The sequence below is a fragment of the Thermobia domestica genome, chromosome 8 (assembly GCF_964235325.1).
Source record: "Thermobia domestica chromosome 8, izTheDome1.hap1.1, whole genome shotgun sequence".
NCBI lineage: Eukaryota > Metazoa > Arthropoda > Insecta > Zygentoma > Lepismatidae > Thermobia > Thermobia domestica.
In genome coordinates this window covers 45,573,899-45,645,987 of record NC_137461.1, presented here as the reverse complement: position 1 = coordinate 45,645,987, position 72,089 = coordinate 45,573,899, and the positions used below count along the sequence as shown (strand labels likewise).

At 34.8% G+C, this 72,089-nt stretch overlaps 1 protein-coding gene across 1 annotated transcript; it reads right to left on the bottom strand.

Annotated features, from left to right (window-relative positions):
- Positions 1-27,642: 27,642 nt before the first annotated feature.
- LOC145692858 (uncharacterized) lies at positions 27,643-66,556 on the bottom strand. Its single transcript, XM_081768382.1, has 2 exons — positions 66,437-66,556; positions 27,643-31,669 (listed from the first exon to the last, which is right to left on the bottom strand). Exons 1-2 carry the CDS (start codon positions 66,485-66,487, stop codon positions 27,929-27,931), a joined length of 3,792 nt encoding a protein of 1,263 aa, XP_081624508.1. The 5' UTR covers positions 66,488-66,556; the 3' UTR covers positions 27,643-27,928.
- Between the last annotated feature and the right edge of the window lie 5,533 nt (positions 66,557-72,089).

Genomic DNA, 72,089 nt, shown 5'->3' with positions numbered 1-72,089 from the left:
CTTAATCACCTCTTCATAACGGACAGAACTATTCTCAGCTCACATATATTTAGGACAGAAAATACTTTCTGAAATTTTAAAATAAATCTTCGGTTGGTTTCGTCGATTGATTCCAGCAGAAACTAGTGTCCGCAGGGTTACACGGCAGACAACTATTACAAACTTATGTCCCCTCCCCCTTAAAAAAATCACAAATCATCATGATGGGTTTTGCCTACATTTTCAGTATTCAATAATAATAATAAAAATAATAATAATAATAATAATAATAATAATAATAATAATAATAATAATAATAATAATAATAATAATAATAAATTCACCACAAACAGATGAACAAAAGCATAGCAAGTGGAAATCAAAAGAACTTCACGGAACCTTTAAAAATCACTTAGAGCATATTAACACAGATAAACGACAATCAAGTGCCTGGCTCAAGAAAACTGGACTTTTTTTTTTTTTTTTGGTGAAACAGTAGGATTTATGATGGCCATTCAAGGCTGAGTGATACCAACTCGAAACTACTCTAAATAAATACTGAAGCAAGAAATACCGGATGAAACATGTAGAAAATGCTGAGACACATTAGAAACAATTGAACACATCACAGGCTCATGCCATATAATGACTTCCACAGACTATCTAAGTAGACATAACAATGTTGCAGAAAGCATTCACCAGTTTTTGGCACAGAACATGGAACTAATCACAAATACTAGCTGAGTCCAGTATTCACAGTCATCCTACAAGTACCTGCCAAGTCCAGTATTTGAAAACTATAAATACAAACTCTACTGGGATTGAGAAATCAGAACGGACATACGATACCTGCAAACCAGCGTTGCCAATGTGTGTGTAATTACACAAAATGTGTGCAATTTTTCCTTGTGTGTGCACTTTGTGTGTAATCCCAATCTGTGTGCATTTTGTTTGCACTTTGGTCAATTCAAAATTTTTATTATTCATGATTTTTGCGAAGTTCCTTTCATTCCAATATTCATTATTTCTATTTTTTCTAAAAATTGCCTTTCAAAACCTACGATTGCCAACGTCTGACTTCAGGGCTTTGCAATAAAACATATCTTGCTTCCTTGGTACCTCACTTCTCGTTTTTCAGAAGCGGGTGTCACGACCGTTAGCAAAGCCTCTTTGTTCAAGCCAAGCAATATAAATGAATGTTGACCCTCGATGTTGACCAAAACATGAGGCGGAGGGGGGGGGGGTAAGAAGTCTTTTTTGTCTTCTCAGTACTAGTCAGGATAATGTTATTTTTCAAGCAGATAAACGACAGAGTGAACGAGAGGGATGGGAAATTTCTTATTGAACAACGGATAAAAATAGAAAAAAGTGAGAGACGTTAATTCAAAGATTCAATACTCTTTCTGTGACAATGGGCGGGAAGAAGGTGTCGGTTTTGCTATAATAATAATAATAATAATAATAATAATAATAATAATAATAATAATAATAATAATAATAATAATAATAATAATAATAATAATAAATCAAACGCTGAATCTTTGAACAATGGCTGGTCGATGTACGTATAGGTATATACACTCATGTCCAAAATTATTGTCGCATGCCTATAAATATGTTATTGTAGGAATATAATTTGATAACGAATTGCCCGGTATTTCTTATAATGTTAGTATGTGTATAATCGACAAAGACATGTATGTGGCAAATTTCATGTCAAAAGAGCAGTAAATAAGAACAACAAAAGGAAAGTAAAACTTTCTTGTCAATTTACCAACATTTTATTTTACTCATTATAATTTTCGTATTTATAACACTTTTCCTATGAAATTTACCACAAATATACATTTCCCGGTTATACACATAGTATCAGTATTAAAAAGTATGCTGGAAAATCATTATCAAATTATATTCTTACAAGAAGACAGTTATAGATATGCGACAATCATTTTGGACATGAGTGTACATCATCAGACATAATATACATATATATAGGTTGTTATGTATTTTGTGTGCTCTGTCTTCCAGTTTGTGTGTAAAATTGTACAATTTGGTCGGAAGGTGTGTGTAATTTCGCTTGCCGTGTCCGGCAACACTGCTGCAAACAGACGTGACATTACTATTATCAACAAAATGAACCAAGAAGTAACCCTCATAGATGTAGCAGTACCATTGACCCATAACATACACACAACATTCAGTACGAAAATAAGCAAAAATAAAGACCGGGCAGACGAAATCAAAAAGCTATGGAAATGTTAGAAAGTCACAGGAAGACCAAACATTATCTCAACTACAGCTATTGTTGCTAAGAGTACTGTGATACAACTTGAACAGAGAAACGCAAAACATCTTCTAGCAAATCTACAAAAATCAGTAATACTGGACACCAGTCGTATTGTCAGGAAGTTCTTTGCAGAAGAACTCTTCAAATAATCTGAGACGGTCGTCTGATTATTGAGCTGAAACTGATTTAAATCAAAATACAGTAATAATAATAATAATAATAATAATAATAATAATAATAATAATAATAATAATAATAATAATAATAATAATAATAATAATAATAATAATAATAATAATAATGTTGGGTGCACTTCTTGAGTTACTTTATACATTTAATGCAGTCTGTAAGCGAATTTATGATACAAACATTTTATTACGTAGTAAACACCCATGCAAACACATCCCTCAGCGTTACTTATGTCTCTTTACAGAGGGACTAATTTCCCCTCATTCACCAGTAATTGAATATTATGTAAAGTATTTTTACACAAAATCCGTATAACCTTTCTGTAATGGATACCTCTCATTCATGAAAAAAAAAAAAAAAAAATGTGACATCACACCGATGTTCCTTATTTAAAGGCTTCACACTATTTCATAAGCACTCTCAGTAATTCGGCACCCCTCTGTACAAGAAATCGCCGGATTAACGAGAGTGTAATGTATTTTATTCCTTCGATTTTCTAAAACCTAAAAGAAACAAAACACATACCTGAATGCAGACAACTCCAAACACTAGCAGGTCAAAGAGGAAATATTTCTCAATTTTTCTCATGCTTATTTAAGATGTGACAACTTACACAATTAACTGATACAAGATACAGTAGTTGTTGAAATTCCTTTGAAATTTATTGCAGAAAGTTCATGACAACATGTAGCTTTTATCATTTTCTTATTGACCAAGTCTTGTTCATTTGTTTCACTAAACTAACTATGAAAGTGTTTTACGAAAAATGATGTAAAAAAGTACATGAAAGTCAAAATAGCATACACTATATATCTATTTTAATTTGCATAGACACAAGAGAATACTCAAACAGGAGTACGTCTTGAATTTTAACATATAAAATCATTAATAAAGCTTGCTATTAAATGTAATGGTATTTCATTGTTTTTACTATTATATATATATATATATATATATATATATATATATATATATATATATATATATATATATATATATATATATATATATATATCAGTGTAGAAAACCACACCATTCTTAATTCGCAAGGCAAAAAGAAAGTAAGGTTTGAGGCGCTATGCTCTTGAACTAAGTACCATTACGAATTGTGTTTAGTTGTACATCAGTTCACAATGTTTGTGTGATTGTTTTCGAGGTAGCAAATCTGCATATGTGATTGTATTATTTCATCACAGAATAAATACTACATACGTTACTTGTTACTCTTCGATGAACTGATAATTTCTTTGAGCAAAATAAAAGTTCACTTTTGTTTACATCATATTTATATAGTATTTTGATTGATGTTGAAAAGAAATACTAATTATACGTAGAGCAAATCCATTTCGTAGTTAAACAATAGAGACTCTCTCTGTCGATTCTCTCGCAATTCTTAAGATAAGGTTCTTTTAACAATTCTTTGATTAAAAACTTGCATGGCTCTTCGGAAAGATGAAGTGTGGTTCTATTATTTGAAGTGGAATCTTAACCTCTGTAAATCGTTAAAGTTCCTCCCACCGAGAATCGAATCCAAGACCACTTACACCAAAGGCATAACCAGTGGGTACTTTTCCTTTTTAATTCGTGTTAACCAGAACATTTGTCACCATGGTCTTCTACATAAGCCTAATTACTTTCAAATTTAATCCAATACGACAGGGACATGAATATATATACACTTCGACAACAGATAAGAATTGGTCATGTTTTTCAGTGGGACTCGAATACCTTCAAAATCGATTTTGCCTCAATCAGCAGCCCAAAGCAGCAAACAATTCTTTTTTTCAAGTGTTTAGTTTTTATATACGTACATTTTGTTACAGATTAGGTTATCATTGTCATATAAACATATCCCCTTTAGATCAAAATGAATATTTGGTAATCATAATGTTTATCTTCTTTTTTCCAGTAACACCTTTGAGAAAGTTAGAAAACCTGTGAGTTTTCTCTATATACTGTCTTATCTTTCATCTTGATCTTCTCAAAAAATCCATGTAATCTTCAACTGTGAAGAATATTCTATAGTAGCCATTTCCAACTAGCCAATATATAACGCAGAAGGCCGGTTTTATAATCTGAGGAAAGCACAGAGACCGGGATGAGGAAAGGAAGGGAGGGAATGACGTAGGAGAATAAATGTTATCAGTATACACGAGGTCATCGATCCATAATCAATGTATGCCTGCTAACTTATCGACCACGCTATCTATGTTCTTGTTTCTCACAGATCCACGAGTAATATGCCTGCAAAACCATTGACTACGCTATTGATTCTTGTTTGTCATGGATCCACGAGTAATATACCTGCAAAAGCATTGACTACGCTATTGATTTTCTTGTTTACCATGGATCTACGAATAATACGCCTGCAAAACCATCAACTACGTTATTGATGTTCTTGTTTGTCATGGATCCACGAGGAGGATATCTGCAAAACCATCGACTACGCTATCGATGTTATTGTTTGACATGGATTAGTGAGGAATATGCCTACAAAACTATCGACTACGCTATTGATGTTCTTGTCTGACATGGATCCACGAGTAATATCCTACAAAACCATCGACTACGCTAGCGATGTTCTTATTTGTCATGGATGCACGAGTAAAATACCTGCAAAACCATCGACTATGCTATTTATGTTCCTGTTTGTCATGGTTCCAGGAGTAAAATACCTACAAAACCATCCAATATGCTATTGATGTTCTTGTTTTCCTGACATCACTGTTATTTTTTATCAAGTCAACTTGTAAAACAGAATACAAACGAGAAGCAAGTTGTGACGTCACAGAGAATACACTTGAAAAAACTGATCTATAGTTTTCAATATTCCAAAGAGTATTTACTATTAGCCAGTGTTAGTCATAGGTTCCGAATATTATTTCTAGTCGGAATAAATGATTTGAGACAAAAGATCCATTGTTGATCTACGACATATTAAAGCCAGTATCGTTACAACTTTGATTCAAATGTTCTTTAAGGTAGTACACTTTGTAAGTCTATGCATTAGTGTACCGAGGGCTGCAAAAGTTTGGATTTATCATGAAAACTATTGTATCAAATGTTATAAAAGTCTGTGTTTTAGTTACTGTTAAATTTGAATGATCCTAAACGATTTACAACATATCTATAATTTTATAACACTTTGTATTTAGAATGTAAACAATAATGGCATGAATACTTAGATTAGTCCACTATCCTAAGACAAAAAATGATGAGTATTTACTTCAAAATGTTAATAGGCCGGGTAGTAGTCGTACAGCATCACGCTCTAGGTGCACAAAAACAAAATCGTTTTCCTCGATGAGAATTTACACACACCATATCATTTTATTCTTGTCAATAAGGTCTTTCAATTAGTATATTATTTTTGGACATTTTTTTCTTTAACCACTAATAATATTTGTAGAAATTCTTCAGAGAAATTATAAAATCTCATATTCCATTACCTTTCTTATTTATTCAGAAAATTAATTTAAACTCCTATCTTGTGTCTATTTTTTTTGAATAATCACTCTTGTTGTTACTTCGCTTAAGTGTATCTCATGTATCTATTAATAATAATCTATGTTATTTTAAACACCCTCAAAACGACAATAGGCTATCAGTTATTTTAACAGCATTTATGAAACCATCAAAATGTCAACATTTGCACATTGGCTAAAGTTAGTACAGACGCATATAGTTCCAACTTCGGGTGTAATATTATTTGATGAACTTGAAATATAATATTTTCTCTTGCAGTAACGTAGTATTAAGTTTTCAAGAACTAACAACACTTCTATAAGCAGACCGAATACAGTTAAAGATCTAGGTTTTACATTTGACCCGATATTACCGTTTATTAAAGACATCGAAAATGTTATTCATGATGCTTTTAAATTATTACGATTCGTAATTAAAAGTGATAAGGACTTAAGCAATATTGCAAAGATTCTTGAAAATGTATTACTTATATGTATACTACCAGCTGGAATATGCTGTTATAAATTGGAACCCCTCGCAACAAACGTATCTCCAACAAATTGAAAAAGTTCGATAAAAAGTTTCTTAGAGATTTGATATACAAAGTAACTAAAACTTATCCCTCATTCGAAAACCATAATACATTGGTAGACAATTTTAATATTTATTCACTAGAACAAAGGCGCAATATTGCCGATCTGGCATTCCTCCAAAAAGTAGTTCAAATTAAATTCTATTGCTTACTCTTTTATACTAACATTAAACTCCCAAGTTCTTTCAGTTAGAACTAATAATATAAGTCCCTTCTATTGCAAAAGGGCTAGAACCAACGTAATGCTGAAGTCACCAACCTGAAGAATATGTTCTGTCTGTAACAAATTATGTCAAAGACATGATAAAATTGATACTGTACAATATTCTGTCAGGCAAAAAAAAGTAATATTTCAACACTAATTGGGCATCTGCCCAAAATAAAGTCCGGGTAAGAAAAGTCTTCTCTACGAGCTTTCACGTCGAGAATGATCTGAAATACGGAGATGCGTTGTCGTCCTTATTATTAAACTTTGTCCTGGAATACGCTATAAGGAAAATCAAAGATAGCAACCAGGGCCTAGAGTTGAACGGTGTTCACCAGGTTATGGCATATGCTGATGATGTAAACAGGCCGAATTATGTTCTCGTTGTTATTTTTAGCTAATTCTTGCATATGATACTGTTTTGGATGTATTATTGACCATCCATAAAGAAAAAAAGCAACCGATGATTGGAAGGTAGTTTTTGAGTATGTTCCAAAATTCGAACATTGGCCTGTTACAGTATATATTCCCTGGTATTTTGAAAACTTCTAGTTTATTGATTTGGAATATATTTTTATCCAGTAATTGATAATAAATGTTACTGAAACTGTTATAATTAATATCAATCCTCGAACTTAAGAGCTGATTCTATCAGTTCTTATAGCATTTATATTCAAATGATGTAATTTATTTTTTATGATATATATGGTTAAAATATAATAACACATACATTTCATTATACAGGAATACAAGAATGGATTATATAGGATTCTGTCAAATATACATACAATCTACTCGTAAAATTTGTACTAATACACAGGATATAATAGCATAAAACACAAATATTTCTCTTGTTGTGACCCATAAACATCCTTTCCAAACTTGACTTCACTTCCCCATGGTATAGAGGAAAGCATACTTCGTCATCTCATAGCACACTCATTGAAAAATTTAGTGGTGTTCTTAAGTCCCGTCATCACATAATAGTTATCAGAAATCTTTAGTTCTTTGGAAAGGTGCTTTCTTGGTCCTAGCCTTGAGGGAACTTTTTATTTCTGGTGAAGATATAATGTAATCTCTTTTTCGAACGCTAGGTGTGTCATACTACTGGTATCGTCGTTATGAACCTCTTCATAAGGCAACCAGCTTGCAGCAAAGCAATATGTAGAGAATTTGCGAACAAATTCTACCATCACCTTCTACTTCTCAAACGCGGTCTGTATGCAGCGAAAAGTCTATCAAAGAAATACACACACACCATTCTCTCGTTGCTTTTTATAAGTACAGAGCATAGATCATATTTTCTATTTTTCCCTTTGGAATTCCTCAAAATAGTACTAACTGGAGTGAATATTGGCAGTTGTGCCATGAGTACTTGCAGATAACCAAAATAAAAATGGTTTTCCAGTAAATAAAAATGGTTTTCCACTAATAGAAAAGAAGAAAATTGTAGAATCTTCGATACGACATATATAAAGAGAAAACGTAATACAAATAAATACTTTATTTTGAAAAATAGAAAATCGGACATATTTGTACCCTACAGATTTATCTTGTCATTCTACTGTTCACTTGGACAACTAAAATGTTCGTACCAAGCGCAAATAACTCAATATGAACGCCAAGTAATAACAATAACACAAATCATGTTAGAGATCTCATCCTAAGTAAGACATTATACGTTAGAGGCCAATGTTCCAAAATTGGAACATTGTAAATTAGCATGTAATTACAAACTACTATGTACACTACATAGCGAACAAACATTATCAGCCTTTTAAAAGGACATAAAAGTATTAGTTGCTACAAATTATAGTTTTTTGTACTAATAGCCTTTTGCTAAAAAATATATAATACAAGGTAGGTACGAAAGTTTAAAATTTTACCAAAATTTGAAGTGCATAACTAATTTACTAATAAAGAACTGTGTTACATTTTATTGATTTTGTTTATTTAGTATCTCTTTTTTGTATGAATTTCTTTGTTGAATGGTTGGATTGTAGTTTAGCGTTCCTTTCAGCACTAAGGCTATAAAATATGTGAACTGAGTCTACAGCTTAATGTAGGCTCCGAACCACACTAGTAGCAGCTGAGAATCGAACCCGGGTCTTGCAGAATACGCATACGCTAAACATATAACAACGAGGAAGTTCGGAGTTCTTTGTAATTTAACATTTTTTTGCAGTATTGAGGTTATGTGAGATGTGAATATAATCTGAAACAATGGCGTACGAAATGGGTGCTTCCCGGTTTTAACTCTCCTTCCCTTGAACAATACATTATGCAAAAAATAAACTCTCATCATATGAAGATTTATATACAAACACCTGAAACGATATCAGCTTGGAAGCTTGAACCTTCCTTGATTACATTCTGCGTACGCTACTGATCTGGAATCCACACGCTCGTAGGTACCACAGTTTTACTATATGAAAACTGGAGAGAACATACCCTTATCCACATATTATACAATATCGCATCAACGTCCATCAACAATAAAGAAACAGATGACTATAAATTCTCTTGTACTTTTTTTGGACTCAAGAACAACCTAGAACTCGTGTTGTCATACTCGTATTAAAATTAAGCCGAAGCAAATCTAGATCGCAAAAGATCTATACCAATTCTCAGTATTTATGGAACTTCCGGTGATTTTTGAGGTAGAGAATGACTGAGGTTCGTCATATTTTTTAAATAATTTTCTTTCAAACATGCATGCATATCCACTGTAGAATAAAGATAAAAATATATGCTGGATTTATATAATATCATTACGCTAGGTGCAGTATCATTGCTGAAATATTTATTCAAAAGTGTGTCTGCTAGTCGCAAATCACTTTCAAGCTGGCATTGCACCCATTTCTTCCGGTTATGTTGCGACTTGCTTCTCTTAAAGTTGTTTGATGGATATATATCATGTTTGAAGCGGATACAGTTTTCCTTCGTCAATTTTCAAAAACGGAATCATAACAAAGCTAATATATAAGACACATCCAGATAGTACATTACATTTGCAATTTATATCACATCTGGATTGTAATCCCAAGAGTGCCAGGATATGTAGTAGGCAGTTATTGAATGGGTCACAGGTTACTTGTCTCACGACTTTTGTTCGAGTCACCCTGATCTGGGTTTTGCTTCTCAGACCTGGTGACTTGGACAGACTCGTCGATGCAGTCAAATCCAATGATCCGGAAGAAGACGAAATATGAGGTCTTAAGTAATAACGCAGAATTTCACGCTGGACTAATGATGTCCGTTATTCGAGCTCGTATATTCACGTGTTTCCTTCAGGGTTTGACGTTTTTTAAGGTACCATAATTTGAATATTTCAAATATACACTGTACAACTATACACTGGACAAAAAAGGTTAAACAAAAGACCATTTGGACTCAACAGTATCTCTTTTGTTCTGCATAGCAACTTTATAGGCTTGCTCGATTAAATTTTGACGATCTCTTATAAGAAAAGACAAAAAATAAGATGGAAGGAAAATTTCTAGGTTTTAAGAAAAAAGCGGGGGAGAGAAAAATTTATTAGCAGTCTTATAATACTCACCATCCTAAATGTATATATCTTCTGCGGGTCACGGATCTGTACGGGTCATACCGTGTCAGCCTGGGTCTTTAGTTACCGGATCTAGTGGGACTCTTCCGGGTCAAAGTCGCAAAATACGTGATCCATACTACCTTTTGATAGTTAGATCCATTTGCAAGGTAGTGACTCAGTGTTAAACTAGACAGAAGTGGGGATGCAACGTACTGAGTTGCAATAATGTTAAAAGGAAATCGAAACATTCGCTGCACTTAAAGTATGCTCTATCATAGATTTTAAAATACTTTTAATGTGTCACCAACTGGAATTCACTGTTGACTTGGCTAAATGTATTTTCAACAGATCGTGATTGTTTATATGGGACAAGGTAGGAATGCAGGAATAGGTAGGACAATTCCAAAAAGCACTGAACAATGTGCATGATGAGGGAAGCTTACAGATTTTGCCTGGGAGACATTTTCCCATCATCTGATTTTGCCATAGATCGCATCCCGTCTAGTTTTCATCTCTTCTTACACATGGAAGTTTTTCTTGCTGACCAGAGCTTTGGAAGTGATGATCCTAAGAGATTGTTGCTACTTGCTAGATTATTGTCGCAGGTGGTATCGTTCTTCGATATGAGGATACAAAATATGGAGCGGCGTATATATGAGGTACTACAAACTATTCGTAATAATAAGTATATAGTAGTTTGAATGTTTTAACTGAACTTCAGCTTCCAGATGATTAAGGTTTTTCACTGCAAATAGAGCACCATGATACGTCTACCTAGTTAACTTGTGGATCTCAGTTAACTTGTGGATCAAGAGCTGCTTCTGTTGTTAACGCTGTGTCATGCGACATCTTCTCCGTGCTATAAAGTGATAGTGATTTTTATTTCACGTGAAAAAGTACAGTTATTGTCCTGACTCTTAGGCTTACAAACAAACCTCTTCTAATTACTTCATATACGAAAATAAATAAAAATTTATAGTTTTCCCCATACTGTACCATTTTCCTACTAGATATCACTCCAACACATCACTCATCAGAGTAAATGGAAGTCGTATGACTAATGTCAATTTATTTTCCGATCGAGAATACTATTCAAAACAACTCCCAGATACACCAAAAATGACTGCTACACCATTACTCATATAACATCTATTTACTATGTTGCTCCGCACACGGAAACCGTTAAGTTCAGAGGAAGCTTCACTGGCTGCCATTCCTTTAGTACGTTGTTAGGACATAATCAACTTATACGAATTTTGCTACCGGTACTAGACAGCGGTTTCTACAGCGTTGCTACGCCGTGAATCAGAGGTAGTGGAGATCAATGAAAACTTGACTCACGACTCACTGACCCACCATGCATCATGACACACGATCCACCATGAACCACTCTGACCCACTACAACCAACTAACCGCCGTGATCCACTGTGACCCACCACCAAACATGACACACTCTGATTCATCATCCACCATGAACCACTCTGACCCATTGTGACCAACTCTGACCCACCAAAATCCATCGTCATCAACTCTGACCCATGACCCACACCCTCCTCTCCATTGACTAAAGAGGTTACACTTGTAATAAAACAAGGTTATGAAATTATCATTAATCGGAGTTTGAATTTCTATGGCCAATCGCTCAAGCACCGCTCTCTTACAACACTGGTGGATCTACCTTTACGATATACAATGGTAAAATGTATGTCGTAGGCGAAATCGCGATGAATTTAAATTTAATTATCATATACAAGTACTTCCTTCTTGATTTACAGATACTTTTCAGTGGAAAATAGGATAAGATTTGAAAGTCAAGATAAAGCAGACCAACGTAAAGGAATGAAAAAACAACTAAAATTTTCCATATAATTAAGCATCCCGTACAAACTTAAAACTCCTATGTAAGTAAGCTTACAGTACAAATCTTATGTCCATTTTCGCATAACTTTATGACTTGATTGCCTTATCCTTTGAACGATCCATATAATAGAAACAAAAGTCAGCGATTATTATCATAGAAAACAGTAGATATAAAATGCGAAGCACTGTAGTTTTTGTTTCTCAATTAATAATTGTTTCTCAATTAACTTGTTTCTCAACTAATATCGATTTTTTTAACAAATCAACCCACTACCAATTCCTAAAATATCCACTACCAATTTCCCTCCCCCAATAAAAGAGAATTTAAAAAATGCTGGAACATGTTCTGTTTATTTTTAACAAAGAGTTAATATACTGAATTTCAGCTCTCTAAATTGAACGGCTTGTGAGATACTCAATTTTTCACAAACATTCGCCCCCCTTCCCCCATCCTAGTTAGGATATGTATTATAATGAAAGCGATATGGGTATGATAACTTCCCAGTTGGAACTGAGGCCTAACTATAGGCTATACCAAAAGTAATTTCATTTGACTTTGCAATTTGGCCGTGATGTTCACGCACACATAGTTACATCCTATTTATAAATATAATAATTCATATATTACAGATGATTCATTTTTTTTACAGTAGTTAGCTCTTCTAAAATTTTACAAACTGTATCTCAAAAGTCAAGCAGTAAGTCCTATTGCTATTATTACAATTGCAAATATCAATATCCAAAATTGCCTGAAGATCTTTTACCAATAGAAACAACTGAAAAAATAGGGAAAACAGAGGCCTTGAAAATAAAACGTAGATAAATTAACCAGTATTCAGTAGATGCTGTCTACAATGCACTAAGCAGAATGAGTCGTAATGGCTCGGTGAGTCAGAGTGGGTCACGATGGATGGTGGGTAGCAGTAGGTCACCCATTATTGTTATTATTATTATTATTATTATTATTATTATTATTATTATTATTATTATTATTATTATTATTATTATTATTATTATTATTATTATTATTATTATTGCCCCACGACCCACTCACAAATCTTGATTCACTCCATCTCTGTCGTGAATCTGAAAGATGGTCTGCGTACCAAGCTGAAAAGGGCTGTATTTTAGTATATAGGGTGTAACAAAAAGGACTGGCAAAATTTCAGGGGTGGATTCCTTATGAGTAGACAAGGAAAAAACTTTATATGACCATATGTCGGAAAATCGATCGTTACAGAGTTACGGCCATTGAGCTGTCTGATGCTGTGAAATAGTCACATTCTGGTCGCCTATTAATGTGATTTAATTTAAACATCAATAGCTCACGCCCTAATTATGCTAGGGAGGTAATTTTGATATCAATGTGTCTCTGAAAGATGAAGCTATAACCACGAACACAAAATATTTTGCATCATTAGAGCCAAGAATGCAAGTTGGCATAATCAAGCCTCACCCTTAGCGGTATCATATAGTGGACTACTTTATTGCTTCACATATCAAATTTTATGAGTGTGCACCCAAGGAGGAAGGAATTCCATCCCCAAGATTCTGATGCAAAATAATAATAATAATAATAATAATAATAATAATAATAATAATAATAATAATAATAATAATAATAATAATAATAAACTTTATTTTAAGTGCTGAAAACAGCTAAAATACAGTAAAAATACAGCACTTTGTCTTATTTTACAATATTTTAGCAATGAATATATAATACCAGTGATAAAATTATTTTTACATTTATATCATAAATTATTAATAATAAAAACATTGACAGTGTAGTGTACGTCAATTATTAAAACAAAGAAGTGTCAAAAATTAAAGTAAAAAAAAAACTGCTACTAAGTTATATTTAAAATTCTAAAATAAAATCATATTTTAAGATATGCATTCATTATAGCTTTTTAAAATCCTACAGATTAAAATATGTTTTCTATTATGCGGTTGCAATAAAATATTTGCCCTTGTACCATATGTTGGAACTTTAAAATCAACATTTTTAAAAACATAGTCTGAGGTATATTGGTTGTCAAGTAACTTTCCTACAAATACAGATTCAATCAATTTAATAATAATAATAATAATAATAATAATAATAATAATAATAATAATAATAATAGTTACCCCCCATATACATGAAATACATATCAACGGAAAGCTCGCGCGTGCGCAATAACTGTGCCCTATATAACGATCTAGACAGTCTTCTAACAGAAAATGAAAAGACAAAACTGCTCTATAAGACTGTCTACACTTATACATGGCATAGTTAGAAGTCCAACATAATTCAAGATGATCAGTGTTTAAGGAAAAAATGCCCATAGATAAGACATATACAATTTGATAGAATTACTTGAACTGAACAAAACGATATGGGCAAGTATAAATTCTCATGAGCAGTTCTTGAAAAAATTAAGGTAAGCAGTTTGATACAGTACGATAAAAAATACCACAAGGACGTCTTTGTAGGAAGACAGGGAATAATTGCTACCTTACCCCTGAATTTTGAAAACATATACACTGAGAAAAATCCGTTATCCGGACAGCAGTATATTGAACAAATATACAAAATCCATATGTTTACTAGGGAAATCTGTACGGAGTATACTTTTTTATCCATATGCTACATACATACTGTCTATTCCCGCTTAGATGTTACTTCATGCAACTGCAAGATGTCTGACATCTAACAGTCATCGTAGATTACATACGTATATATATGTTATACACGTCAGCTATATGTGATATAGGCCTACGTCCATTTCTTTGTAAGATCCAGACCGTCTATATACAGCTCTTCCTTTCATACGGAAAGTACGTTTATTCGGAACATTCATATGGAAAGTATCATAAAACGTATGTTTTCAGTTATACGTTTGCTACAAGATGTAACATATAGTCGAGGTCTTTCTTTCCTACGGAAAGTACGTTTATTCGGAACATTCATACGGAAAGTATCATAAAACGTATGTTTTCAGTTATACGTTTGCTGCAGGATGTAACATATAGTCGAGGTATTTCTTTCCTACGGAAAGTACGTTTATTCGGAACATTCATACGGAAAGTATCATAAAACGTATGTTTTCAGTTATACGTTTGCTGCAGGATGTAACATATAGTCGAGGTCTTTCTTTCCTACGGAAAGTACGTTTATTCGGAACATTCATACGGAAAGTATCATAAAACGTATGTTTTCAGTTATACGTTTGCTGCAGGATGTAACATATAGTCGAGGTCTTTCTTTCCTACGGAAAGTACGTTTATTCGGAACATTCATACGGAAAGTATCATAAAACGTATGTTTTCAGTTATACGTTTGCTGCAGGATGTAACATATAGTCGAGGTCTTTCTTTCCTACGGAAAGTACGTTTATTCGGAACATTCATACGGAAAGTATCATAAAACGTATGTTTTCAGTTATACGTTTGCTGCAGGATGTAACATATAATCGAGGTCTTTCTTTCCTACGGAAAGTACGTTTATTCGGAACATTCATACGGAAAGTATCATAAAACGTATGTTTTCAGTTATACGTTTGCTGCAGGATGTAACATATAGTCGAGGTATTTCTTTCCTACGGAAAGTACGTTTATTCGGAACATTCATACGGAAAGTATCATAAAACGTATGTTTTCAGTTATACGTTTGCTGCAGGATGTAACATATAGTCGAGGTCTTTCTTTCCTACGGAAAGTACGTTTATTCGGAACATTCATACGGAAAGTATCATAAAACGTATGTTTTCAGTTATACGTTTGCTGCAGGATGTAACATATAGTCGAGGTCTTTCTTTCCTACGGAAAGTACGTTTATTCAGAACATTCATACGGAAAGTATCATAAAACGTATGTTTTCAGTTATACGTTTGCTGCAGGATGTAACATATAGTCGAGGTCTTTCTTTCCTACGGAAAGTACGTTTATTTGGAACATTCATACGGAAAGTATCATAAAACGTATGTTTTCAGTTATACGTTTACTGCAGGATGTAACATATAGTCGAGGTCTTTCTTTCCTACGGAAAGTACGTTTATTCGGAACATTCATACGGAAAGTATCATAAAACGTATGTTTTCAGTTATACGTTTGCTGCAGGATGTAACATATAGTCGAGGTCTTTCTTTCCTACGGAAAGTACGTTTATTCGGAACATTCATACGGAAAGTATCATAAAACGTATGTTTTCAGTTATACGTTTGCTGCAGGATGTAACATATAATCGAGGTCTTCCTTTCCTACGGAAAGTACGTTTATTCGGAACATTCATACGGAAAGTATCATAAAACGTATGTTTTCAGTTATACGTTTGCTGCAGGATGTAACATATAGTCGAGGTCTTTCTTTCCTACGGAAAGTACGTTTATTCGGAACATTCATACGGAAAGTATCATAAAACGTATGTTTTCAGTTATACGTTTGCTGCAGGATGTAACATATAGTCGAGGTCTTTCTTTCCTACGGAAAGTACGTTTATTCGGAACATTCATACGGAAAGTATCATAAAACGTATGTTTTCAGTTATACGTTTGCTGCAGGATGTAACATATAGTCGAGGTCTTTCTTTCCTACGGAAAGTACGTTTATTCGGAACATTCATACGGAAAGTATCATAAAACGTATGTTTTCAGTTATACGTTTGCTGCAGGATGTAACATATAGTCGAGGTCTTTCTTTTCTACGGAAAGTACGTTTATTCGGAACATTCATACGGAAAGTATCATAAAACGTATGTTTTCAGTTATACGTTTGCTGCAGGATGTAACATATAGTCGAGGTATTTCTTTTCTACGGAAAGTGCGTTTATTCGGAACATTCATACGGAAAGTATCATAAAACGTATGTTTTCAGTTATACGTTTGCTGCAGGATGTAACATATAGTCGAGGTCTTTCTTTCCTACGGAAAGTACGTTTATTCGGAACATTCATACGGAAAGTATCATAAAACGTATGTTTTCAGTTATACGTTTGCTGCAGGATGTAACATATAGTCGAGGTCTTTCTTTCCTACGGAAAGTACGTTTATTCGGAACATTCATACGGAAAGTATCATAAAACGTATGTTTTCAGTTATACGTTTGCTGCAGGATGTAACATATAGTCGAGGTCTTTCTTTCCTACGGAAAGTACGTTTATTCGGAACATTCATACGGAAAGTATCATAAAACGTATGTTTTCAGTTATACGTTTGCTACAGGATGTAACATATTGTCGTATGTTAAGAGTCTACATCCCGGCGAAATTAAAATACCGCTAATTTTACAGTAATTATGTGATATCTTCAAATACATAAAAGATAATTGAAATATGGAACAAGAGCGCCCTAGACAATATTATTTTGCGTGAGGTACTGTACCATTATCACAAATCACCTAGTGGCTTTCCGTTTTCAGCTGTTTAGAAACGCGAAAATAAATGCCGATTTTTAAAATGGCTCGAAATCGAAAGCAGATAAGTGAGTCGTGATAACGGTTTCTCATGTAAAATAATATTGTGTAGGGCGCTCTTGTTCCACATTTCGATTATCTTTTATCTATTTGAAGATATCACATAATTACTGTAAAATTAGAGATTTTTTAATTTCGCCGGGATGAAGACTCTTAAGTTCAAAAACTACCAGATTTGTGCATGTAACCTACCATCTTACGTATGCCACATACGTTTTTCTTCTTCTCCGTGTATTTTTAATCAGTTGTATAGTAGTAATATACCAGTAAAAACAGAGACACTTAAATCGGTGGAGAATCTTATTTCCGAAGCAAAAGCTCAATTGACGCAGCTACCATGTCACTTATTACGATAAGAGTTGGTACAGAAAGTATATCGTCATCAAAGTTTTAATTGTAACGGTGGCAAGACGACATACACAGTGTGGTTAATGACAAACTATTGTCGAAAAATGGGAACTAACGCTAACCTTTTAATTTTTGTTTAGCTGCAACGTTGTGCACAGATGAGACATAAAGGCATAATATCAATTGATAAATGGCATGATGCTGAACACAATGAGACGTTCGATGATAAATTATGAACAGCAATTTTTTTAGAAATTTGATTGAAACTATTTTTTATGATTGTGAAGAGTATGCTAATTACAAATCAATTCGATTCATTCTACTAAATATATTGTTCATTTATTTATATACAACTACCAAAATTCCCGTTCTTCGCACGGGGAGAATGCATTTCGTTTTGGACATGAAGGGATGAATTTGAATTTAAAGCGTCACTGCTAATCTCAGCAACCACGAAAGCTATTTATTCGACACTAATATCGGTCATTTTTGATCATTTTTTAAAACATTTCCCCCTCTCTCTGCCCTACGTTGTACCGTCGAAGTGAAGTGATAAAAACTATTCCAGGCGCGAAGCTCATCTAAATGGCAAATTTGATCCAGATCGGTCGCATGGTTGAAGAGTTATCAAATTTTATTTATTTTTATATAAATCTCCCCCTCCTCTCCCCCTAAGTTGTACCGTCAAAAATGAAATGATTAGAACACTCCCAGGCTCGAACCTCGCCTATGTTGAAAATTTGATCGAGATCGGTCAAATTGAAGTTTTATTAAGTCACAAACATAGTGACTTTCATTTATATATATATATATATATATATATATATATATATAGTTATACGTGAAAAACACTGCATAAGTAGTAGATTGTATACGTATTTTGTTGTTTAATGTCATACATACTCCTAACAATTACCCTCATACCTATTGCAATTATCTGTTATGGACATGTGTAATCTTAATTGGAAACAATATTTACTAATTTATAATTTATAGAACTTTTTTGGTACTCTGAGATCATCATGGCTCAATGGAAGATCACTCACGTATAATTTGAGGGGTCCCTGGTGCGATCCCTTGCTATGTGATCTTGTGATGAACAACATCGTTTCCGGTTTTTTTTTTTTTTTTTTTTTTTTTTTTTTTTTAGGTTTCCTCAATACTTTTATTCCACTGCTTCATAAACTTTCAATTTCATTACCCCTTTTGAGGCTTCCACATTTTTAAGGTAAATTTTAGACTTCCAGTCCAGCAGCTATTGTGTCGAGACTATTTATCGTAGGATCATGGTTTATACCTAGTTTTGTTGAGAATGAAGCAGTGTTTCCAAGTGTACCAGCCGAATTTCCCTAATATGTATAATATGTACCGAAGGTAATAAAATTCCCTCCCAAAATGGGAAAAACTTTTTCTTTCTTTTTTTTTTAAATCCAAGTTTCCCGCGAATTTCTCCCCTCTGATACACGACAGGGACATGCAAGTGCTACCAAAAGAGCTTTGCTTTATTCCGAACAAAATGAGATATGAACCATGATCTTGAGGTAAACACTTTTGGTGCTAAAGTTCATTTACTATTTTTTCCGACCCATTTTTTCGTAATAACTACTAATCTATTGTTATTCAATAAGCTCCAGTGTCAAGACTCTTTATCATAGGATCATAGTTCGTACCTCAGTGTGTTCGTAATGAAGAAATATTTCCAACTGTGCCACTCAAATTTCAATATTATGTACCAGAAGTGGAAAAATCCCACTCAAATCGGGAATAAGAGATTTTTGTCAGGAAAAATTATTTTTTCGGGAATTTGTTCCCCCAGGTACATTCTAGGGCCACGTGAGTAATACAGTTTGAAACGTTGCTTGATTACAGACAAAATGAGGTACGAACCATGATCCTACAATGAACACTCTTGACGCTTGGGCTTCTTGAATTACAATGCATTACTAATGAACAATACATTACTAATTATTGCACAAAAATGGAGAGGGAAATTAGTATATCAGCTTTAGCACCAAGACTATTTATTTTAGGATTATGGTTTGTACCTAATTTTCTTTGTAATAAAGCCGCGTTTCCAATTGTACCACTTTGATGCCCCTATCATTTACCTGCTGGGAGGAATTTCCGCCCAAAATGTACAAAGAAATAGAGGCAAATTCAGATTTTCAAAAATTCCCTTTTTCGGAAATTTATCTCCTCAGATACACGACAGCACAACGGTAGTGGTTCCGTTGGAAACATTGCATTATTACGAACAAGGAAAGTTCCGAACCATGATCCTACGACAAATAGGGATGACACTGTAGCTACTTTAGTAAACACATTGACTAAAAGTGTGTAATAGGGAAAAAATTAAGATTTAAAAAAAAAAATCTCTATTTACTCTACGATCATGGTTCGTACCTCGTTTTGTTCGGAATGATGTTAGGTTTTAAACGGTATCACTCACATCTCCCTATCGTGTACTTGAGGGAAGGAATTCCCGAAAGAAGAAAAACCTCCTGAAAAAACCTCCTGAGGGAAATGTGAGTGGTACAGTTGGAAACATCCTTCATTACGAACAAAACGAGATACGGACCATGATCATAGAATAAATAGTGATGTGTCAGGTTTTTTTTTTTTTTTAAAAAAAAAGCTCTAAAATGTATCCTTTTCATTTTTCGTTCGTCCACTTCTGTGACGTCACTGCCCCCAGGCATCGCAAGCATGACTGTAAAATGCCCATGAAACATATCCTTTGATGCTTCTGCGCATGAATGAATGCAAAAAATCCGGTGTGAAAAGCTTTATTAGAGATTTATAAAGCAAATTCCGAAGGTCGACGCCATGGTACATATCTGTACCAAAAGTTCCCAAAGGGTTGGTCCCTAAAGGTAGGGTTGCCATATGTACGTATTTTGTACGGACTGTTTGTATTTTTGAGTCCATGTCCATGTCCGTATCGTACAAAGCATGAAATAGGAAAATGTCCGTATTTGGCAGCTTTTGGAGCTGCCCGAATATTTCCGAGTCGGGAATCGCTAAAATCTTGGGCGACAAAAATTTTGTTTTCATCATATAACTTATATTTTAGTTAGTGTTAATAAAATAGGTTATATTAAAAAAAAAAATTGTCTCATTTTTCCATTGCAGAGTTCTTTTGATTACATTTACTACATGTAATTAAACTGCATTATTTATTATATTTGTGTTAATGAAAAAATATAAAACATGTTGGATTCCAATAGTGTTTTAAGTATTACAGTAGAAAATTGTGTGATAACCTAAAAAGGTGTTTTTTAGGTAAGAAATTTCAAAATATTTATTCTGTGTTTGGGCACCGTGCCTTTGATGGGTCATCATTTTAAGGCTTGTCCGTATTTTGGATCCAAAAAATTATGACAACCTTACCTAAAGGGCATAAGTGTAAACTTGAAATTTCATTTCATTTCGTGTCGATACTATCACCAGTAAAGGTATTTCCAGTTCAAACTTGCTGTATAAAACTTGAAATTTCATTTCATTTCGTGTCGATACTATCACCAGTAAAGATATTTCCAGTTCAAACTTGCTGTATAAAACTTGAAATTTCATTTCATTTCGTGTCGATACTATCACCAGTAAAGGTATTTCCAGTTCAAACTTGCTGTATAAAACTTGAAATTTCATTTCATTTCGTGTCGATACTATCACCAGTAAAGGTATTTCCAGTTCAAACTTGCTGTATAAAACTTGAAATTTCATTTCATTTCGTGTCGATACTATCACCAGTAAAGATATTTCCAGTTCAAACTTGCTGTATAAAACTTGAAATTTCATTTCATTTCGTGTCGATACTATCGCCAGTAAAGACATTTCCAGTTCAAATTTGCTGTTACTTTTTTAAATAAACCCTCTATCAAATCACATATAGAGGGTACACTAATTCAATGATAAAGCGTTTACTTTTGGTACGAAGGTTTCTGGTTCGATCCCAGGTAAAATAAGTTTCTAGTAAATAACATCTAGTCCTTCGTTCTTCTCAGGGTTCGTTTCCTCTCACACAATCATTTCACCAATTCTACCATCACTTTCATTAATCATCTGACTCCCTTAGATTAAATGGTATAATCTTGGGTTGTTAAACTAAAGAGTGCTTCAAAATGAACGCCAGATTTGAAAAGTCCGTTATTTTTATTTATTGTTGTTGGCAACAATGTTTTTGCGTGTTTTGTTATCAGTGATCGTTGAGGTTATGTTTTGATACTATGCTTTTGTTTCCAGATCAGTGTTTGCAGAATATCGTCATGGAAAGATACAGTACGGAACAGCAAGTGTTGATTGTTAAAACTCACTACAAGGATGGTGAAAGGTTTGCAGAAACTGTTCGAAAACTGAGTACGATTATTGGACACAACAATGAATCAAATGCATCCTCTGGTCGTAGGTTGATCAAGAAATTTGAACAAACTGGTTTAACAGTAGGGTTCAGAGGCCCTGGACGTCCTAGAAGTGGTCGGAGTGAGGTCAGTGTTGTTGCTGTGCGTAATTCTGCTACTGTGAGTCCGGGAAAGTCATGTCGCCGTCGTGCTCCTACGAGTTTTTTTTTTTTTTTCGTATACATGCCAAGGATTTATGGTAGCAAAAACTTAGTATGCACCTCATGTTAATTGATTGGTTCCTACTTAGTCTTTTGCTGGCTGCAAGGCTATATAGAAACGTGATCTACAGTTTAAAGTAGCATTTAAACCTCAGTTGGATGCACTTCCACAGTAATCGAACTCGGTCTCTCATGTATCAAAGCCACCCCAATAGTGACGAAGAAGCATCTCATGTTAAGTTAGTATGCCTTCACACTAGATCCTGTGAACCGCTCACATGAGCTGCAGCTGCTAGCTTTACATTGTCTTAAAAGTACGCTTTCACACACGCGCTTCGGCGCAAGTGAGCCGCGGCTCTGAGCTGCTATGAAGATCACCCCGGCAGTAGCCGGTTCAAGCGGGCTGCTGGCGGGGAAGAAAATAATACGCAGTCTTATGAGAGCCCTGCACACATAAGCGTGAACTCAGTTTCAATGAAGAAATGTGTACATATATTTGATATTGGAATTTTTCTCATTTTGGTGTTACTTTGATGAAATGCACACTTTATACGATACTTCGTTATTGAAACGGAGATGTAGACATCCTGAAGTAATTGAAAAATTTTCTTTCATCTCTTCTCAGTTTAGGAAACAGACTCTACCAACGATAAGCAGTATTTACGTTGTTTATTTCATTTAATATGTAGGGCAAAAGTGCTTTAAGAAAATCATATAATGTCATGAATAATCTTATTTTGTAGATGTTATATGTTCAGTCGATAGATATCAATGTTTGTTGATACGATATTTCGCTTTCTCTTCTCTTTGGTATGATTTAGGGGCGAGAAAGCTAGTTATTTCCAATACCAATGAGAGTGAACAATTTCCACTCTACAGATATATTTTTTAAAAACAATTTTACGGTTACTATGATAACAGTTCCGTTGCCAAACTTGTTTATCTATGCTTGTTACAAATATAATGCAAGAGGGCGCCATGTTATTATGCAGAAGTGCATTGAAACGCTGTGAAACAAGGATTCTGAAATATAGTGCATTTAAATGATCTCAAATCGTGTGTAATCAATGTATACTTATCGTAGTAAGTAGCAGTTATATATTTATACATGAGTTATACTACAAAATAAAACCAAACTTAGGTGAAATAAAAGGTTCGTTATACTGTAAAATGAACATTCTTTCAGTCTTGAACGATTTATAAGATGAATCCACATTGTTCTATATCTTCTTTTGCTTTTTGCTTGCAATTTATCCCCAAGATTAAGCTGCAGCTTCTTCTGACTCTAACATGGCAGCCATTTTGGTATTACAATCTTTTGAGCTGCTCAGTAGTATTCAATGCCTTCACACTACAGGTTCATATGAGCGGCTCACAAGATCCTAGTGTGAAGGCGACCTCAGAGTCCTATGTTCCACGCTCAAAGGAGACTTTAAAACTTCAATAACTAAAATCAGAATAGTTTTGGCAACTATAACAAGCATTGTAATTTAAATGATATCATCTTCGGCCCTTACAAGTTAGTTATATATGTATTCTAATAACAGGGCGCGAAATTTCAAAGTCAGACCCACTCGCCAATCCAAAAATGATGTTTGCCTGTAACTCTCACGTACAAATTATGAGAGAGACAAAAGCAAACAATTAGATTCAGGATAATCAATTTTGAATTGGACAATTCATATAACTAACTAACTAACTCTATGGCCTATGGAAGCTGGAGGTTCAATGCGAACGTTCACAAAATCTCTCCACTGACTTCTATCCTTAGCTAACTGCATCCAGTTTCTACTTTGTATTCCAATCTCTGCGAGATCCATCTTAATATTGTCCTCCCATCTGCGCCTAAATCTCTTAATGGTCGTTTTCCGATTGGTCTTCCAGTCAAGACTTTGAAAACGTTTCTACTTTCTTCCATTCTAGCTATGACCTGCCCACCTAAGCCTCCTAGACTTGACGACCCTAACAATGTTGGGTAAACCATAAATATTATGTAGTTCCTCGTTATAAAGTTTCCGCCATTCCTCATTCCCGTTCCTCTTGGGTCCGGATATTCGTCTCAGGATGTTGTTTTCAAATACTTTCAGTCTATGTTCTTCCCTCAGAGTAAGTGACCATGTTTCGCAGCCATACAGAACAACAGGCATGATTATCGTTTTGTATATTTTAAGCTTCAAATTCCTCGACAGAATTCGCGACGACAAGAGATTTTGAACCGAATAGTAACACGAATTCCCTGCTTTTAGTCGACATTTAATTTCTCCGTGAATATGATTTTCCTCTGTTAATATTGATCCTAGATATTTGAAACTATCCACTTTATCAAAAGTGTTATTTAATATTTTAACGTATCCATAACTTGCTGTATTCCGGTCCCGACGCACTTCCATGTATTTAGTTTTCTTGGCAATTCAATTCATATTGATGTTAAAAAGTATCTTACCTTAAGACTTTACGTTTGTGTAACTCTCTCTGTCTCTCTCTCTCTCTCTCTCTAAACTGAAGTACCAGTTGTCGATTGCAATTTTCCGATCAAAATCCTTCGGTGCTTAAGGAAAAGAGGGGCAAATTACAACGTTGTGAAGATTTCACATTCCGTGTTTTCTCTCACTCAGTGACAATTATTTTCGCGCGAAACAGAAACTGCGCAGCCATGTGGGATTAAGCAGAAATCATTCCTATAGAGCACTGGTCGCCACCTCTAAATTCCTAGTCGCCAATGGCCGGACCGGAAATTTTGCACTCTGCTAATACTAAATGGAATTATATGAATGGTCTGCTTTCTTAGTTTTTAGCTGGTAGCTTTCCCAGTTTCAGAGAGCATCCATCCTCATTAATGGGTTTTATTATATTTACCACGTGAATGTTTGGACAATACCTTGAAACATAGGCGTTGTTCAAGTTTTTTCAAACGTATCTTTCCATACTACATAGTTAATCGTATTCAGAGATCAATGACTTCACATCTGTATTTGAAACTATATTGAGGAACAAAATGAGAGATAAATAAAGTAATAAGCAAACATTAGCATTTGAAAATAGTTTTGTTTATATTTGAATATGATTACACATTTATACGTTTTTGAAAGCCTTTTTGAGTCAAAGCACAACAAATTATAATGATAATATTATACACAGAGGGTGTACAAAAAGAATTTGACATCTTTGTTTACAAGTTGTTTGATACATTTCTCCTTTTAAAAAAAGAAATTGTAAAATGAAATGAAAACAATCAAAGTAATACAATCTGTAATATTTGTTTTATGTATAAGTAAAGCAGTCGCACATTCATAATGAATATTTAATTATCGTTCTTTCTTTTTTTAAAAAATTAATTATCAGATAACAAATATTGCTTATCTGGGATCAATAGCCAAAATAAATATAATTTTGATAACTTAATGTGATCTGCAAATACAAATTATCCATGACAATGAAACATCATAATAATTATTCTAAGTTATAATAACAAAATAATATTTTTTCAACCGATATTTGATGTGTGTAATTATAATGGTGAAGTAAAACATCTTAAATTTCAATTTAATATTCTTAATATTCATATTTTTCTATAACAATACCTTGAAATCACTTCTATCTATTTTTTTAATTATACCTTAGTATATTAACTAAATCCATAGTTTGTAAGCGAATTTTTTGATTACTAACATATTAAAAGAAACACATTTATTTACAATTAAGTTTTTAACTGAAAATGCATGAAAAGTGTTCTTATAACTTCTCAATAAATTCTGTGGTTTTGAACCCGGAGAAGATAAACTTCACATTTTTGACGAAAATCAAATTCAGTTACATAAACTATGTTGAACGTAATTTCCTTACGGAAAAAGTGATATTTCCAAATATAAGACGGTATTATGATTAGGGCAGGGTAGGAGAGCACTCACTTTGAGAAATGAAATGTGAGGGTTTGAACGCATTCCATGTTGAAATAAAATGTTAATCTTGGGATTTTGAGACATTTTTAAAAATATCTGTTTCTAATTGACTGAATAACCATTGACGTTTACCGTTGATTTGTATAAAATAGGAAGTGTGAAGTTCCTTCCAATTTCATTACAAACAAACATAATAAATAAAGCAACACTTGTGGAACATTACTGTCAAGTTGAATTTTCACAAGTTCATTATTATTATTATTATTAATGTTCAATTTAGATTCACACAATACTCAAATGCGTTAGCGCACATAAACTTATCCATGTGCTACGTAACTGTGTGAATAATTATCTACCCTACAAATTATATATATTATATATATATATATATTACTGTAAGAGTATTTCAGGAAATTTCTATTTGAATTTCATAGAATGAGTTTAAGTGGAGCGTAACTCATAAAAGGACGGCGTGAGATGAGTTCAGTTTATTTTCTAACTGCGAATTTGAGTGTGCACTTACTGTATTTCTACATTATATGCTTAAGTCATATACAGGGTGTTTCAAAACAATACCGACAACATTCGGAAAGTAATTCCTGACACCAAGATAAGACAAAAAGTATAAACCAACATGGGTGCATAAATGCTTCCTTTCTTAGTTATAGGCTGCCAAAAACATGAAGAAAATGAACTTTAAAGGTTCATAGCTCCAAAACTATGGGACCTAGTGTAGTCAGATTAAGACTTCACTTAGGAACTAGTATGTGCCCTTTCAAAATATCCATGTTTCAGAATCCTGCGGTACTTTCGCAACATTTTTTATAGAAATAGTTGATAAGTACTTCAAATCATATGCCCGTAGCTAAACTTTCTTTATAAATATTGTTGCGTGAGTACCTTTCTGGAGTGATTCTGAAACATGGATATTTGGATAGGGCACTGAAGTCTTGTCCCGACTACGGTAGGCCCCAGAGTTTTGGAGCAATGGACTTTTAAAGTTCATTTTCTGATGTTTTCGGCAGCCTATAACTTCGAAGGAATTATTTGTGCACCCAGGTTTGTCTATACTTTTGTCTTATGTTGGTGTCAGAAATCACTTCACAAACATTGTTAGTGTTGTTTTGAAACACCATATATATATATATATATATATATATATATATATATATATAAACATTGTGAGCTTACTTAGACCTTGTCATGAGCAACTTATACAGGATTATAAAATGCAACTAAAGTTGAAAAAGGATCAAAGATTCCATTGTTTCTTAAAAAGATAAAAAAAAACTATTTATTTTATGTTCAATATTCTCAATATTCTAGGTTCCAGCCACAGAATTAATATTGTCAATATAAATTACTTAATCAATCATTCTGAATGTACATTTTTTAAACTCAAGCAGTTCGTATTTATTAAGTTTTTTTTATTGGTTAATGATTATGTATTTCTTTATTCCCTTTATTCTCTTACTGATATTTAGAAAGTCAGAAACATATTATTAAACTATGTTTTTTGTTACTTAAGAAGAAATCTTCTATTACTTAGTTTGTTGACCCTCGGCTAACAACTGGATTATCTGTTGTTTGTCTCCCTCTGAAGGAGGATATCCTAGCTGTTCTAAGATATCAAAGCCTTTTACATATGCCGGTAGCATCTCCTCATCACCGTAAAGTTTAGAAATGCTTGATTTCATACTTTCAATGGCATCTTGAACTTCTGGAGGAATGCCAGGTACTTGAGCTACCTGTGTTAAGTATTCCTCGATTACGTCCTTCATATACTTATACTGTAATATGTTTACCTTAGATGGCACTGCTCGAGCCTCTGGACTTTGAGCCATGAAGTTCATAAGAGTTGCAAGCTTATTTGACAAATTACCATCTTGTAAATATTTGCTAAATATTGCGTTCAAGTTAATAGGTATGGTTTTGGTTGTGGTTACTCTGTCAATAGTGTATTGTTCTCCTCCTCCAGCAGGGATTTGTTCTACTCCAACAATTTTTCCGTTTCCTAATTCTTTCAGGTATTGCTCTAGTGGAACAGCCCTTCCGTCTTCTAGGAAAACATGTGTTCCGTTTGTTGGAAGCGCTATGTTTCCATACTGTATTTCTCCTGTACTACTTACATTACGTTGAGAAGTAACATTCCACGACCAACTACCACCACCAAATTCGCCGTTACCAGGTGGTTCTGTAAATATGGAAATTTCCGTATATGTAAATCTTGAAGTGCGCGTTTGGGTCTCAACAGTAGTCAAGCGTCCATCGTTTTCCATTTGTTGTATTAATTGATCAACTTCTCCTATGAAATATGGGGGAACATCCTGTATTCCGTTTTCAATTACATATTGTAGACCATCCCTATATACATATATCCAATGTTGCTGTGTATCATATAAGCGATCAAGGTTCGTTTCTAATATCTTAATATTTTCTTCATAATATGGTGTGAGATCAGAAATTTGACGAACTCTCTGTAACCAATCATATATCATGTCCCTTGCGTTTGTAAAATCTTCTTTATCCATCGATGTTAGTGTATGCTCTGCAGCAAAGTTGTTAACTATTTCCACTGCTTTGCTTGTCGCAGGATCCTGGTTAAATCTATACAGGAATGCATTATATACGACAGGTATATCATCGATCTCAATTCTTTCAGTTGTAGATGCTTGGTGTTGTTCATTATACGTAGCCACTATTATTTCTAATTCTTTGTACGCATCATTATCTAGAGGATATCCCATCGATAATAATAATTCAAAGCCTTCTTTGTAGACAGGTTGCCAATCCTCGTCATCTTGGTAGTATGACTCTATATAAATTTTCAAACTATTCAGAGCTTGCTGTACATCCTGAGGGATCTTCTGTATCTTTGATATTTCTTCTATCCAAGCCCTTAGAACTTCTTTAATTTTTATGTAGTCATTGGGATTTACATTATTTATGTGCACAAGAATATTGTTATCACTAGTCAGATATTTATATATTGGTATAAATATCTTACGACTTTCAGCATTGATTATAACTCTATAGAACATTGCTGTCCAATCAATCTTCACAACACCAGTGACATTGATGTTAATTGATGGCGAAGGAATAACTATAGTAAATATGTAATCTTTAACTTTATTCAAATGTGGTATATAATTTGGATCAACATTTGGTTCCGTAAGGAGAAAATCAATAAGACTATCGAGAATTATTTTAGGTTCTTTGCTACTGGGCAACGGGAAATATCTAATAATCTCTTTTATTTCAATGCTGCTTATATATTCTATTACTTTTAGTATACTCTCCAAAGGTTCCTGATTATTGACTTGCTGAGCCTTGATTTCATTTAGAGCTTCAAGAGCAGCACTGATGACAAAGTCAATTTTGTCATCGGGAAGGCTTTCTCGACACACTTCTTTGCTGACGGTCATTGCGCGCAGACCAGTAGACTTAGGTTCTTTTGCTCGTTTGACAATTTTTGTGGGTTTACGAGCGGAGTGACTCTTTAATTTGAAATGTTCTAATACAGAATCCAAGTAGTCAATCTCATCAGGTGAAAGATCGTGTTTCATTAGACTGTTAAAAGCACCTTCTACTTCCTCTACGCTTGGTCTTGCTCGTGATGAAAAGCTTCGAAGAGTTGGACGTTCAAGGACAGAAGACTGTCCCAATAGATGTAGTTCCGGTTTTAGTAACGAGTTTGTTTGACATTTAAGGAAACATTGGGAGTCGTCTTCATCAGCAAGTACATGGCTATGTGTCTCGTTGAATATCCTAGCTACGGCCACATTTGGTCCGACAACTGGGAAACTGTCGACAAATTTTACTAATATGCAATATTGATCTTGTGTTACTAGATTTGGGGTTTCAACGAGGTATTTAAGGATTGCTATCAAAAGGGGACGCGGATTTTCATACTGGGCTAATGGAAATTGTTGTAAAATCACCGACCATTCGATTTGCAACTTTATAAGTACATTTTGGACCGATACAATCAACTTTGTGAGATCTTCTTGGAGTTTTAGTGACCTGTATGCGTCCAGAAGCTGGATTACTTCATATAACTGAGTTAATGTTGCTTTTAAATTGTTTTCTCTATAATACTTGAAATAAAGATGAGCTAGGGTTGCCTTTATAATATTGTTCAATGGAGTATTTTCTTCTTCCTTCTTCACTAATATTTCAAGCAAGTTTATAAGAGGCAAACGTGGGTCATTCGTATGTTGTTGGATGATGATGAGTTTCTCTGCACTACCTAGTTTAATTGTTCCACGAATAATATCGTTTTCTAAAGTTTTTATAGCTTGTTCTATATCGTCTGGATACTCCCGTGAAACAACTATACTGAACACTTGACGCAATGAAACCTCAATAGGAGGTTGTTTAACGACAATTGTTGTTGATACTGTTATAGGAGGAGTGTCAATGATAGTTCGTATGGAAAAGAAAAGATTCGATGTCGTAGCAGGCTGAGTTACATTTTGAATTCTTCCTAGCAAGTCTACTATAATAGAATGAACACTCTCGTGCGTTTCAACATCAATATTTACTACGTACTCCTTCAATACTCTCTGTACCCGTGGGTTAGTATGAAACTCTATGATTATATTAGTAATTGCAGACTCGATACCTAGTGAGTTGCCACCTCCAGGATATAACAAAGGGATTAAATAAGTAATTATTTGTGGAGAAAGGGTAATATGTTGTAATTTAATTGCTTTGAAAAGTAAATCAGCGATGTTAAATTGACTTTGGCACTCATATTGATATTGAGTTTTGACACTATTAATTAACGCAGAAATCCACTGTGATTTTAAAACATTGTCTGGAAGTGTTGGAAGATTTTCTGTGATGTATATTAATTTTCCTTGAAGTATTTCTTCTATTCTAAGTTCCTTTTTCAAAATAGCTAATTGAATACGTTTGATGTCGCAGAGGTAACTAACAGGAGCAGTTTCTTGTAAACGTTGAAGCAGAACAAGAAGAACCTCTTCGTTCGAGGTCTTCTGAGATGCTACCACAACACTTACAGCATCAACCACACTTATATATCCGCCTTGGATTCCATTTAGGATATTTCTAAGAGCATAGAGGTCGGGAGTACGAAGTTGTAGATTCGGAGAATTTAAGACGGTGGTCAAAAACTTTATAACATTTTGGCGAAATTGATAACCTGCTTGCAGTGTAACCTCCACCTCTCCTGGAAGCGGACGAGGTAACGTTTCAAAGATCTTAGTTTCTTCAAATGCACGCAAGGAAGGTCCTACGGGAATCACATCACAACATTCCTGCAAAGAGATATCCAACACAGACATTAGTATTGCTTCTTATCATGTTATACACCAAAATTGACAATAAAAAAATTCTAAACTGTTAGGTGTTTTTAACTAATTCTCACTATTGACTAATAGAAATCAGTAATTGTGCTATTTCAACACAGCGGAAAGAGACACCACAGGTACAGAAAAATACTATAAATATGCTTTAATATCTGTATGTTACATTAGATGAGAGAAAAGGACACAACTATTTATTGCCTTGAAAACGATTGCACCCCCGCCAAAAAGAGAGGGAAGTATAACCTTTCTGCTTTCATCTCAAGAAATCTGAAAGTCATCATTTGCTAGTGGAACCATGTGGAAAGCATGCTGTATCTGAAACAATTTGCAGAGTTTGGCTTAGATGATTGGCAAAGACAATAATGTTAACGCGAATAACACAGAGCGTCTGACAAAGTTTGAAGATGAGAAATTAGAAGCATTGCTGGAAGAAGATTCATCTCAGATGCTTAAAAAGTTGTCTAAAACACTAAATGTACTGAAACATCATATGCCACTGTCTGAAACACTATATGTCAACTGTTAGCAAACGTTTAATAGCAATAAGAATGACACAAAAAGTAGGAAACTGAGTACCGTATAAACTGAGAGAAAGGGGACGTTAACTATTTGTGAATTGCTGTTTCAAAGACAAAACGGAACCCGTTTTAATATCCAATTATGACTGGCAATGAAAAGTGTATTCGTTACAATAGGAAATCATGACCGTGTCCCAAAGAGTCATCAACATCAACGTAGGGGCGGATGAAGAACGGATTTGCTGTTTCAAAGACAAAACGGAACCCGTTTTAATATCCAATTATGACTGGCAATGAAAAGTGTATTCGTTACAATAGGAAATCATGACAGTGTCCCAGAGAGTCATCAACATCAACGTAGGGGCGGATGAAGAACGGACTTCTGGGGAGGGGGTTGTAATACTACTACTTAGAATTAATCTTTTCTACTTTAGAATTAATCTACTTTTAAGAGCTCCAAACTCTGGGATGGGTTTTATTTATATATAAAATAAGAAAGTTTCCTCTTCTGAGAGGGGGCGGTTGCCCCGATCGCTTTCCCCTGGATCCACCCCTGCATCAACGCAAGAACATGATATTCAAGAAAAGAAGATTGTGTTGTGCATTGGGTGGCATTAAGGTGGTGAAGTCTTAATTCTGAATGCTACCGAACACGATTATACATCAATTTGAATCGATCACTCAAAGGAAAACGCCCGCAATATTCCAAAAAGACACATTTGTCACACTTCAAACTTATTGTTCTTAGTGACAATGCCAGACCACATATTGTAACTCTAGTAATGGAAACGTTGAAGGTATTTCGATGCAATGTCTAACTCCATCCGTTCTATTTACAGACATCTCTTCTTCAGATTACTATTTGTTTCGGTCGATGCAGCATGGCATTTCTAAATAACACTTCAAATTTTTGAAGTTATCAACATAATGCCCCAATGGGTGAATCACTTCAAAAGATCCTGATTTTTTATTATTTTTAGTTGTAGAATTTATGTGTTACCCGAAAAGTGAGAAAAGATTTTAGCTTCTGAAGTACAATACTTACAATAAAATAAAATATAGTGTACAGTTCTTTTGAAATAAACATGAGTTTCTTTTGAAAAAAAAGAAGGAAAGAAAAAAGTAAGAGTTAAATCAAGCACTTATATATATATATATATCAAAGTTTTGACTAAACCGTAAGTAAATAATACTTTTATTGTCACCAGGGTTGGGTAATTACGTGTAAAAAAAAAGGTTTTGTACGTGACGCGTAAAATACACGTAAAAACGCGTAATTTACGTAAAATACGTTAAAAAAATAGAAACAGGTCTACAAATTAAAAGAAAATATTCTAACTGCTGAGCTTTAAAAAAGTTCTTCCTAAAATTGTATGGAATCTAGCTGGATTTTGCAAAACTTATTCTGTAAGCATAAACTGGGAATTTTGTATTGGCTTTGTAAAGTAGCATTGTATAATACGGTTTGCACTCGTGACTATTCAATACCCATTTCATCATGTTTCATGTTTTAAATCCTCTGTAATCGAAAAAAGTTTGATGCCAGAGAAGCCGTGGGAGAAACTATTGTGCAATACAACAACAATGGTAAGCCTTCGTGGTCTCCATTTGCGACGACTTTCTGCAATGTCTGAGAAAAGCATCACGAACAAGTAGAGGAGTTTCTGTTGGAAAACCTCGGCCCTTCAGGAATAACTAGCTACCAGCAACATCGGGAAAAATGTGGAAAATTAATTGAACTTATGAAGAAGGGAATTACAATCCCACGCATATTCTGGTATTTCGCTACTCGGCAACATAAGGAGTTGTCGAAATTTGCTATGAAGTTACTGAACATCCCAGCATCTTCAGCGCATATTGAAAGACTTTTCTTAAATTGGTCCTTTGTCCATAACGTCACAAGGAACAGGCTCACCTTCGAACGTTCGAAGAAACTACTTCAAATATATTACACCCTCAAATTACAAGACCACTCAAGTGATGAATATTAGTGTGATTAAGAGTATTGTGTTCGAATTGTACTAAACTATAATGGAAATGGCATGTAACATTTTTTTAGAATTAAAATAATGGCTAAGTTTTAAATGAAATGATATACTCAGTGTTATTGGAACCAAGTGAAATAATATATTTAGTATTCGAACTAGTGAGACGGTCCCTTTCCGCTCATGTATAATTGTTTATATTAGTATGAGATCGTTGGGATCTGAGGACCCAAAATGGCGCCCTTCGAGTTCGATCCAAAGCCACATCAAGTGTTCGTTTATAGTCCTCGCTGTGCGCGAATGTGCTGCCACCAAGTGAGAAAAGCTAGAATAAAAACAAACAAATATCAAGTATTTTTTTTAAGAAGAGAAAATTTAAAATTTCAAACTAGATTTATTCAAGTAAGTAGTTGTAATTTAAATATTTTTACTTTAATCGTAATTATTTTACCACATTTAATAGGTTAATAAGTATGTTAAATTTCCAACATCCTCCGGTATTTAAACCTACCAATTGAAAAATAAGGGGGGCGAAGTGAAGCTATCCTCGCCGGTAGGGGATAGCGCCCTTTTTTCCGCGTCATCATGAAGTGGTGAGAGCGTCTTAGCCAACTCAGGGAGAAATTTCTAACAAAATCCACTTAACCGCAGTGTAATATGTAAGTCAAACTTATTAGTGAAACCAAAACCGGTTGGTGGGAGAAAACCTGAAGGACAGCTATGGATTGAGTGTAATAATTCGATCAACTACGACAAAATTGACAACTCCCTCTTGCATGGTGAGGATGCACGTGCTTCACCCATAATGGATTAGTTTGCAGTGGATAAGGTTTGAACGTTAGTTTCCAGGATTACAAGGTAACATCAATGCTTTTTTTATTTATAATGCGGCTGGAGTAAATCTAGAAGATAAATTGTAAATCCGGAAGGGTCATGTGACTCGGAAGATTCCAGGCGTAGGGGAAGTGACTGCTGCCGTCTAAATTTAGTTTCGGACGAATTGGCTGATGTTTTATAAACCGTGACAAACCTTAAAAATTTGAACTAGGAACTAAATTATTGGTTTTCGAAAATTTATATATTTTTTATATATATATCAGATAAAAAGGGGGAGCAAAGATAAATTAATATATACGCCTGCTTATTGTAAATTGTTTCTACAATGATAAAAATAACATTATATGAGTTTCTTTAGAGTAATGGAATTTAGAAACATGATTGTTTAAAGTAAATCTTTCCGGTCAAGCATGGGTCCCCAGTCGCCTGGGTGATAGAATTCGTCCTTCCTCTCCCTTCATTTCCACTTCCACTTGTCTCGGTTGGAACTTCAAATATCAAAAATCTACGCTTAGCTTAGCACCTCTCCATATCAAATCTTCGTTCAAATCTCTTCCGTTTTGTGTGAATTTATTTCTTTGTTTGTTAGTTATAGTAGTTAGGTTAGTTTTAGTATTGTTAACTATTGTGTACCAAAATCTGAAATTGGCTCTGTTGTTTGTGGTTAATAGGACCCTTCTAGTAAACTTTAATTATGGAATTATAAACCGGGGGTAATGTTTAGAACGTTCACTGCTTTCTCTCTCTATCCTGCTGGCATGTTGTTAACATAAATGCTTGTGATAATGGAATTACCTGAAGCTTGTCCGCTCACCCTGTAACTTAAAGAAATATTTGGCAGATACGATCAGTAGTTAAAAATTTGTGCTACACAAAAGTGACACTAGAGAAGTTGCGATTTAATGAGCCATGGGCAAAGAAATAGTTAAATATATGAAGAAAGTGTGTATTTAGAGACGTGTTGCGCCTGAGATAGACAGGTTGCCCGCTCGAAGGCAGATAATATTTTATTTCTTCAGTGCGTTTATGTAGGCCCGGCCATTCTCTATCTCCACCGCTGCCACTTTCATAGGGTGTTCAGCCATTAGGAAAGCTGTTGGGTGAAAATAGTATTGAGTTTGTGAACCGAGTTAATAAGTATGCCGTAAACCTTTGTAATAGTTATTTTGTATTCCTGATGTATGGCAGCAGGCGAAAGAAATGTTACCACCCCCCCTTCCTTTCGAATGATGTAATAGTGTTTAAAAACAATTGTAAAATTTAATACTAAATTGTGACGAAATTGAGTTCAGGCAACGTAACAATTTTCTTTTTTTTTGGTCAACCCGATATAAACAGAACTTGTAATTTTGTACTATGTAATTCTAAATTTCCAAAATGCAAAAAAATGTACTTGCACTAAGAATCGGATTGACGAAACAGAGTTTATATTGTATGAAACTAAATATAACCTAAACTAATTTTTTTTTTGGAAACTTAAGAGGTGCATTAAAGTAAATGTTCTGTTCGCGTAGATATTGTCGTAAAGGTAGGTTTGGTGAAGACAAAATTTGGAATTAGGAGCATAATTTGGGACTAAATTTTCAAACCTAATTATACTTTTTTTTTTCTCCACTTGCAATGTGTTTCAGTCTTTTCCTCCCCGTGCGGGAAGGGGAGCTCTGTCATTGTAGTTTCACTTTTTTTTCTTTCTGTTCTAACAATAAATTTAGTTTGTACTGTCCGAAGTAGTCGTCATTGTGTTATGAGATCTGAATATCCCTTAGTTATAAGCTCGATTAACAATATTGGCAAGTGGTCTTCAAAACGAAAGAATTAAACTTTATGGATATTATCAACAGTTACAGTGCTTCTCGCAGTGGTCTCAACAGGAGAAAAGATCCTGATTCCAAGTATAGTTTAATTTTATTTTATATATATATATATTTTTTAAATCTTCCTTTCTTCATTATTGCAGATGTTATTTTATTTCTCTTTTATATTTTAACTTAAGTTTTTTTTCTTTTCTTCGTTGTGCAATATAATTTAAGTTACGGTTGGATAGCCTGGAGTACCTTCAGTACCCAGCAGAATATTCAACCTAGGCCAAATTCTGAGGAAAGGAAGAAAGCGAAATAAATCGTTACATTAAAAAGTGGCGACCCAGCCTTAGGATGTTTCTCTTGTCTGAGTACTGCTCGAGAAGTAACGTGTAATAATATTAATGGATAATTCAAATATTAGGTAGGTGAAGTGGAAGTGAAGTGGAGAGATGGTGGGCGAGTTTTGTTTTCCGGTGCTGGGACTGGAGGCTTGACTGGAAATATCTTATGAGTGTTTATATAAGCATATAGTGTTCTTGAAGTGAAAGTTTCAATGTCTTTTTGTTTTGTTTTATGCTAACTGTGTTTGTAAAGCGATTGTAAAATGGCGTCTCGTGGAAGTGGCTCTGATGGGGATAGCGTTTGTTCGGGTTCTCAGCAAAAAGAATATGCATGTTGTGATAATGCGCATCAAGTAGTCAGTAATGAAGGAGTAGAGAAAGTGAAAGCCGTGATGTGCGAGAGTTGCCTTCGCTGGTTTCATTTTGATTGTGTAGGTATGAAGAATACCTCTAGCATGTTTGCTTTAGTAAGCGCTGATTCCTACCGTTGGGTATGTGCAGGGTGCGAAGCAGCTAAGCTACCTCAGCCTAACAATGGCAATGACGAGGATCCCGAAAAGGGAAACAAGGAGTTTACACTTGATAACGGTATTTCTGACAATGCACCCATCGCGACCTCGTCACCTGTCTTACGAGACAATTGTACTGTGTCGTCTGTCTCGCGAGAAGACGGTCTTATGTTAATGATGGAAAAGCTGTTCAAGAAGATAGACGAAATTAGTTACGAGGTAGTTAGTAGTAAAAAGGAGGTGAGTAAAGTTAACCAGAAAATCGACGAAGGGTTCGAGAAATTTGGGACTCAAATTACTGAGGTGCAGTCTAAAATTGAACGAACTGCTATAACTGTGCAGCAATTATCCTCTAAGTTGGAGCAAGTAAAAATACAAGCTCATGAGGAATTGCAAGTAGCAAGCCAGAAATTAATGGATAATGTTGGGATAGTTAGCACGAAGGTCGAGAGTAATGAGTTACGAATTCGAACGCTTGAGCATAATATGAAGGGAACCTTGAGTAGGCTCGAATCTCAGGATACGCGTTTGCAACAATTACCTGAGAGGATAGAAGCGCAGAATACTGTTTTACAAGAAGTTAAAAGTAAGCAGGATGGAGTTGAGGGCGCAGTGGGCGAGCTGAAATCACAGAATTCCAAAACAAATGAAAGATTAGAGAAGTATCAAGGCGAAATAGGAAATGAAGTAACAGCATTGAAACAGCAATTAGAAAAGTTAGAATTAGCTTTGCATGAGGATAGTAAAAGTGACAAGTCTGTAGATCACGAAATTCCTAGAAAAAGAGCGCACGTGAACTTTGAAACCGGGTTTGCTCAAACAAGTAACCGGAATAGGAATATCCCAACTAACAATCCTTTTGTATACAACCTGTCGACTCCTCCTCTGTCGAGTGGTAATGATAGTTATCATTATATGGCAGGTAATTGGCAAAACAAGATTTTTGAGGGTACTAACTTAGGAAATTGTTTCGGATCTTCTTTTATGACAACCACCCCGAATTTGGAATCTCAATGGCAATGGCAAGGCCAAAAACCTGATGTTCATCCAGTAACTTCTAACCCATTTTTCTTTTCACCTAATAGTGGTTTCCAAAATTCTCCTAGTTTCTCATCGTCTATTATCAAACCTAAAGACCTTAAAGATTTTCCGGTTTTTAGTGGAGAGGTGACAGCAGGTGCAGGTCGATCTTTCTTGCGAAATTTACAACGATGTTTGGATATGTATAGATTGTCTGATGCCGAAAAACTTTTAATAGTGTCGAAATGTTTGATGCGGGGGGCCGAAGCGTGGCTGCAATCAGTGGCACGCGATATTAAAAGTTATGAAGATTTTGTAAAACTTTTTAAGAAACAGTATTGTTCTGCCAGTATGGAAAGGATCCATAAGAAAGCTTTGCAAGCTTTAAGATTCGATAGGTCGAAATTTTCTACACTGCTTGAGTTTGCTTGGTATATAGTCGAGGTCTATTTCAATATAACTGAAGTGCCAGACCAGTCCGAATTGATAGATATTTTATTGGGTTGCTTGCCGGCTGAGGATTCGCGGTTGTTCATGGTAAGCCCGTGTTCAGACATCGATGAATTGATGGCTAAGATTGCAGCACTGTCGGGTCACGCAAACGCGCACGCGTGTGATTTAAGACCTCCTGCGAGACGGTTTTCTGCCAAACAGGCTAAAGTCGTCAAAAATAAAATTCAACAAGTAGAAAGTGGGAGTCAAACTGATTTTCTTAGCTACTTCGACAGTCAACGTACTAACCGAGATAATTTAGGATACGGTAATGATAATAGAAATAATCGGAATGGTCAAAACGCGCAAAACAATCAAGGCTTTGGACCGTACCGAGGAAGGAATCGGAACTTCCGACGAAGGTGGCGTGGTAGTCGAAATGGAAATTCGAACTATAGGCATGAGTCATCAGAAAACACTTCCGTTCCAAGTAATGAGAGAAATAGTGATAACACAATTTTTACCAATAACTCGGGAAACATAAACGGAAATAGTACGACCCCAGACAGACGGGCTCCGGCAACGGAAAACTAGAAAGGCAGTCACTTTTGGAAATGGGGGAAGCTGGCTGCGGTAAGGATGAAGACCCCATTATAATTGACCAGACATTAGAAACTATTCCTAAAACTTTAATATCGTTGGATCCTAATGAAATTTCTCAGACTTTTGATGTTTATCAACAATCGGTTTGCTTCAATGTAAATTTTGTAGTAGAAGACGAAATATCAGAACCAATTAGTGAACATTATTTTTCATCGTCTCCGGTAGTAAGTGGTAATATTGGGGGTGTAACGTTAAATTGTACAATAGATAGTGGCTCAGATCTGAACCTGATGGACTGGGAGATATGGAGAAAACTTAAGCAGAAATTCCCATCTGCTAAGTTAAGACCATATTCAGGATTGACTTTGGGCGCCTTTGCCGGCAAGGAGAAATTTTCTGTGCAGGGTGTTCAAACTTTTAATTTAAACATTCAGAACCGGATTTTTGATGTGCCAATCTTTGTCATAAAATATTTAAGGACTGATTTAATTTTGGGTTGTCCCTTCTTGGACAAGTTCCAAGGAGTGATTGATAGATGTAGAAGAGAAGTTAGATTGAAGGATAATTCCGGGAAGGAAATTGTTATTGAAACCACAAACCCGAACATACTTTCGGTTTCTATTTCGATGGTTGAAATCGAAAATAGTCCTTTTCACAAGTCACTGGAAAAGATAGTTGCGGTAGTAAGCGAAACTTCTAATAGTATAGATCAATCTAAAGTGGGTTCATTGACAGATTCGGTTAGGTTGAAGAATAAAACTAGTTCGGTGACGGAATTTGAATCTAATCTCAGTGAAGATGAAATTCGAACTTATATTTCCTCTCGAGACGATCTAGACTCCTCTTCGAAACAACGCTTACAAGATTTACTTATTAAAAATAGAGATCTCTTTTCTGAGTATCCGCGAAGAGTTAGAACACCCCTGTGCAGGATCGAATTGACGGATGAGGTGCCTATTGTCGGTCCGTATTATCCTATTCCCCAGTCTATGCAGGCGGCATTTGAGGAAGAACTTCAAAAATGGGTTAAGTTAGGGATCGCCAAAGAACAACCTTCTCCTTACCGCAACCCGATCCATTGTGTAAAAAAAGCTTCTGGTGGCGTACGCCCAGTCCTTGATACGCGATATCTCAATAAAAAGGTAATTTCATCTAAAATACAGGTGGAGCCGATTGGGGACATTCTCAATCGTGTTGCCAAAGCATGCTATTTCAGTAATTTTGATTGCTCGTCAGGCTATTACGGAATAGGACTTCATCCTTCTTCGTATAACTGTACCAGCTTTGTTTACTTAGGCAGACAATATGTAATGACTGTTCTTCCGATGGGAATTAAAAGTGCTCCATCTATTTTTCAAAATGTAATGTATAGTTTTTTTCAAAATTTTACGAAATCGTACGTAACGGTCTATCTAGATGACGTTCTCGTCTCTAGCATCACTTTAGACCAACATTTTGAACATTTGGAACGTGTTTTTGAAATTTTTAGGTCGGCTAATTTCTCTTTGAATTTCAAGAAGTGTAGTTTCCTGCAGAAAGAAATCCACTTCTTAGGACATGTAATAAGTGGCCAGGAAGTTAAGACAGACCCGCGTCACAACGAACCGATAAGATGTTTTCCTATTCCAAAATCCAAGAAACAGGTCAGGCAATTTTTAGGTTTAATTGGTTGGAGACGCAAGTTCATAGCTAACTTCGCAGGACTAACAGCTCCATTTTTCGACCTTCTTAAAAAGGATAAGAAATTTCAGATGACATCCGAATTGCTAGAACTTTTCTTCAAATTAAGAGAAATCATTAGTCAACCTCCAGCTTTAGGCCAACCCGATTTTTCTCTTCCTTATCATATTTATTCGGATGCTTGTGCAGAGAATTTAGCGGGCTATTTGTGCCAATACCCTTCTCCGGAAGCAGACCCTGTGGTGATAGCTTATGCTAGTCGTCGTGTTCGACCACATGAATTATCTTTATCAATCTTTCAACTTGAACTCTTAGCCGTACTGTTCCTCTGCGAACATTTTTCTCAATATGTTCTGGGTCGAACTACGTATATTCATTGTGATAACGCTGCCGTTACGCACGCGTTTACAATGAAGAACTTGGATCCTCGTACCACCCGTATTTTATTGAAATTGCAACGTTTTGATTTAATTTTCGAACATTTATCCGGCCGGTCCAATCAAATTGCTGATATACTTAGCCGAAATCCTCCTGAGGTAACTAAGGAACAAGAGCTCCGGTATGTAAATTTTCTTACGGTACAGGATTCTTCAGCTCTAGACTTTAACGAAATTAAGGAAAAACAAAGTACCGACCCCCTTTGTGTTAAACTTCGGTCCTCTTTGGATAACGTTTCTAAATCTAATCATATTTTGGTTCATCACGATCTCCTTTATATCAAAAATCGTAAAACTAATCAGTGGCTGTTAGCTATCCCTCAGGAACTTACAACAAAAATCGTTGAGTTAGTTCATTCCAAGGGACATTTCGGAGTGAGGAAATGTTGGTCGTTTTGTCGGTCATTGTTTTACTGGAAAGGGGTAAAGCTTAGTATAAAACAATACATACGAAAATGTATAAAATGTGCAGAAACAAAATTCGCGAACCGCATTATTGCAAAGGATGATTGTAGCATAGAGGCAAGAATGCCACATGAGCGATTAGGATTGGACATCGTAGGGAAATTGCCAGGAAGTCATGGTTTCTATTATATTCTTTCAATAATAGACATTTATTCTCGGTACGTGTGTTTCTTTCCACTTAAAACGGCCCACGCTAAGGAGATAATAGCAGTGTTGGAAAGGAGATATTTCTATCTGTTCCCCTATCCCAGGGCTATTATCTCTGATCGTGGCCCACAGTTCCTTTCTAAGCTTTTTAAAGGATATTGTAATCGTAACAGTATTAAGCATGTTCTTACTTCCAGCTACACCCCGAATGCGAATGGCCTAGCGGAACGCAGCCATAAAGAACTTAATCGTATTATTAGACTGGAGTGTCAGGAGAGACAAACGCAATGGAGTCAGGTATTAAAGCTCGCGCAGGAACTTTTAAACTATTCCTTATGTAGTAGTATAAACTGTACGCCTGCTGAACTGTTCTTATCGTATTCAGCGGCGGAAGTCTTTAAGAAATCATTTCCGTGGCCCTCAAATTTAAATAATTTAAATATTGGAGATAAATATCTTGAAATTCACCCGGACGTGACCTCAAAAGTTGAAAAAAAAGGGTAAAGAAAACTGGGCGAGAGGTAATCCTGAAAGAGGGACATCTTGTGATGGTAAAAACCCATTACCTCTCATCTGCAGTTAAGCATGAAACGTATAAATTTATGAAATGCTATGTCGGCCCTTATGTGGTCCAGAAAATTCTGAAAAACAGCGCCATTCTTTATACGTTGAAAGGAGAAAGTATAGGAACCCAAAACTTTCAAAACCTAAAATTATTTGACTGTACCAAGGAGAAGAGATTAGAACTCCTCCGTGATTATCCTCACATCATACAAGACGAGGTTACGTAACGATTGGAAAGTAAAGGAAATAGAAACCAAGGACAGGCTATAAGATATGTAGTAAAAAAAAAACACAATGGTATGTGATTGTTTTATACTGTAATTTTGTAAGTGGTAGAAGATATTCCTTATGTTAAGATAGGTATAAATTCGTTGTCATGTCTCATTGTGTAATTTTTTTCCTTTCATTGTTAGTGTATTTTCATGTCATGTTGTCATATTGATTTTTTTTCCTTTTTTTTCCTTTTCTTTCTTCCATTAGTAGTGTATTTCCATTCCCGTGTACTTTTATTTTTTGTTTTTTGGTTAGGTATAGTCTTATGTCATATTACTCGTGTATGTGATGTTGATGTCTTGCAGATGATTTCATTGACTGAATCTTAGGTGTAATTTTATGTCGTGCGGGTTAATGTGAATTGTCGGTGGAACCTGAAGATTTTTTTTATATAGTTTAAGAAGTTTTTTTTTCTTTTTCTCTTAGCTAATATCCTTGTAGATATAGGTTAGGGTCAGGATGTCATTTTTTTTTCTTTTCATTGGTAAGGCTTGTTAAATGTTATGTCGTGTTTGTTTTGTACCTGACCTTCATTGACGATTTAGGTAAGAGTTAGCTTTGGTGTCGTGTGAACTCGAATTAAATAATTGGGAATCAAGATGGAAAAATAAATTATCTCGATCGAGATAACTTATTTTTCTTCGGTGGGCCCCGAAGATGAGACGGTCCCTTTCCGCTCATGTATAATTGTTTATATTAGTATGAGATCGTTGGGATCTGAGGACCCAAAATGGCGCCCTTCGAGTTCGATCCAAAGCCACATCAAGTGTTCGTTTATAGTCCTCGCTGTGCGCGAATGTGCTGCCACCAAGTGAGAAAAGCTAGAATAAAAACAAACAAATATCAAGTATTTTTTTTAAGAAGAGAAAATTTAAAATTTCAAACTAGATTTATTCAAGTAAGTAGTTGTAATTTAAATATTTTTACTTTAATCGTAATTATTTTACCACATTTAATAGGTTAATAAGTATGTTAAATTTCCAACATCCTCCGGTATTTAAACCTACCAATTGAAAAATAAGGGGGGCGAAGTGAAGCTATCCTCGCCGGTAGGGGATAGCGCCCTTTTTTCCGCGTCATCATGAAGTGGTGAGAGCGTCTTAGCCAACTCAGGGAGAAATTTCTGACAAAATCCACTTAACCGCAGTGTAATATGTAAGTCAAACTTATTAGTGAAACCAAAACCGGTTGGTGGGAGAAAACCTGAAGGACAGCTATGGATTGAGTGTAATAATTCGATCAACTACGACAAAATTGACAACTCCCTCTTGCATGGTGAGGATGCACGTGCTTCACCCATAATGGATTAGTTTGCAGTGGATAAGGTTTGAACGTTAGTTTCCAGGATTACAAGGTAACATCAATGCTTTTTTTTATTTATAATGCGGCTGGAGTAAATCTAGAAGATAAATTGTAAATCCGGAAGTGTCATGTGACTCGGAAGATTCCAGGCGTAGGGGAAGTGACTGCTGCCGTCTAAATTTAGTTTCGGACGAATTGGCTGATGTTTTATAAACCGTGACAAACCTTAAAAATTTGAACTAGGAACTAAATTATTGGTTTTCGAAAATTTATATTTTTTTTATATATATATCAGATAAAAAGGGGGAGCAAAGATAAATTAATATATACGCCTGCTTATTGTAAATTGTTTCTACAATGATAAAAATAACATTATATGAGTTTCTTTAGAGTAATGGAATTTAGAAACATGATTGTTTAAAGTAAATCTTTCCGGTCAAGCATGGGTCCCCAGTCGCCTGGGTGATAGAATTCGTCCTTCCTCTCCCTTCATTTCCACTTCCACTTGTCTCGGTTGGAACTTCAAATATCAAAAATCTACGCTTAGCTTAGCACCTCTCCATATCAAATCTTCGTTCAAATCTCTTCCGTTTTGTGTGAATTTATTTCTTTGTTTGTTAGTTATAGTAGTTAGGTTAGTTTTAGTATTGTTAACTATTGTGTACCAAAATCTGAAATTGGCTCTGTTGTTTGTGGTTAATAGGACCCTTCTAGTAAACTTTAATTATGGAATTATAAACCGGGGGTAATGTTTAGAACGTTCACTGCTTTCTCTCTCTATCCTGCTGGCATGTTGTTAACATAAATGCTTGTGATAATGGAATTACCTGAAGCTTGTCCGCTCACCCTGTAACTTAAAGAAATATTTGGCAGATACGATCAGTAGTTAAAAATTTGTGCTACACAAAAGTGACACTAGAGAAGTTGCGATTTAATGAGCCATGGGCAAAGAAATGGTTAAATATATGAAGAAAGTGTGTATTTAGAGACGTGTTGCGCCTGAGATAGACAGGTTGCCCGCTCGAAGGCAGATAATATTTTATTTCTTCAGTGCGTTTATGTAGGCCCGGCCATTCTCTATCTCCACCGCTGCCACTTTCATAGGGTGTTCAGCCATTAGGAAAGCTGTTGGGTGAAAATAGTATTCAGTTTGTGAACCGAGTTAATAAGTATGCCGTAAACCTTTGTAATAGTTATTTTGTATTCCTGATGTATGTCAGCAGGCGAAAGAAATGTTACCACCCCCCCTTCCTTTCGAATGATGTAATAGTGTTTAAAAACAATTGTAAAATTTAATACTAAATTGTGACGAAATTGAGTTCAGGCAACGTAACAATTTTCTTTTTTTTTGGTCAACCCGATATAAACAGAACTTGTAATTTTGTACTATGTAATTCTAAATTTCCAAAATGCAAAAAAATGTACTTGCACTAAGAATCGGATTGACGAAACAGAGTTTATATTGTATGAAACTAAATATAACCTAAACTAAATTTTTTTTTGGAAACTTAAGAGGTGCATTAAAGTAAATGTTCTGTTCGCGTAGATATTGTCGTAAAGGTAGGTTTGGTGAAGACAAAATTTGGAATTAGGAGCATAATTTGGGACTAAATTTTCAAACCTAATTATACTTTTTTTTTTCTCCACTTGCAATGTGTTTCAGTCTTTTCCTCCCCGTGCGGGAAGGGGAGCTCTGTCATTGTAGTTTCACTTTTTTTTTCTTTCTGTTCTAACAATAAATTTAGTTTGTACTGTCCGAAGTAGTCGTCATTGTGTTATGAGATCTGAATATCCCTTAGTTATAAGCTCGATTAACAATATTGGCAAGTGGTCTTCAAAACGAAAGAATTAAACTTTATGGATATTATCAACAGTTACAGTGCTTCTCGCAGTGGTCTCAACAGGAGAAAAGATCCTGATTCCAAGTATAGTTTAATTTTATTTTTTTTATATATTTTTTTAAATCTTCCTTTCTTCATTATTGCAGATGTTATTTTATTTTTCTTTTATATTTTAAGTTTTTTTTTTCTTTTCTTCGTTGTGCAATATAATTTAAGTTACGGTTGGATAGCCTGGAGTACCTTCAGTACCCAGGAGAATATTCAACCTAGGCCAAATTCTGAGGAAAGGAAGAAAGCGAAATAAATCGTTACACTAGGAAGAAAGACAAATTGTTTCTTACCCCCCCCCCCCAAAAAAAAAGAAGAAACTAGTAGTTCAATATTCTGTTGAGTATTTTCTTTAGTTTTGTCTGTTTATTATGAGCATGAAAAAATTTCCACATTAAAAATTCAAATGATAGTTAAGTGCTAAGAGAAGTGATATATTTAGTGTTGTTGTTGGACTTGGAAGAAAAACAAATCAGTTTATTCTAAAATTTCAGTATTTCAATATTCTGTTCAGTATTTTTCGTATCAGTTGTTTGTGTCTGTATAAGGTGTATGAAGGTAAAATGAGCATAACAGCCAATATATTTTTCTTTTCTAATAGAAGTTTCAAACTAGACTGAAATGTTTAAAGTTTTATATTAAAAGCTGCAAAGATATAACAATAAATTGTTTTAATCAAAAAGTTACTTGATACTTTCAAACATAATTGAACCAACATATATTTTTAATGTGTGTGCTTATATGTTGGGTGGTTGTGCTTGTGTATGTGCTAATAGGTGGAAAGTAGTAGTGGGCCGGCGAGGGGCTATCCAAAATTATCTTTTATTGCTATGATTTGGCATGATATCATTACGTTTAAATATAATGTTTAGAAGATAATAATGTTTAAATAAGAAAACTAAGCGTACAATATAACCGACTATTCAAAATGATCTTAGTTTTAATGAAAGAAATATAGTCTTCTAGGTCTGCTTAAAATAACTGGTTTTCTTCATGACGTATAGGCTATTACTAGTAAATTACGCGTAATTTATGTAAAATACGTAACAAGTAAATTACCTTGCCAACCCTGATTGTCACATTAAAACAAAAGAGGATGTAGGTGAAAAGAAGTGCTTTATTTAACATGTTGACTGGTATTAATCCACTTCGTTGAACTTTCATTTTAATTTATGTCCATCTTCCTTGGGGGGTGTTAGTTTAGATGGCATCTTATTAATGATGATGCTAATATTCGAGAAGCAACCCTTATCACAACCCCTTAAATATTGAATGATGTCGTATATATATCTATATCTATGTATGTATGTATGTATATATAGGGGCCGCGATGGCTCAGTGGTAGAGCGTTTACCTCTGGTACATGGAGTCCTTAGTTTGATCCCATATCGCACCAAGTGATTTTGTGGTGGACAAATAGGCCAAAGGAGACGGATAATTAATGGAAGTGATTGATTAGGACATCACTGGTAGAAAAGGAATGTGAGAAGAAACTGTATATAATCTCGAGAAAACACAACATATGGATACGATGTTCACCACAAACTCGAGTAACCGTGGATCCAACAAATGCTCTACCACTGATCCACCATGCTCAATTGTTACAACTCTTGATACGGTAGTAGTATTGTTCCAATAGTTAAAATAAGAAGGCGGGCAAACTTTTTTCGTAAACGACTTTTCCTCGAGAACTTCACACTTTAGACAATTATTCAAATACCTGGATCATCTTTACTCCAATGAGGAGAAGGGAGGTGTACACACAATTAAAAAATAATAATTAAGCTTTGTTTCTTAAATATCTTGAGTTGACATACTGGAAATCACTCTTGTATACTGAATTATTACCAAGTGTCATCGGGGTGTAGAAATGTTATAATTGTAAAGCTATGGATTACATTCAATTTCGCTAACCACGTAAATTTGAATCTTACACTTAAGAGTCTGACATACTACAAATAATACAAAATTTACCATTTTTCTTTTGCTTGTTTATTCACAAGTGAAAGGAGATAATAAAATGCAACTTACCACAATCATACATAATGTTATTCTACAACAGAAAATATAAATCTGAAGAATTTTCAGTGTTTCATATTTTTTGCTATATTTTATTTTATGATGGTGATTGTATCTTCATGATTCCTTTTAGATAGCCAGTTGAGATTTTGATCAGAGTGGAGGCCTGTGTCCACCTGGAGGCCAGGAGCTGTAGCCGCACTAAGCTTCCCCTTAATCCGGCCCTGGAGTGGCCTGATTATGTTCATGGAGTGCAAGAAGATGATTGACTTATGAATATGTGTAACATGGCACAGCTGGAGTCTCATCTAATAGCCCATGAAGGATCGGGTGAGAGGCATTCATACTTTGTTGAATGTAACAAGAGCGAAAGCGGTAGAAAAAAATGAAATCTTTGAGTTTTACGTCCCACGGTTATGCCGGTTTGGCTAAAGGAGACGGTGATGATGAGAAATGAATGAAATGGTGGAATGAAGAAAGTGGGAGGAAACGGGATAAGCCCAAGAAAACCCACGCACACGGTGTTTGTTCACCACAAAGTCCACACGGCGCGAGCTGGGGTCGAACCAGGGACCCCAAGCACCGGAGGTAAACGGTCTACCACTGAGGCACTGCGCCCCCTCGAAAGCGGTAGAGATGCTGTAAAAGAGTTGGTGTATTTGGCCGTGTTATGCAACAACCAGTCAACCCACAAAATTTTAAAAAAATAAGTTTACCCTGCTGGAGGACAAGGGCATCGATCCCGGAAGGCCGAGGGGGCCCGGGCCTCCTAAAGCTCATGTGGGTCCTCTCATTGTATTTGTAAATTTACAATATTTCGCATAATTTGAATGCAATTTGTCTTAAAATCCTCATGTATGCTTTCTGCATCTGAATGTCCCTCCCCCATATTTACAGAGAAATCGGCGCCCTTGCTGGAGGGTTCAAACATATGTAAGGAACATGCTTTAAAAAATCGTGATGACGCGTTTGCGATCTGTTTGCCATCTATGAAGAGAAAAGTCAACCCACATACGGTAATATCTTCTGGGGTCGATAACTGCGGTTTCCCCAAAACTGACTCATTACGAGTTGAATGGTTGTTGCATAACACCGTCCATATGCACGGCGATAGAGTACTGGTGTTGGAATTTGTGCAGGTAGTGAGTAGGCAGTTCGCAAGACATGATATTCGAGGACCTGTAATCTGTCATAGAACTTTTGGCGAAGCGGATAAGCAGGCGATATTTCCATGAGTAAGACCAGGACGAATAAAGACCTTGTATCTATAACGTACGAGTTTTGTACTGAACTCTAGTTGGTTCCTCGTAAACCGTGCCACAAATGGATTCTTCGACAATATTAGTTTCTAAGCTGGAGGGATGAGCTTTCCAACTGGGGTGTTTATCGAAGGTAACGCCAACATATTTAACACTTTTGCAAATATAATTGTGAACCTAGGAGCGAGAGTTATAATCGCTCAAAATTTCGTGTTGAGCGATATTTGTTGTGTTTGAAGCTGAACAAAGTCAATTGAGTTTTAAATGGATTTAATTTGTTCCCATTTGAGGCCCAAGCGGACAAATTTATCAATTGCTGGTTGTAAAGTTACGTTTATACGATCTATCGACGAACGAGGTATGCGGTATGAAATTCAATTTCATTCCCATCCGAAAGTGGGCGAGCCGTAGAATAGAACGCCTTCTCTAGGGCCATGAGAAGCACAGTTCTATTCTTGTACGTAGTGGTCGAAGTGAGACGGTATGAGGTGGTATGCCATACCGCCTCTGATTTTTTAGTAATGAGGACATACCGTCTCTGTTATTTTAGTGATCAAGACAATATTTAAATAGCCGGTATGTTGAGTCAAAATCATAATAAAACATACCACCTCTGCTTTTTTTTACCACTTCGAACACTAATATATATATATAAAAATATATATAAAATTTTTAAAATGTCTGCACATTTTGTGTTACATTCCTTTGCGAACCTGTTTGCCACCAGGGGGGACAAGATGGGGCGCTCGCCCCCCCCCCCAAGAGGAAATTGTACTTAGGAATATCGAAAACCGAATAGAAGTTTTACATTAGTTACAGCAAAATTTGAAACTATATTTCAAAACGTCGCTTATACTTGTCCCCCCTTGGAAACCACAACATGGACGCCCTTGTTTGCCACTGCTTTGAGAGTCGATTGCTTTAATTTTACACCGATAGATTGAAGCACAGAAAGAAATCTTTATGGAAGTGTGACTTCTGCGCCATCTCTTATCTCGAGTCTCAACTATGTGCAGCAGAGAATATGAAGATATCCTGCTACTGCTTGATAACTGCTTGTTTACTCATTTTGAATTTAGAATCGACGTTCTGTTCAGATAAAAACGGTATAGATTAACAAATTAAACTTTCTCGTTCCAATTTCTTAAAATTAATCATATTGTGCTGCAATTATTAAAGAACGATTTTGTTGTGAAATATACGAACAAAATTATAAGGCCCTTTCGGCAAACTTCGCTATGAAAACACTCAAAATCAGGGGTAAAAGTGAGGGAATGGGGAGCGCTATTCCCCCACGTTCCAAAATTTTCTATGGAGTTCCTAAAAATTACAATAGACATAGATAGGCACAGAAGACGGCATGAGTCATGCGTAGTGTTGAATTCATACTTTTGTACAAAGGGGCAAAAAAATTAAGGGGGGGAGCTCTTCTAGACTGCAATAGAGCAGCAGAAATTTGTCAGAACAAAACTCGCCACTCGTTATTATCTGGTCGGTTGCAAATAATCAGTGTCATTTTTCCGTAACTAACGTTGTAAAGCGTTAGTGTGCGTTTGTATCTAATTTCGAAGTTTTTCTTCCACTGCGACTTTATACGAGAACGCGGTTTGTTAATTGGAACAATTAGCTTGAACTAATTTTCTTTTTTTTTTTTTTAAAGAAAAAAAGTCTGCTTTTAAGACACTTTTATGTCCGAAAAAAAAGAACTGAAAAAAAAGCAAATATTTCAATGCATCTGTATAGATATTTTAGGGGGGGACCAAGGGCACCGATTTCTCTGTAAATTTTGGGGTGCATTCAGATGCAGAAGGTATATATACATGAGGATTTTAAGACAAATTGCACTCAAATTATGCCAAATATTGTATATTCATAAATACAATACGTTGCCCACATGAGCTTTGGAGGGGCCCGGCCCCCCAGGATCGGCGCCCTTGGGCGGTCGCATCTAGGGGCTCAGTCCCCGCTTGAACATGCCTGAATTCAACACTACTCATTCGTCTCCCTACCTTTTCAGATCCACTTTTACCCTTGCTCAAAATCACATGAAATCTCTCAGTTTAACTTCCTTCGATTATGCCCTTTTATTCTAAGGGAGATTGACGATTAAGGCAAGTGAATGATGATTTAAGAAATGGTGGAATGATAATGTGAGAGGAAACGGGAGTACCCCAAGAAAACCCGGACACATTGTTCCCTACCACAAACTTACTGACCAGGGATCGAGCGAGGGACCAAGAAAACATTTAAAATTGAACTACCCGTTGTAGATTTTTATCTTAAGGTTGGTTTAAAGGGACAAGTTTTGCCGATAGATGTCATTACAGTCTTCGTATTTCTCTATTTTTTATCTTTCACGAAAATTCACGATTTCTCTTACAAATTTCAACCTACAGACTTCAAATTTTTAGAAAAGGAACTTCATAATCTATGGAAGGCAATAATCCGTGCCGATTCTTCATTTAGAATTTTCTTCATTGTTGAAATGGCTTGACTGTTGAAATGGCTTGATTGTTGAAATGGATATCCAAACCTTTAACAATAGGACTGTTTTAACAATGCAGAAAAGTCTAAATAAAAAATCGTCACGGATTGTTCCCTTTAATAGGTTATGAAGTTCCTTCTCTAAAAATTTGAAGTCTGTAAGTTGAAATTTATAAAAGAAATTGTAAATTTTCGTGAAAAGTAAAAAATACATGGGAGACATACGAAGACTGTAGTGACAAAACTTGTCCCTTTACACTAACCTTAAGAAATGACCTACGTTATATGTTAAGGTTATTGCTGAAATATGGACATTTATAAAACAAGGACAAAATCATATTAGTCGTATTTCATAAGTCTGTAAAAAAAAAAAAAAAAAAAAAAAAAAAAAAAAAAAAAAAAACTCAGCCCCGACAGTAAACTACCACTTGTGGGATATTTTGGAATATTTTTATAGATATTTTCGGATATTTTCATGGAAGTGATGTATACGCAAAATTATAAAAAAATATTAATGGAACACGAACAAAATTGAGGAAGTCGTTTCTGTGAAAATGGTCTCAAAAGAAATTCATTCCATAGAGTAAACTCTCTCTTGTGATATTTTTGGTAAGAAGCAATTTATGGAGTTATTAATGAGATATTTATTTATGAACTTTCAAGAAAATTGCCTGAGTCCTTTTTGAGAAAGTCAATTGAAAAAATAAATAATAAACCTCAATCCAACATTAAACAGGAGAGAACACTCGTGTATATTTTCAGGCAAAATAAGTTATGCCTTTTTTTTACTTTGTTAATAATATATTATATTTATGAAGTATGAACGAAGTCCAAACAATTGTTTTTGAGAGGAAAACGTTCAAAAACACTTCACCCCAAAGAAAAAACTGCCTTTAGTAGTTGTTTTTCGGAACAATTGAGTTAGGGCTATGCCATGTTGTCAAGTTATCCAAAAAAATATTTACTCTCTGTTTATGGAATATGAACAAAAACACCTGAGCAATTTTTGAGAAAATTGGCTGAGAAAAAAATCACCTCCAAGAAATATATATATATATATATATATATATATATTAAAATACTAAGTGTATATGTTTGTGGTCAAGAAAAGTTTATATGTTTGTGATCAATCCTGTCGACAGTGAGTTCTCGGCAACCATAGGCTGTAGAAAGATGTCGTTCTCACTGGTTGATTGCAAATTTTGTGTAGATTGTTCAGTCTTAATTGAATATTTAAAAAAAAACAGATGGTCGTTATTTCTTTATTACATTTTGTTAGGAGTACAATGGAAGTGTTGAAATCTTAAAAAAGAAAGCATCATATCCTACCAGTTATACATTCCAACACAACACATGTGTGTACATGGGTTGTATATCTCTCATACGTTGGTTTCATTGCCAAATGATAATGAAAAACAAAGGATAACCATTTCTCCAGTCCAAGATGAATTTTGCTTGGAGTGTTTTGCCCAATAAACACCATATATCATTGACAATATAATTAATTGTGTGTGTGTAATGTATTTGCTTACTACATATTGCATGCAAGAAGAAAGAAAAACACTTATCATACATGAATTAGAAACTTCAACCGGAAGTTGGCTCAAATTTTGCAAGCGGTGCGGGATATTGAAAAAAATAATCAAAAAATTTTCCTTTAATGATACCCCTTGCCGATTTCTATGAACACGTCCGCGTCCTTCACTTATCTATAAAGGGACATGTACAGATGCTGTGAGGAATGTCAAGGAGATTCATGCTCATATGTGAATAACGTACTATGTAGACAGCGCAGGTTCAGCTAGTACAAAGTAAATTTTTCAGGTCAAAGGAGTTGTTATTTTTTTAAGATTATTAATGAAATGCTTACTTATGAAATATGTACAAAGTCGTCTGAGTTGTTTTAGCGAAAATCGAGAAAACAATTCACCCCAAGATTAAATTACTTTACTTAGATCTTTCCACGATAAATGAGTTATGCCATATTGTCAGATTATTAATAAAGTACGTATTTATTCAAGAACAAAATTTCCTATTATCATTTTTGAGAAACTCGTCCGGGAAAAACTCAGCCCCAAGAGTATGCGGAAGCTAAGTATTGTGAATATGATAATGAAAGAAATGATTTTATACAATATTGAAAATTTCTTAACAAGACATCTTTATCTTTACTATATATAAAACTACATGAACTGACATAAATTAAAGGGGTGCATCCGGTTGAAGTGGAAAGTTGAAATTTGGCATGACTGTAGCTTTCCGGGACCAATTGACAGGAAAATTGCCAAAAGTGAATATTTTAATTTTTTAGGGGGTTTAAAGAGCAGACAAAGAAATTCTCTCGTTATTTAAACGGGCCTTTTTTGGACCTATAATCTCATGTTTTAAGTACAGTACTTGGAACTGGAATACAACTTGAAATTCGGTATGCTTGTAAGTTTTCGTTATCTTTACCTAAGTAAATCAGTAAAAATAAAAATTTTCAGGTTTAGAATAGTTTTATAGGGAACTGAAAATCTTTCCCATGTTATTCATATGGGAAGTCTTCTATACCCCAAAATGTTTAGGCACTTCCGGAAGGGTTAAAATGATGAAATTTGGCATGATTATAGCCCTCCGGGACTAACCTATTGCCAAAAGTTAATATTTTTAATTTTCAAGGGGTCTAAAGGGAGATGAAATTCCCATGCTATTTAAATGCGCGTTTTCTTAGGATACAAAATGTTATCTTTTTAGATAGTTGAAATAGGAAAACAAACTTAAGTTCGGTAGAATTGTAGGTTTAAGAGATGCGAGGTCGTAGGCCGAGCAAAGGCGTGGGTTTGGGGGCGGAGAGCCCAGCTAACCAAATTCTAGTTTATGTATAAAACTTGAATAATATTTTCTGAGTCGTTCTTCACAAAATCATCTAAGAAAAACTTATCTACAAGAGTAAAGTACCGTTTGTGGATTTTAAATAATAAAAAAATGTACCATATTGTAGATTTCTTAATGGAATATTTATGAAATATGAAGATAATTACCTTAGTTGTATATGAGAAAATCATCCGAAAAATACTTCCCCGAAGAATAAATTACCTGTTCTGTGTTTTTTCCAGAGTAACGGCTTACACAACAATATAGGGCTGTTAATAAACTTAAACAAACCAACGGATACTTGATACTAGATTTGAAGAAGAAATCAGAATAATGTTGCAGTTCAGCAAAAAGAAAAAAAAAAAACAAATACTTCCCAACATGTACCAACGAGGTAAAAACAAAAATCGACCAAAATTAGGGTAGATAATACCCTTCATATGTTATTTCAACTGTATGTCGAACACTTATGCAGATTAGAATAACTCCAGAATCAAAGATGTGAAATATAATTATCGATCTGAATAAATTGTTATTGATGTGTGTAAATTCTCATGCTTAATTTTCGAAACAATCGACAAAAAATAACTAATTTTTTAAACTGTATGCTATACAATAATAACGCAACATCTTAAGGTCAAACTTATGCTGAAACACACTATTTTTGAATCAAAAGATCCAATATATTTCAATCAAAAATTTCCTTGTACGCCTTACATCTGGAGAACTACATATAGTGTAGAAAACGCAAACTATTACTTAACTCAGTTTGGTATGCTTATTCCGTAGAAAATACAAAAACTCGATTTAGAGGTCGTTCAAAAATTTTGTGATCTCTGATCCAATTGGCCCTAAATATCCAGTGTATTTCAATCAAAAATTTTCTTGTAAGCTTTATATCCAGAGAACTTTATATGTGGCGCTCAGAGGTAAACTATGCCAAGTCACTTTTTGGCCGAAATTGAATTATCATATTTTTCTTTACTTACATTAGTACGAGGGACACCAGGAAAGTTTTGAGATGTGGACAACTGCAACGCAGCAAGTGAACACTTTTCCCGTCAATAATAATAATAATAATAAAACAACGACGCAATTCAACAAAATATTGTCTTGCAAACACATTTTTTCTCTTTCCTGTGAAATTAATTTTTTATTACTTATATTACTTTACTTCTCAGCCCCAGATATAGTGTAACCAAACCAAAACTATCACTTAACTCAGTATGGTATGCTTATTCCGTAGAAATTACGAAAACTCGATTTACGGACCGTTCAAAAATGTTGTGGCCCCTGATTCAAAAACTAATTATTGGCCAAGACCGCAATCTTTTGATCAGTTTTTTTTTTTTGTTTGCTTTTTTGTTAAGCTTTCAATTTTGACACTTGTAAGATGATGGTAGACGGTTGAAAAAAATGAAATCTTCAAGTTTTACTTCCCACGGTTAGTATGCCGGCTAGGCTAAAGGAGACGGTGATGAATTAGAAATGAATGAAATGGTGGAATGAAGAAAGTAGGAGGAAACGAGAGAACCATGAGCAAACCCATGCACACGATGTTTGTTAATCATAAAGTTGACTTGACGCGAGCTGAGATCGAACCAAGGACACTATATATCAGCGGTGAACACTCTACCATTGAGCCACCGTGGCCTGATAGTAGACGGATATGGTTAATAAGATATAGACCTAAATAAAGATAAATTCTTAAATATTAATTGTTCTTTAATTACAAGAACATTTGGCAATGAGATGAGACATAGATTGTCACTCAATAGATTACATCGAACAAAGAAAAATAAGGTACTTCAGGATAAATTTTTATGCGTAATTGTAGCGAAAAATGGATATTTGTGACACTAAAATGTATGTCTTTTTTTTTTTTTTTTTTTTTTTTTTGTTAATCTCATAATCTTAGGTTAGAAATCTCTCGATTGGTTTGATTCAGCTTTGCACCTTTCCTTACTGTGAGCCAGATTTCTAATTTGTCTGTAGCTTTTCTTCTCTACATCTGCTATTCTCTACATTCATATACAGGGTGTTTCAAAACAACACCGACAACGTTTAGGAGGTAATTCCTGACACAAAGATAAGGCAAAAAGTATAGATCAATTTGGGTGCACAAATGCTTCCTTTCGGAGTTACAGGCTGTCGAAAAAATGTATTTTTGGGTAGGGTACATATTAGTTCCTAAGTAAAGTCTTGACCCGACTACGGTAGGTCCCATAGTGTTGGAGCTTTGGACCTTTAAAGTTCATTTTTTCATGTCTTCGGCAGTTTATAACTCCGAAAGGAAGTATTTGTGCATGTTGGTCTTTACTTTTGGTCTTATCTTGGTGTCAGGAATCACCTCCCAAACTTTGTCGGTGTTGTTTTGAAGCACCTTCTATTTCAATAGCGGTCTTCTATTTTTTTTTTTCCTTCTGCAGTTCCCTCCATAGCTACTAACGAGATTCCTCCATGTCTCATAATGTGTCCAATCATCCTATTTCGTCTTTTAGAAATATTCTTCATAATACATCTTTGTTCTTCTACCATTTCTAATATTCTGTCATGTGATACCTTGTTGTCCATCTAATTTTCATCTTTCTCCCGTAACACAACATTTCAAACAATTCTGTTCTCCGCTTTTCCATCATCTTCTAGTGTCCATGTCTCATTTCTATAACAATTTTTATTCTGCCTTATCATGTTGCTCATTTATTTATGTACTGTTTCTATAAACAAAATAGCAGGAGACAGTGGTTAGAGCGTTGGACTCACGTTCGTGTGGTCCAGGGTTCGATTTCCGGTCGATACTTCCATCCAGAGTAGTGAGGCTAACTGGGGAGTCATATGAATAAAATACGTGTACAGCCACTAGATCTAAAAGAAACTCCTGATACGACTGTTAAAGACAGGTCAGCGTGCTAACTACGTGTGTTAGTGATAGGCTGGACGTAGTTCAATCGGTCGCTAACAGATGGCATTGGTGCTGCTCAGGCTCACAAAAGGCTGTCAAGGCCAAGTGGTTTGGTTTTAGCTCTATAAACACACAGTTGAGCTGCGTATTGTATGTATTGTTATTTATGGGTCCTCGGATAGCGTAATCGCTAACGCTCTTGCCTTTGGGCGGTCCCGAGATTGATTCCCCGTCGGGACACTCGGTCGAAAAATTGTAGAAACTTTTCAGACCAGCCATCTTGAGTGAGGTTTTTTTGGGTTTTCTTCATTGACATCTGGCAAATGCCGGGATGGTACCTAACATACAGGTCCCAGGCCACTTAATTCCTTCTCCAATCTTTTCTTCCTTCCCTTTCCCCAGATAGTGTAATGGCTGAGGTACGTCATCCTTCATACGTGATGCGCTAACATGGCTGTAGATGCCGAAAGCCCAGGAATCTAAATTCTAAGTCCTAAGTATTGTTATTTATCTTTTTTCTAACGATGACATATCACACATTTTTTAAAAGGGATTTCTTAAAATTACACGTTCAGGGAGCACTACTGAGACAGAGAAGTTGCAGTAGGTGAATGGTGGTCTCTTATAACCCTTCAAATTACCACGAGAATTACGCATTTCTAATAAATAACATTTTGTAATTATATCCTCAGCTTTAGAAAGAAAGTCGGATATCATCAGGCATGTTATTCCATTTTTAAAATTATAATTAAGTTGTTTAGTTATAAATTTTGTTATTTTTAAATTTAACTGATTAAAATTTCCATAGGTTAAGATTTAATTTCAAATCGCTAAAATCGTAACGATTAAAAACTTAATCATTAATTTTTTCTTAAAAAAAAACAATGTGAAGAGTATATTCTGCAAGGGCATAATGTTATGATACATACTATTTCCTATTTCTACATTTTAATATCTTTATATAAACAATTACTTTTCATAATAATAATTTGTTCACGTTGTTTACTTTATCTACTATAGTTCGCAATAACTTTCTTAACTCAAGACTAGTGATAGACAGTGGAAATATTCCCGGTGGGAATATTCCCGGTTTTTCCCCTGACATATAAATTCCCGGGAATTAATTTATTTCCATTTCTTTACTTTACTTTCCAAATTAGAAGAACTACATGACTAAGTACTTTATTCTCATTTATAAGTTATACATTCATTTCATTTATATGTATTATACTTCTAGGTTTTAAATGATTTGGAGGTTAAAACAATAAAAATCGCTGACTGATCTTTTAAGTTCCATTTCCATTTGCACTAAAAAGTAGCGGAGTACTAATTTACAAATGATAAAAAGGAACCAGTCTGTAATGTCGAAATTATGTAGAAATAGAGATGAAGTACTATCAATACACCCCAAACTACCGTTAGTAATAGACGTCGATTAATCTGCTGTCTCTGACACGAATTTCTGAATAGGTACTGGAACTGCTCTTACATGTGAACTAACCCATGAAATTTCGAGAAATGGGTAGGAAGAAAGGTCGTGTGTGGCAATGTTACGTGCAAAATTGTAAAGGTAACTTAATATCTTGTAATTATTGTAGACATAAATATGTATGCGCAAATGTTGACAAAATGGTGAGACATGTATTCTCTGGCAGTTACCCAACCTAATTTGTTTATAACATTTAAAATTTAATGTTTATAATATCAATAGTAGAGTCAAGATTAGAAAATCCACTTGCATATAACTTTAAACTGTTTAGCCTATACCAAAAGATTTTTTCCAACATAAGCCTATTTACTCCCATAAAATATATATTGATGCGTACTCTCTAAATATAATAAAATAACATAATACTATTCAGAATATACACTTTAATGAATCATCTAGAGACAACAGTAATAAATATACTGTGATAAGAAAATGAATTCAACCTTGAAATCATAATATAGTAATATAATGCAATTTCCTTTGTATTTGTACATAAATTCTCGGAATATTCCCATTTTGGGGAATCTTCCCTGAAATATTCCCAGGGAATATTCCCGAAAAATATCTTCCCGGGAATTTGCCCATCACTACTCAAGACCTTACATAAAAAGAGAAAATTTTAATTAATTAATTTGAATATAGTTTTAATTGTAACCGCTACTTTCATTACCAACAGTTTTTAATTACATCATTTTCCATTTTCGTTAATTTATCCAACTATACATATGCTACTCCATCAATATCAAATACTTGGTTTGCTTATCACAAACACCTTGCCACCCAATTCCCCTGATAATTGGAATTTTACTGTATTTTCAAAATTCTTTCCCATCTGCTTTCAAGAGTTGGTTGGTTTGTTTCACAGGAGTTTATTGTCCTTTTCAACACAAAGGATACATGGGACGTAGAGTTGCACCTTAACGTCTGATTCGAACCACACGAGCTCCCACCGGGAATACAACTCGAGTTTCTCGTACCAGGGACGAGTGCCAACCATAATCTATTTGCATTGAACCAAACATACACAATCTTAAGTTAAAAATCAATGGTTGGTCGCCTCAAGCACTTCATAATTTTATACGTATCAGGAAATTTAAGAGGCTTAATCACTGCGAAAATAAAATACCGCTAATTTTACAGTAATTATGTAATATCTTCGGGAGCAACAGGATTGCGCACACTATAGATCCCGAATTGCGCACAAATCTCTGTTGGTCTTTCTGAACACAGATTTTTGCCCAACGTTGCCACAATGGTAGATTTAAAATCTGTGCGCAAAGAAAATTTTCCTTCAAACTAGGATAGAAACAGAAATTAGAAATAAAATTCATATTATATTGAGGATTAACTAAATATAATTTGGTCAGTAGATACAAGAATTCATGATACCTCCAAATTTACAATCCAAATGTTAAAATTTTCTTGTCTCATAATCTGTATCTTCGGAGTTCCAGTACCTATTTTTAGGTACTAAAGTAGCGTCTTCATTATTCGATTAAAAAAGAACCAATAAAGCTTTTTACTTTTTTTCAAGTCTAGAGGCACTGTAGAACACGTTACGTATGGTTTCACGCCTTCCTGCGTCGAGAATAGGAGGTGATGATATCATAACTTTAAAAAAATATTTTTGTTAGGCCTATTTTCATTTTTTGGCGGCCTTACTTTCGCACCTAGAAGATTGGAATTTTTGCACAAACATTCAGTCCACCGAGTACTATTTATTAGATTTTTTCGGATCTCTGCGTTAGGTGGATCCAGGGGGGGAAAGGTAAATAAAAGGGATTTTGTGGTTTAAAAAATCCCTTTTTTCGCGATTTTCCCGCTTGAGATACATGATGGAGACATGTGAAGGGTCCCTTTGAAAGGCAGTTTCATTCTGAAGATATTAAAGGGCGAACTATGATTCTAGGATAAATAGGGATGTCTCAGGAAATGTTCTGTCTGAGATCAAGATATTTTACAGTAATCTGGGGCATTGGGGGGATTATTGATATTTTTTCCGCCCTGACTGTTCAAGATAAAAGCTTGAAATTTTGTACAGGCATTTAGTACACCCCTTAGTGTTTTCCAGTTGAGTTTTAGGTCTCTGCATTAACACAGTGGGGATCCAGAGGGGCTCAAATAAAAAGAAGGAAATATTTTCAAAGAAAAATCCCGATTTCTCTCAAAATCTCCCGCCTCAGGGACATGATAAGGAGATGTAAATGGTACCATTTGAAAGGTTGCTCTATTGTATAAAGAAAATGAGGTATGAACCATGATCCTATGATAAATAGGGATGATCCTGTAACCGCTTGACTGAAAGTCTCTAATTTACCTTAAAAAGCCGGAATCTATAAGGGTTAAGCATTTCATACTGCTTCAATATAATGTTATGTTTCTTTAACTCTTCCTTTTTTGTGTATTGATATATACTTTCGCAATGGATCTTAATTTCAATTTTGTTTCTGATTGTATCTTCAACAAAGAAGAGATCACCTGATAAATATCTGGACCAAGTAAATAGAATTATTAATTGTAATGTTTGTGAAATGTTTCCGCCCTATTTTCGTTCGAGGAGCTACTGAGGGTTCTGAAGCCCATATTCTAGATGTAAACCTAAATAAAACAAAGCAAACATTTATGATGACATTCTGAATGTTACTACTACTACTACTACTACTACTACTACTACTACTACGACTACTACTACTACTACTACTACTACTACTACTACTACTAATAATAATAATAATAATAATAATAATAATAATAATAATATAGTATAAATACTTCACACTACTAGCCAAGTTTTATGGAAAAATTGAAAATTGAAAAAGTGAATAATTTTCTCCATTGTCGTAAAGTTTTGCTTTGGTAAATTTATTGAGGTCTGTCGTTAACGTCTGGTCATATGATAGGATATCTACTTGTTACAATAATATGTGCGATACAATAAACTTAGATTACAATACTATTAGTATAATACAACGATGTGAGTAAACTACTTCCTCATACTAATTACACTGCATTCCAATATAACCCTCGCAAAATTACACAATTTACTTATTAATAATATGGAATCTGTCAATATATATATCTTAAATAACCTTCCTAAATCTAGTTAGACTATATAATTGGAAACAGTATGATGTAGCTACCTGCTAGTTTTATTACATACACTACGACTATGCACAGTAAATGCTATCATTGTTCATACCTAATGTTACTCGCACAAGTTAGGACGATAATCTTAGCTTCGTTATTTATAAATAGTAACTTTTCTCCATCATAACTGAACTCAACTTCTTTTTCAATCATTTACTGAAGCAGCCTCTGTAATATTTCTAGGAAGAACTGGTAAGAGGTTTTTTTTTTTTCCGAATACAGTTTGTAGCTTCTCTATCCTTATATGTAAATTCCCTGTATTTTCTAAATTAGCTCAATCCTAGTAATTTTATTCGGCCCTTGGTTCGTGTATTTCGCTGCTCTTTTCTTACAGATTTACATAACAAAAGATAAAATATTTTCCATCTGACAACATTGCTTAATTTTTCTGTGCGTAATCCTGTACATAATGACAGCTTGTCAATGACTTATCAGATAAAACTGATAAAACTGGAAAAATGTGCGCAATCTCATTGCAGCCATATCTTCAAATAGATAAAAGATAATTGAGATGTGGAGGAAGAGCGCCCTCTATAATATTATTTTACATGAGATACCATAATCACGAGCCACCTAGTAATTTTCCATTTGCAGCCATTTAGAAACGCGAAAATAAATGCCGATTTTCAAAATGACTGGAAACGGAAAGCAGATAATTGAGTCGTGATAACGGTATCTCACATAAAAGAATATTGTCTGGGGCGCTCTTGTTCCACATTTCGATTATCTTTTATCTATTTGAAGATTTCACCTATTTACTGTAAAATTGGCGGTATTTTATTTTTTGACATGATGGGGCCTCTTAATTCTTTCTATTGGTGCAAACGGCAACGAAAATCAGTTGCTCATAAACAAAATTAATTTTATTTCTATCTTCAAAATGGATAAAGTACTTTAAGAATAACTTTAGTAGAAGAATTTGGTTTCTTCCTAGTTATATTAAAAACTACTCAAATTGATTCATTCAGAAAAATAGCGATTTTTCCTGTCTTCTGTAGCATTAAAAAAAAAAATATTTGTTAAACTACTTTCCTTTGTAATTTGAAGTTCCAGTTAACCTTTCCAACATTAATCACCACGGGTGTATAAAACATAATTTAGAGCAGTGGTTCTCAACCAAGGGCGCCCATGTTGTGGTTTCCAAGGGGGGGCAAGTACAAGCGACGTTTCAAATATAATTTCAAATTTTGCTGTAACTAAAGTAAAAATTCTATTGGGTTCTCGATATTCCCAAGTACAATTTCCTCTTAGGGGGGCGACGCCCCAGCTCACTCCCCTGATGGGCACCTTTGTTCTCAACCGATGTGTCATCACACACTGGTGTGTCACGCGATTCCCTAAGGTGTGTAATAAAATTTTACTACTTAAAACTCATGAGGAATTTAATAATAATTAGTTAAAATCGAGACGGACTATACCAGTCACCTCCAGCGGTAGCAATACTACTCAGTGCTGCATAGAGTCATTATAAAAACTAATAGGTTTCACTAGGATAATAATAATAATAATAATAATAATAATAATAATAATAATAATAATAATAATAATAATAATAATAATAATAATAATAATAATAATGATAATAATAATAATAAGTGTGTCGCGATGCTCTGGATGCTCAGTAACGTGTGTCATCAGTTAAAGAAGGTTGAGAACCACTGATCTAGAGGGTGATTTGAAATAAATGAAATATTTGAGTTTTACGTCCCACGGTTATGCCGGTTAGGCTAAAGGAGACGGTGATAATGAGAAATGAATGAAATGGTGGAATGAAGAAAGTGGGAGGAAACGGGAGAACCCCGAGAAAACCCACGCACACGGTGTTTGTAGAGGGTGATTTGAATTCCATGAACTCTCATTGAGAATTCCACGCACCAAACAATAATGTTTGCTTACAAGGGAGCTAACGGTTTCTTCACTTCACATCTAGGGTTTTCTTGTTATTAATTATACCCTTTTCCAGTTTAAAAGGAAATCTAATTGTACTAACTTATGTATATACCCTTGAAAATACTAATGTTTGTACCAAACTTTGCTACACGTAATATTGAGGCTTTCCGAGGTTCTGGGTTTAGAACCCGACCGAAAAAAATATGTATCACAAAATCAAAACTTCCTGGCGTTGCAGTCCTCAAAGAACTATTTTTTTTTTTTAGTTGTGTGATGTGTGGCCAACAGATAGGGTTACCATATGGCAGACCTCATTAAAAAAATGTAGCCCTATACATTACTCGACACATATCTTAAGTGCATAATGAGAGCATACAATTTATATAACTACACTTTTGTAATACCGATTATGGAAATATTAAGTTTCTCTCCTTCGCACTTGCAGCAGGATATGTTATTTGCATGAAAATTGAACATTACAACAATAATAATATTATTTTTAAAAATATATGTATATATATTATGAATCTTTAATTTAAAACAATTGTTTGAATCCCTCAAAACAAGGGGATGTTTCCTCATTTTCTTTAAAAAAAACTCGCCATTTTTAGGGTCCAAATAAGGAGACTTCTGGTAACCTTATCAGCACATCAATTCGCATCGTAGTTTTTTCTGACATTCTAGATCAGAATTGGACACGTCTTAATTTAAATAGCTCTCCAATTGTTTCACTATGTTGGGCCAAAAAAAAAAAAAACTGACACCACTGGGAATCGAATCTGAGACAAGGGCCGGTCCTAGGAAAATTTGCCGCCCAGTGCAATGCCATCATTTGACGCCCCCTTCCTCCAGAAAGAACAAATCTTAAGAGCAACACCGTGTGCGTGGGTTTTCTCGGGGTTCTCCCATTTTTTTCATTCCACCATTTCATTCATTTCTCATCATCACCATGTCCTTTAGTCCACACGGCATAACCGTGAGACGTGACAAGTTCTTTTTATTTTTTCATTTCCAATTTTAAAAGCTACGATTTTAAGTATTCTACTCCAACATGAACAACGACGAGGAGGGAAAAAGCACCCGCACTCAGAAAGGCCTAAATACCACAAAACAATATCGTTGTGTCTAATTTTGTCTTTAAATATTATGTTAGTGAAAAATAAAGCAATCACACCTGCAGAGGAAAGTTAGTATTTATCTTTATATAATTCAATATAGAGCTTCAATCTCAATATGTCAGTTTGAAATTCCAGTGCAACTAGCTCTTTTATCATTATTTCTTGGTTTGCCTTCAAATCTGTTGTTTAAAAATCTTGTTTCCACATTCAATAATAAAAAAAAACTTGTTTGTAATAAAGACAACACCAGTTTTCATGTCAAAACTGTGATTACTAACTAAATGGAACAGATGTTCGCTACTGTTTGAGAACTGAGTTCTTCTATTTGGCATCAATCATTTCATGCTGATTTGTTTGACCATTTGCTTTAGCACGGTTCATGTGACCTTAGACTAATGCGACCTAAACATGATTTATGAATGTAGTATTCAAATAGAAGGTCAGCTTAGTAAATTTACCTACCATCATCATGAAGTCTGTTTCCAACAAGAAATAGTTATTTTAAAAAATATAGTTATGACAGATTTTGTCATCCCTCGAAACTTGTCGCACCGTGCAAATGCACGTGTGCACATGTGGTTCAGCCGGCCCTGTCTGAGACTGTATATTACTAACCATTCACAAACACAAAAAGCACACCCATGTATAATGTAAATTATAATACAATATAAATTTCTAAAATCCCAAATTCTATTCAGTGTTGTTATTCCTTACATGTCTGTTCCTGATATCAGTATGAATTTCTTACCTGATGCAAAATGCTTGATGCTATCAGTAAAGCGGCCAAAAACCATTTCATTGTACTTTTTTTTTCTAAAAAATTGATATTGCTATTCGAAGATGATCATTCGAGATGCCCGGCCGCTATTGATCGTCTTTAAAACTCACACAGGATCAAGACTTTGTGTGACGTATTTGTAGTGCCGGTTCGATTAGAGAAAACAAATGAGATTCAAAAATTTAATAATTAACAACAACACTGCACACAAACGCCTTTTTGAAAGAAGAAGAAGAAGATAGAAAAGTAAAAAAAAAAGAGAAAAGAATCAATAGATATCATTTAAAAACATGTACCATTGTCTCATCACCCAGGCTATAATACAGTCTCTATAAAGAGGTAATTACTAATTTTAGTACCGAATATCGTATAACTTAGTGAGCTGTGACAATAGTCAGTTAAGTGTAAATTATATTTTCACATTTCACATTTTTAGTTTCCTCCTTTTCAAAATTGTAGTTTTATGACCTCTTCTTAAAAAAAAAATGATGTTTGAATGGCAGAATTATAGCACATTATTTCACTTCAATCGAGCAGACCTTCATTCATGAAGCGAATTCTTTCTTCCTTCTTCTTCTGATGGGAAAAGGGCCAACTTGTAAACTAGAAACAAGAGTCATTGTATTGAAAGAGAGCTTTATTGTTCTAGCATACGGAAATTAACATGTCGCAATGAACTACTAAATGTATTTTTTTCCATTCCTGATGATTAGATCATTGATTTAATGTCTTTTTTTAATGATTTGAAAAGTGTCGTCGAAAATCCCATTTAAGATAGAATGTATGTGGCAACTTTATAATTGCTAAAAGAAGTGTCTCGAAGAAGATTCTTTTTTATTTGCATCTTGTTTAAAATACTTCAAATAAATTAATATTTTATTAGCACTATTTCCCAAAATGTTTTGTTGTCGCGAATTCTGTCGAGGAATTTGAAGTTAAAAAAATATATAAAACTATAATCATGCCTGTTTTGCTGTAGGTTGCGAAACATGGTCGCTTACTCTTACAAGGTACATTCGTAAACTGTCCCCTCGGGATACGTGTAAAATTGATTGAAATGCAAAGTTCTCTGCGGCACAATTTGTGTTCCACTATATATATATGGAATTCAATCATACACTACTATAACGCCCGGACACAAAATTGTTCTTAGTTTCTTTAAATGTAACTGGACATGAATGTGGGCATATGCAAAACAAATTGAATCAAGTACTGCTTCTCTTACACATGTTACCTATCCCGGACGCCATCTTGAATCCTTCATATTGGATTCAACTTTCAGTTTTTCAAATGGGAATAGGTGCAAGTAATGCATTGAATTCATGTGCAATTTTTTGTTAGTTCATTGGTGTAGTGAGTTTTACCGTAGTTTGTACCGTTTGGAAGGTATTACATGTTAAATGTCAGGCGCTTCACAAATATTGAACCAAATAGAAAGTTGTGCAGGGCCCCGTGTGTATTTGTAATTTTTTACGTGATTTATCGTTGACGAAATATTCTCTAAACATATATGTATACATAGAAACACACAGACGTCAATACGAAAATGGCAAGTACTCACCCAAATCAGGTCGTATTTGATCTTACATTAGGCATATTGGTCGTAATACGTACTATACTCCCCTATTTTTGTACAACATATAAGTAGCCCAAATAACTATCGCTCAGAGAAATGTATGAGCATTAAGAATTATAACACCAATTTTGTAAAGAGTTTGTTTATACCTACAGTATTTTTCCACTTAGAAATTGTTTGGATTTGTCAACATCAAGAACATAAACGCAACTGATATTACTCTGCAATGTCTATTCGTGAAGTCCCTGGAGAGATTTAACATGTAATACCCTCCAAACTTTACAAGCTACGGTAAAATTCACTATACCAGTGAATTTCCGAGCAAATTGTACGTGATTTGATGTATCATTTGCATCTATTCCCATTTGAAAAACCGAAAATTGAATCCAATATGGCGGCCAGAGTGCATAACACGTGTCAGAGAGGCAGTACTTGATCCAATTTGTTTTGCATATATCCACATTTGAGTCCAGTTACATCTAAAGAAACTAAAAGCAATTTTGTGTCCGAGCGTTATAAAAGTGTACGATTGAATTTCGGATATATGAAGGCCCATATGCATGTTACCCGTATGTGCCGCTGAAATTAGTGCAGTACACATTGTGACGCGAAGAACTTTGCATTTGAATCAATTTTACACAAATCTCGAATGTACCTTGTGAGGGAGAAACGTAGACTGAAAGTATTTGAGAACAAGATCCTGAGACTAATATTCGGACTCAAGAGGAACGGGAATGGGGAATAGTGGAAACTTCATAACGAAGAACTGCATAATTTGTACCGTTTACCAAACATTTTTAGGGTCATCAAGTCTAGGAGGCTCAGGTAGGCAGGTCATGTAGGCAGAATGGAAGAAAATAGGAATGTTTTCCAAGTTTTAACTGGAAGTCCAATTGGAAAACAGCTATTAGGAAGACCTAGGCGCAGATGGGAGAACAATATTAAGTCGGATCTCACAGAAATAGGAATACAAAGTAAAAACTGGATCCGGTTGACTAAGAACAGAAGTCAATAGAGAGCTTTTTGTAAATGGGACATTGAACCTCCGGGTTCCATAGGCTATAGAGTTAGTTAGTTAGTTTAGTGCTATACCTACAAGATGCTGTTAAAGTGGGAACACAGCAGCTGACTAACTTTGTGTGTAAATGGTCTGGAAGTTTTCATCAGAGAATTTCCAAGAGAACTAAAACAATGTTTGATGTTACGTAATCAGTGAAGTTAGGCTGAAGTGATAATTGATCACAGTGTTATTTATGTTCGTATCATCTCGTGATATTAATATGAATGATGAACTTGACCATGAATTAGCTCCAGTTCCAACTGCTCTGTTTAATAAGAAGAGGAAAATGCGAGAAATCTCAAAAGTATGCTTCAACACTTTGTGGTAATGAAATCAGCAAAATAGCAGCCATCAAAGATCATTCTTGACGGTTGTACAATGCTCTGGCACATATCATAGCCAGTATATCCGGCTACTGTAGAAGTAGAAGTAAAGATATTCACAGTAATGAGCTCAAACAAGCCCACATTCTGTATGTAGTATTCGATAGATACTATGAGAACAGCGTCAAAGCAGCAACACGAAGAAAACGACAACAAGGAAATTCAAAACAATACAAACTTACACTATTAAATCCTTTACCCGAAAAAACATTCATATGAATACATCAATGAATACGAAAAGGTAACTTAGTTCATTAATTGCAGAATCGCTAATGGATATTAGCATAGATGAATCTCTTAGATTGGTTATCACTGTACTACAACCATCCCCCATTGAAGTGGGAGCAGGACTATGAAGTGAACCAACAACACACAAAGAAGCTGACGTAAATATGGTGCATATAGTTCTTAGGAAGGCTAAAAGTGCTCCTGACCAATCTATACGGGTGAAGTGTGACGATACGGATGCACTAGTGCTGCTTGCATATCATGTATATGTTCAAAAGTTAATTACACCAATCGTAATGGAAAAATGCGCTGGATCCAGAGAAGTAATTGACATAAATGAAGCTGTAAGAGTGAACAGTCCCTATATGGTGAATATTTTGGCAACCCATGCTCTAACTGGTTGCGATACTACTTCATCTCTTGCTGAGATTGCTAAAGGCCAAATGCCGAACATTCAATGAAAGTTTCGAAGCACACCTTCATTTCCCTTCCTTTTCCATTTGTTTCTGTCTACTTACCTGAGGTGAGTATATCTAAGTGAAAAAAAGAACTTCAGGCACTTTTAGATATTGATATTTGTAATTGTAGTAATAGCAATAGGACATATACTACTACTTGGCTACCGAGGCCTGTGAGCTTTTAGAAGAGCTAACTACTGGAAAAATACATTTTTGAATCACTGTAATGTATAAATTATTATATAAAAAATTGAATGTTAAGTCAAATGAAATGATTTTTGGTATATAGTTAGGCCTTAATCTAAACTGAGATGTTATATTGCTTTCATTATAATACATATTCTAAGGATGTAGTGAGGATTCGAATTTTTGCGAAGAAAAAAAAAAATTGAGTATCTCGCAAGCCGTTAAACTTATAGAGCTGAAATTCAGTATATTAACTCTTTATTGAAAATAAACAATGTGTCCTAGCATTTTTAAAATTATCGTTCATGGGGGAGGGCACCTTCTATATATGGAAAATTGGTAGCGAGTTGGTTTGTAAAAGTGACCGAAAACGATCGATATTGGTTAAGAAAAAATTCAGAAACAAAAAATACAGTGCTTCGCTTCATATATCCATTGCTTTCTACTATAATAATTGCTGAAGCTTACGTTTATTATATAGAGTGCTTACAGCACAGAGCAATCAACTCATAACATCGTCAGACAAATATACATAAAATTTGTACTATAAGCTTAATTACACGGAAATTTTAAGTTTGGATTGTACGCATAACTAGATGGAAAATTTTACACTTTTTTCGCCTTTACGTTGGTCTACTTACTTTGATTTTGAACTTTCAAATTTCATCCTTTTTTCCACTGAAGGGTATCGGTAATTTAACAAGGAAATAATTATACTATGGTAATTTAATTGAAATTCGTCGTAATTAGGCCTATGACAAACAGCAGTGTGGTAATTGAAGGGGAAGAAGGAGGGAAATTCCCATTCACCTCTGAACACTTCCTCGGAACCTCGTTTCCTTTTGCTTTCTTGGGGGGAGTGAACTTGGTAATTACATCAAACCTTCATGTGTAATTACAAAAATTAAATTTATAAACACATAAGAAATCATCAGGCTTTAATTGATAATTTATGCACAACATTCCCTATCGAAGGTGTGGTAGAGAAGTTTCTGTTCTCCATGAGTCGACATTGCCAACTGACATGGTGGATATGGAAAAGATGTTGTATGGTGATAGAGAGGTGATACTTCTTGCTGAGTATTTCAAAACTGACCGAGAAAAATCGTTATAAGTCTAACAAGCAGATTGTCGATGAGGAATTGCAGAATCGGGTAGAAATATTATCAATTTCCATGACAGGATGCAAACGGGGATTTCTCCTTACGAATTTACAGATGACTGATATTAAAAATAGACTAAATGCTCAAATATTGTCTAACATGTTGTTCATCAATGTTAATGGCGCACCCCAAGACAAGCTCAAAGTAGACAAACTAGTTATTTCTTGGCTGAAGATTGGACATCATTCCACTGCGGATGATTTACCACGAAAAAGTTCTGGAGGCCAACAAGAAAGAAACCAGATTTCATATTTGTTTTAAGTTGACAAATTACGAGTTATGGAAAATATATACTTGTATTATTATTGTCTTATTTGTGTTATTCAACTTTGTACCTAATTTTTAATAAGTCTTTTCTTTTCTTTTCATAAACTAGAAGGTAAACTACTTTGAATAAATATTCATAATAATGGCAATTATGAATATTTGTAATTTAAGTTAACGTGGTGTTTTAGTGATTACACAAATTACAATTATGAGCATACTTTATGGAGATGCTCTCACAGAGGGTACCCGAGCACATTTATACGCTATGAAAAACTGATTTTTCAAGTCTTTTGTGAGAAAAA

Excerpts from the sequence above, each read along its gene's own strand:
- LOC145692858 (XM_081768382.1), bottom strand. The coding sequence starts at position 66,487 with ATGAAATGGTTTTTGGCCGCTTTACTGATAGCATCAAGCATTTTGCAT. Across the intron at positions 31,670-66,436 it reads CATCAAGCATTTTGCATCAG|GAATGTTGTGATGTGATTCC; the intron begins GTAAGAAATTCA and ends ATCTCTTTGCAG.